The sequence below is a fragment of the Chionomys nivalis genome, chromosome 4, assembly GCF_950005125.1.
Source record: "Chionomys nivalis chromosome 4, mChiNiv1.1, whole genome shotgun sequence".
Lineage (NCBI taxonomy): Eukaryota > Metazoa > Chordata > Mammalia > Rodentia > Cricetidae > Chionomys > Chionomys nivalis.
The window spans coordinates 50,934,739-51,006,827 of NC_080089.1; the positions used below are offsets into that span (position 1 = coordinate 50,934,739).

At 42.4% G+C, this 72,089-nt stretch overlaps 1 protein-coding gene across 1 annotated transcript; it reads right to left on the minus strand.

Moving 5' to 3' along the window:
* Window positions 1-31,280: 31,280 nt before the first annotated feature.
* Fdx1 (ferredoxin 1) lies at window positions 31,281-54,078 on the minus strand. The gene is made up of 4 exons (XM_057768442.1): window positions 53,750-54,078; window positions 47,833-47,957; window positions 34,243-34,372; window positions 31,281-31,485 (listed from the first exon to the last, which is right to left on the minus strand). The coding sequence occupies exons 1-4, from the start codon at window positions 53,938-53,940 to the stop codon at window positions 31,371-31,373; spliced, it is 561 nt and encodes a 186-aa protein (XP_057624425.1). The 5' UTR covers window positions 53,941-54,078; the 3' UTR covers window positions 31,281-31,370.
* Between the last annotated feature and the right edge of the window lie 18,011 nt (window positions 54,079-72,089).

Here is a 72,089-nt window from a genome sequence, read left to right on the forward strand (position 1 = left end):
CTGACAAGCTAGCCTCCCTCTTCTGACTGTCTTTGTGTTTTGTCAGACTCAACTGAGAGCTGAAGATCTAAGTTCAATCCCCAGAGCCCGTGTGAAGTGTCGAGCATGGTGGCACACATTTACAATCCTACTGCCGGGAAGGTAGAGGCACACGGATCCCAGGGGCTCCCTGGTCAGCCAGCCTAGCCTACTTGGCAAATTCCAGGCCAGTGAGAAACCCTGTATCAAAAAGGGGTGCTGGTTCCTGAGGAGCAACACCTTAGTTGACCTTTGGCCTCCACCCCCTCACACACATGTACCTGCACAGATATGACCGCACCCCACACACACACACTCACAGCTAGGTTTGCCCCTATCTATGTAGTGTCTCTCTGGATTCTCCGCCTTCCCCATTGGTCCATGTCACATTGTCTTCATTACTGCAGATTTGTAGTAAATCTTCATCTAGAATAGCATAGGTCCCTAACAGCTTGTTATATCCCCTGTAAGTTGTTTGTGCTTATTCTAAGTGTTTTTCATTTCCATGTGAGTGTTAAAACCAACATAAATTTCTATTTTAAAAAGTTGATTATGAATGTGTTGATTCCATGGATGAGTTCTTTGAGAATCCTCATCTTGACAGCATTGAATATTCCAATTCATGAAACTGTTGCATTTTTCCAATAAGTGGATTTTTAAGGATTTCTATATCTGGTGTGCAATGCCTTCATAAAGTCATACATGTGTGCTTAAAAACATATTGTAGTTGTGCGTATTTGTGTTTGAGAGCTATTGGCAGGGCCAAGCTTTGTGTTTCAATCAACATGGCTGGAGCCAAACAACCCATGTGCAGCCAAGAGCAGGAGACTGAAGAGAAGGAGAGTCTTTGGGAATCAGTAGAAACTTTACAGTAGAGTCCCACAGACAACACAACTGATGGTTCGGGAAAGGTGTTATCTAGGTCTCGGAGCCCAAAAGAACTTCTGGGGACAGCTGGGCCATAGGCTGGAAGCATCTTCCAGGAGGCAGACACCCACTGCCCCACAATGCACCTTAGATCTACCCTCTTACTACCATTACAGTAAAAGAAAAGGCCTGGCTGCATACTGCAGAACAGAACAGACAGGAACTGGCTTCCCATTGTCTAGCAACTAACAAACATGCTCACTTCCTGTCAATAATCTGCATGCTTAGAAGGCTTCCAGTTGGAAGCTAGAAATAAGTTGCTTTTTATTCCTTCCTCTTTCTCTTATACATTTCTCTCCTCCTCCTCCTCCTCCTCCTCCTCCTCCTCCTCCTCCTCTTCTTCTTCTTCTTCTTCTTCTTTCTCCTCTTCCCATTTTTTTTAAAACAGTATCTCACTTTGTAGCCTCAACTTGCCTGGAATTTACTCTCCTCCTGCCTCTGCCTCCCTAGTGCTGACAATGCAGACAGGCCTCCACTACACTCAGGTTTTTTTTCCTTCCTTCATCTCCCTCTTCTCCCTCTCTTTCCCCTCTCCCTTCTCTCTTTATCTTTCTTTCTTTTTTTAAGTCCTCTTTTGATAAATGTAAAACCTGTGTTCATCTCTAGCCACCCTCCCTTACATTTGAAACAGCACCTTCCTTCTGAACTAACTTGTTACAGGAAGCTGATATGCCAGGCTGGAATTCAGCTACCTCAGCTTGTTAACCAGGATGAAGAAAAATCTAGTGACTTCTAAAAGCTGCCAAAATGTTACCCACTTGTGCTTTTCTTTTCATATAGCCAGACTCAATGTCTGGGTCAGCCAGGATAAAAGTTGGAGTTGGCCTAGCACAGAAATTTGTTTTTGTTTTTTGCTTGCCTCCCTGCTACCCAAGGAGCCTTCTGTAGCTGCTACTTTCCTTGATGCCAGCAGAAACTGAAGAACAGGACAATGTTCACATCCTCTGGCCAGGACTTAGCACCTTATACCAACAAAGTGAAGGTATAAGCCAGGCTCCAAGGTGCAGACCTATAATCCCAGCTCTCAGATGCCTGAGGCAGGAAGATCTCAAGTTTGATAAATCATTCTCATTACTTGTAAAAAAAAAAAAAAATGCTCTTCTTGCCTCGTGCCCTGTGCAGAATAAGCCCTATTGGAGCTAGCTAATGGGAATGTAGATACTGGTTCTATGAACCAGAAACACACAGAGGAAGGCACTTTATACATCGTTATATTCATAGGATAGTCAACTTTTTATCAGTAACTTGCTATGAAACATAGAAAAGCAAAACTAAAATGGCAGAAGTCAGTATTCAATAAATATTTTTTATTTTCTAGGCTAAAGTTAGGATGGGGGTCATGTGACTAATTTTGGCCAGTGATTGGCTTATGATCCAGCCTTTTCCTCTATCTTTTTTTCCCCCTACAACAGACACCATAGGACCTGAGTCAAGTGGCTTTGCTATATGATAGAAGGCAGCCAGACCCATACTAGACTTCATGTAAGTGAAAATCAAGCCTTTCCGTATGCAGTCACCACAGCTGGGGTCTTAACTGTTACTGTGAATTATGTCAGCGAAGATAACCAGGCATCATGCTGCGGCTGGGAACCAGTGCCAAGGCACAGTGCACTATCAGGAAGAGCAGTCGTTACAAAGAGCTGAAGGCAGTCTGAAGGTCACCTTTGTACCACAGTTTTGTTTGTTTGTTTGTTTAGTTTTGTTTCTGTACTAGCAATGACATTGAACTCACAGACACCATTCAGAAAACCAAAATACGGCCAAAGGTCACAGGAACAGCCTTTGTGTGGTAGTGACTATAAATGAAGTCTTAAGCAGGAATTTCAGGAGCCTCTTTCCAGGAGATCTCTCGCTTATGTGCTTCCGGCTGCAGACAGAGAGCGCAGACACCTCTGCCTGTCCTTTGGCAGAGCCCACAGAAGGAAGCTTCCCTCCTGGAGCTGTGCTGGATTCATGTCCCTGCCATGGGTTGACATCACAACAATTCTGCAACAGGAAGAACCAGGAGAAAGCCGCCTGCTCACACTGACAAGATTCCCTCATTCAGCAGGAAGACTGGAGGTGGCTTTATCTGATGCACGCTTACATAACACTATCTCCCTCAAAAAGGTCCTCTTCCAGAAATAGTTGCTCTAGCCCCAATAAATACCTAAAGCTTTCTCTGAGGCTCCAGACTTCCCTTGGATTTGCCTTCGAGCCCTCACAAAGATTATGGCAGTGACAGCATTGAGATTGGAGGCCTCTCAGAATGGAGCTGATGGCTTCTCCTGAGAGAATTCGGAAGTTGCAGCTTAGCCATGTTCTCTTCACGCAAGGACTGCTCTTCAGGTGGGTGGCGCTGAAACGTCTATTTAGAGCTAATTGCTGAAGGAGCAAAGTGAGCGCTGAGAGAAAAGCAAGCTAGGTGGCACGTTAGTGTCAGCATGGCAGAGCCATCCATGTGGAGAAGGAAGGAAGACTCCTGGGCCGTTTCTGCCTCACAGAGCTCAGGCACTGAGAATTCTTTCAGACGCTGGACACAAAGTCCTTTTGACACGTATGCTCAAATGACAGTCTTATGTGACAGGACCAAGAAAGGGTATTTCAACTGGGCACTGCCCTTTGCTATTCTGCCTGTGCAGTCCCTAAAGCTGACTGTCGTCATTGAAAGGAGACCAGCTCTCAAGAGACACGGATGCTTTAGAAGACACCAAGAGAGTTCGAGACCAGCCTGGTCTACAAGAGCTAGTTCCAGGATAGGCTCCAAAACCACAGAGAAACCCTGTCTCGAAAAACCAAAAAAAAAAAAAAAAAAAAAAAAAAGAAGACACCAAGATGAGTATTGTCTGTGCATTGTGTCCGGATCGACAGGTCTAGAGGCACGTTCCTACAGGGTTATCCTATGACCCCACCCCTGCATTCAAGTGTCTAGTTCCTAATCTATCTGCACAAGACCAGGAGAAAGGGGCAATTTCCTGTCCTACTATCCCCATCCAAGAGCCAGAGGCTTAGCTGTCATTCTTCCTCTGTGACTCCAGGGCCACATGCAACCCAAATGGGCTCAGATCAACAGTGGACTGAGCTGATTCAAAGGTAAGAAAACAACAGCAGGCAAGACGCTCTGGAGTACTTTGCCCAGCCAGTTATCTATTTGAATTGGAGTCTACATGCGCTAAAGCCACAGAAGCATTGCTAGTATGACGACAATAAAGTGACATTCTCTCTGGGGTTTGCTTGAGAATCACCAGGTTAGGCACCGCAGAGACGACTCAGTGCAAGTGCTTGGTGCACAAGGGCATGGACCTGAAGCCAAATCCTGAGGACCCACACAAAGCCAGGTACAGTGGAAGGCAAGGACTAAGTCAAGATAGTCCACACTTGTGCCATGACGCATGAGTACACACACACACACACACACACACACACACCCTGGAGGAGGGGGAGGGCAGGTTAGAGGTTACAAACGAAGCGCTCATCACTAGACACCGGTACTTGGATACTTGTCAAAAGTGGCCCATGGGGACGTTTTACTCAGGCTGCTAGTGTAACCAGTGCCTGGCAGAGGGCCTGCATGGCACATGCCACATCCCTCACTCTGTAAGAGGCAGATACTGTGGGAACACTTCATACCCATTTCTGTATTAGCCAACACAAATGCCAGGTGATGCAGGGACATGTGTTTTGTCTGGTGAGGCTAGGAATCGAACCCTGGCACTCAGACACTAGAAGCTGTCCTCCTACTCAGAGGACTACAAATTCAGGCTTCCCTGAGTAAAGCTGCACGGAGCCATGGAAAGGGGAGGACAAGCTGTGGTGCTGGCCCTGGACTGACCAGCAGATGCCTTGAAGCGCTACCAACAACAGGTGCCTTATTTCAAATGTTCGGCACTTACTCCCTTTGTTGATTCTAGCCTGACCTCTGAAGAGCATAACCTGACTTCAACACCCACGGTCACCTTCTCTTCCAGGGCTGCCATCCCAACTGAGGAGAAGGAGACAGAAAGCTGCTGGGAAAAATAAGTCAGAAAATGGGATAGCGGCAGGTTAGTACTTCTAACAGTGGTTAGTGATGTCCTTGTTAGAAGAGCGGAATGTTCCAGAAATGCTGCAAAGCAGAACCTGAGCTGAGTCTTTGGGAGTTAGAAGCCTCACGGGGAAGACGCAAGGGTAGACCGCGCATGGAAGACTCAATGGTAGGTGCAGAGCAGCCCTCAGAGGCCGGCGGTCTGCTGCAGGCTTTGACAGGCCTGCCGTCTATCTGGACCCTAGGGATAAGAGCAGCGGCAGGTGCCCATGCAGTCACTGGAGGCCCTGTCTGCCCTGAAAGGCATCAAGACACCACCCTATTGGTCTGTTTTCTTAATGGATCTGGCTCTAGTGGGCATCACCAGCTTACTTTAAAAGGGTGTTTCCTAAATTCTATGCCAGGATTACTAATTACTAAACAGAGCTCTTCAACAAAGAGGCTTCAGAGGCTTCAAATCAATCTCTCTCTCTCTCTCTCTCTCTCTCTCTCTCTCTCTCTCTCTCTCCCCCCATAATGTGTGTATGCATATATGTGTGTATGCATATATGTGTGTATGTGTATATGTATGTGTACATATGTATATGTGTGTATGTATGTGTGTATATGCATGTGTATATGTATGTGTGTATGTGTATATGTATATGTATGTATGTGTAAATGTACATGTATGTATATGCATGTATATGTATGTATGTATGTACGCACAAACTTGTGCATGTATACGGAGGCCGAAAGTTGATGTCAGCCATTTTCCTCAATTACTCTCCACCTTATTGTGAAACAGGATCTCCTACTGAACCTAGACTTGTCAGTTTGGCTAGTCTGGCTGGCTAGTAAGCCCCAGCAATGCTCCTGTCTCTACCTCCCCAGCACTGGGTTTACATCACCCTGCCTGTTTGTTGTTGTGGATGATATTTTCAATCTGGGCTCTGGGGATGCAATTTCACAGCAAACTTACCTGGCTGAGCCATCTTCTCTGCTCTTATATCGGAATTGGTATTCTTTCTGTTTTCATTTGTTTTAAGGTGCATGGGTGTTTCGCCTCCCTATGTATCTTTGCCCCACTTGCACGCCTGGTGCCCATGGAAGCCCAAAGAAGGTGTAAAATACCCTGGAAATGGAGTTACACATGGCTGTGAGCCATCACATGAGAGCTAAGAAATAAACCTAGGTCCTCTGCAGGCGTATCCAGAGCTCTTACACACTGCGCCATCTCACCAGCCTCTAAACTAGTTTTCTCAAAAAGTCCTCATGAGGCTCTTAGGACCAAGCAAGTTTGGAAGCATTTGGGCCTGGAAATGGGGTAATTGGAACTAATGCCGGACTCATTTTAACTGAGTGTACTGTTTTCTCAAGCCTCCTCACTCAACACACACTCCTTGTAGCACTGCGTGTCCCGAGACCTGGCCTGCAGACTTCCAGACCCTGCCCCTGACCCAGCCTGGTAAGGCTGCTTGTAACCTTTCCCACCAGAAGCATCTCCGCAAATCAGCCCTTTTCTACCAGCTCAACGCAAACAGCAGATGCGGAAGACACAGAACAGGCTCCGTTTCTCCTTGTTCCCTTTTTATTAGGTGATAAGGGCTTACATCTGCACCGTCCCCTAGGGAGGGATGATGGCACACTGTGGTGATAAAGGGGGTGGAAGGAGACAAGAGGATACATCTGGGAAGAAGCCCTGGGGTGATGAATAGAAACTGTCATGGGTCAGAAAATCATGCCTATAGCCATTTGGCAAACTGTGTTAGAACACGCCTTAATGAAGAGACAAATGGAATGTCCTCCTAAGCATTCTGAGGAGTGCTAGCCAAAGCTGCCTGAGTGATGAGTGGCTGGGCAGTATCGATCCTGTACATGCTAAGTGTGCAGACTAGGCTGGGGATCGGGTTTCACAATAGCAAGTCAGGCTTGCTATAGCTTCCCCTGCTGGGGACCTGCTCTCCACCTCAGGTACCTTGGCTTCAGGTGGTTCAGAAAGGATTAGGGACAACTTCTGGTGCCTTTGCTGGTTGAAACAAAGAGGGAAAATGGGGGGAGGAGAGAAGAGAGGAAAGAGAGACAATGCCAAAAACTGAAAACTCATTTTAGCTCTTCTATTAAAGCCAGATGTATTTTAGGCCCTGTTTCTAGGCAACTGCATAATGGTAATATTCTCAAATCTTTTTTTTTTTTTAAAGACGCACAACTGTCGGAGTCAGTAAAGGTCAGCAGGTAATTATAAAGTAATAAGAATGACAGACGAGAGGCAGGATCACTCCAGGGTGCTCGGGAAGGACTGACATTTTATACTTCCCATTCATTTTCAGAAACTCTGAGATCACTCGGGGCACTTGCACTGCCCCCTTCGGCGAGTCTCCTGTGCAATCAAACCCAACAGGTCATTGGCATGGCACCTTGCCCTCTGTCTTCACGCCTTTCAAGTCGCTCCTTAAAGGTCTGGTGCAGTTCCCACCACGTGCTCCACTTCAGGAGAGTAGCAAAGAAACACCTAAGAAACAGTAAAGAACTCCACACCTGGCAATTGCCTTGGAGCACAGATCCAAGGCTCAGCACACAGAAATTGAGCTCAGAGAAGAGGGGTAGCAAGGAGAAAGAGAGGAGAGAGAGGACATTAAAGTTGTGAGCTGCCGGACATGGCGCTGGGACACAGACTCGGATCCCGAGAAGAGCAGCAAGCACAAGCTCTCTTCCCCGCTGATCCGTCTCTCTGGCCCCACGCTGTGTTTATGCATCCTATGTTCCTGATGCCACTGAAAAGTTAGCCGCAATCACATCCGTTTATTACCTTGACCTTGTCTTAGCTGCAGCCCAGCACCTGGATTTTCAAAAACTATCTGTTAAATAAATATTTGTGTGTATTTCTTCTCTCCTCTTCCCCCTTCGTCTCTCAAGGTCATAGCCCTTATCAGATCAGAAGCTTTTGACCTTCCAAAGTATGAAAAGAGGAAAATTCCAGCTGTCGGTGCTAAGGGAACGACGAAGGGCTCAAAGACATTGGCGCTCCCCGGCCAAAGTTTCCAGGCTCTCTCGCGGCGCAGCAACTCCACGCTGAACGGAAGATCCCGAGGACCTTGTCTCTTCTCCTTCCCCCACCTCCCTCTTTAAAATGTTGTTGACGCTTTGGGTGACAAGAGGGCATTTGCTCTATTTCCCAATGTTTTGGTTCAAGCATTTATTGACTGATTCCTAGATGGTGCATAGAATATGTTCACGGCTGCAGCAGACAGACATCAGCAAGCAATCCAGGGTGCTGTAACATGGTAAAACTAAGAGGGAACTATATCTTAGTGGTTCCCCCAAAGGAAACATTTGGGGAGTTCAGAGAAGGCATTTCATCTGAGGGATGCCTAACTACGCTGACAGACAAGCATGAACAACTGCAGTCGAGAAGGGATAGGAAGCTGCTCCGAGTGGCCATGCTCTAGCACTCAGACACTAACTGCAGTGGTTTGGATGTAGATAGAGGCTGAGCAGCACAGTGTCCCTTGTGTGATAGGAAGGACTTGGGTTTTACCTATGACAAGTTGGTTAATCCACTTTATATGCACAAGACTCATCCTAATGTAGGACGGTTGTTGCTCCAAGCTAAGGATAGCAAAGAAGGGCTGAGGATGGTGACATATACCTGCCATTTCAGGACTTGGGAAGTTGAGACAAGGTTTGCTGTATATTTGAGACTATAATGTAAGATTCTGTCTCAAAACGAGCGAGGGGGGCTAGTTTAGAAGAGGTGGTTTAGTGTATGAAACCCGTACTGTAAATGCATGAAGGCTGGAATTTGGTTTCTTCGCTCCTCTGTGAAGCTGGGTGGACATGGTGACCCATCTGTTATCCCAGAGCTTGGGAAGCAGAGACAAGGGATCACCCTCCCATCCCCGCCCGGCAAGGCTGGCTAGCAAGGCTAGCCGAAGCATCAAGTTATGGGTTCAGTAAGAGACTTGCCTCAGTTAGTAAAGTAGAAAGCAATCAGGAAAGACACATAGCATCAACTCTGACCTCTACAAGCGTGGGCAGGCACATGAGTGCACATTTACACACATAGTGTGCATGCGCATGAGTGCACATTTACACACCCAGTGTGCAGGCACATGAGTGCACATTTACACACCCAGTGTGCAGGCACATGAGTGCACATTTATACACACAGTGTATCACATATACAGATGTAAAATAAATCTCAAAGCTTCAAAAGCAAAATAAAACAAAACAAAAAAACACCCATTCAAAGAAGACGAGATTATTTAAAGTGTTTTGGGAAAGAAGGAATTTCCAACTACTTGTTTATGATATCCCTAGCCCTTTGCCCAAGGTGATGAGAAAACAGACCCCTAGAAACGAGCATGGCCAAGAGGCTACCGAGAATGAATCAGGTTGCTCTGCACCTGACCATGGCCAGCCTCCAGAGACCAGAGTGTCCCCGGGCAGGAGCATCTATTTTGAGCTTGGTTGAAAAGCAAATTCACAGAGTCGCTTACTGACATCAGTTCTAATCCTGAGGACCCGACTGACCCATTTCTCAGGGACTTTGTAGACTTGGGGTTACTTGTTGGCCGCTTGCTATACCGTTCATGGTGGTTCATGAATTATGATCTGAATCAGCCAAAACAAATTAAAACAACTTTTCAAATCCGGGTAAGCATACAGCAATCTGGAGACTTCACACAAAAATTGGGCTCCAGCTCCTCGTGGGAAAAGACAGGAGAGCAGTGGTTGGCCTTCTTCTCTGACACAGTGGGTTGGCAGGAGACAATGGCTGCTGCCTGTCCCCATTGCTTGCTACTCTTCCACCTAGGTAGGGCAAGATCTCGCTGGCCAGCCCCTATGTGACCCTCCAGGTGATCAGGCCACCTCTGAGTCTTCAGAAACTGACCGTGACTGCCCTTGGATGCACTCTCACCCCATTTCCAGTCTGCATTTATCAGATTACCTAATTTTTTAAATACATTTTTTTCCTAAGCTAATAAGTCCTGTCAAACATTTCGCCTGGTAGATTCCTTGATGCCAATAAAAGCTGGGCATTTGAGAACAGAGAATGTAATAATATACAAGGAAGACAGGAGGTGGAAAGTGGGCTAGGAGAGGAGACTGCCTCCGGAATCAGATCCCAAGCCTGAGCAATTGAGCTGCTTAAAAAAGGAAAGACATGGGGGCTGGAGAGATGGCTCAGAGGATAAGAGTACTGGCTGCTCTTCCAGAGGTCCTGAGTTCAATTCCCAGCAACCACATGGTGGCTCACAACCATCTGTAATGAGATCTGTCACCCTCTTCTGGCCTGCAGGCATACATGGAGGCAAAATGCTGTATACATAATAAATAAATCTTTAAAAAAAAAAAAAAGGAAAGACATGGAAGGTGACAGGTTGGGGCCTGGAGAAGGAACTAGAAGGGAATTATCTCTCAGCAGGAAGTTGGGAAAGATGGGGGAGTATGGGTTGGCGGGGAAGGACCCTTCCCCCTATCAAGCCACTTTGGCTAATGCTTAACAGCAAAACGTTAATATCTATGTACTTATCCATCTTACCAGTAATTAAACTTAAGATTCTTGGGGATTTTGAATGAGGTGTTAAGTGCACAGTATGCTAACTTAGACAAGGGTAAGCTTTTTCCAGTTCAAAGTTAGTACCCCAGCAAGAGAAATGAGAGTGACAGAATGCTTCATCCAGATGGTTTGGCTCTTTAATATCTACAAACACTTACAAACACTTAAAATATTTTTCAGCGTTTTCTGTGCAGTTGCATTAGGTGATGACTGCTAGCTTGCTTGTTTCCTGTTTGGTTTTTCCTTTGCTCTCTCTCCAAACATTTTTTGGCCTTGAAAGGCTATAGTCGATCCACAACATTGGAACTTGAGGGCATGAAACATTGAGTAATAGTTGGAGACTTGAGAGGGCCAGCAGGTGGTTTCGTCATCTAAAGTCTTGAGATTCCGCCTTTCATCTTGGTGCTCCCCACGATCTCTGGGCTTGATGATGCATATCTGAGACATACACACTCCCCACATCAAGATGAAGCTATTTCCTCTCAAATACAGGATCTTACTGGAGCTGTGGAAGAGCTCCAATACTGCTTGATGCTATGCAAGAGGAAGAAGTCTCCAGTTGGCTGAGAAGACAGGAGTTGGACAAAAGTTCGAATCCCTGGTGAAAGGGAAAAAAGAAAACACCAGGAAAGTCCACTTCCTGAGACCACTCTCTCTGCCCTCTACAATAGGAGAAACCTCTTATCCAAAGGTGTAGCCACTTTGGCAGTACACAAAGGACATGCAGTAGCAGCCGGATAAAGTGCATGGAAGGCTGCAGTATGGCAATGCCATGAACACTTCCCTTTCCCTTTGTAAATTCTAGAGTGTTCCCCTGCAGGATTCAACTGTCTGGAAAAAGCACTGAAGACCGGGTTGGAGAGATGGCTCAGCAATTAAGAGCACTGGCTACTCTTCCAGAGAATCCAGGTTCAATTCCCTATACTTACATGAAGGCTCACAACCACCTGGAACTCTAGTTCCAAAGGATTCCATGCCCTGTTCTGGCCTCCAAAGTCACCAGGCATGCATCTAGTATACAGACATACATTCAGACAAAACATCCACTTAAATAATATAATAATAATAATTGATACAAATAAACTATAGCAAAGTGTTATTATTATATTATAATATAATATATAAGTGTTATATTATATTATTATGTCATGTCAACTCAAAATAGCAGAAAATTAAATGTATCATAGAAAAAAGCAATGAAGACTAAAAACCCTTGAGTGGGGGCTACATAGGTAGGAGAGGCTTCAAAGATGACTGGGAAGTTAAGACATTGGTTGCTTTGAAAGGGAACTTGTGCCTGGTTCCTAGTGCCCACATGTAGGCTCATGATTGGAAAAGAGAGATAAAAAAGAAAGGAAAATGTAGTAAGCAGGCTGCGTCCCACCACCCAGCTAGCTTAACCCCCGAAATAACCACACAGAAATTGTATTAATTAAATTACTGCCTGGGCCATTAGCTCTAGCCTCTTATTGGCTAACTCTCACATCTTGATTAACCCATTTCTATTAAATCTGTGTATCACCACATGACTGTGGCTTGCTGGCAAGATTCTAACCTATGTCAGTCTCAAGCCAGAGATTCATGGCGTCTGTCTGTCTCCGCTTTCTTCCTCCCAGAATTCTGTCTGTCTTCCCCACCTACCTGAGTTCTACCCTATCAACTAGGCCAAGGCAGTTTCTTTAATAACCAATGAAAGCAACACAAATACAGAAGGGCCTCCTACACCAGGAAAAAGACATGACCACTCTCAGGTACAGTGGGGGGAGGAGTTTATTGCAGATGAAAGAGAGAGTAAAGCATAGGTAGAGGCAAGGACATCCGGGAGAGTCCAGAGTGGATATGACCAGACTCAGCTGGGACATGTGAGGTGACAGGGAGGGATGGGAGAGGGGAGAGGAGAGAGAAAGAAATAATATTACCTAAGTAAACAGGAAGTGCATTGTAAGCAACTTCCCAAACTCTAGAATTGACAGAGACATCTTGCTGACTGGACAGTCACCCAAAGTTCTTCTGTTACACTGGGACATCCATCTTCAGCCTACATTCCCATAGTATCTGGCAGACTTTTCCATGAAGCAGGAAATTTCAAAGACAGTTCCACCTATATTGGCAGTTTGTCAGTCACTTTCTTCTGTGTCTTGCTGAATGTCTTGCAGACTCTTTTATGAAACAGGATCCCTGAAGGACCATCTCACCTTTAGACAAGTTCAGCAGTCATTTCTCTGTGGGTCCTGCATGTCCAGTTCATACAGCATAACATCAGGCAGTCCAGGCAAGAGCAGTTTCTTGCCCAAATGGCTAACCAACTCCATAAGGAGCCTCTTTGATGCCCATCATCCTCTTGAAGTAGATTGGTGCTGGCAGGAGCAGATGTGTCTCATGTCATAAAAAGTCCTAAGTTATTAAAACATTTTAAATGCCATATTCTGAAGGTCTCTGAAAGATTTGAAGAATATGTATCTAACTGAAATATAACTCTATACATATAGGAAACCTAACTAACATGACTACAAGCTTGACTAGTATAGATGACTGTCTATTAAACTGTATTTCTTAATTATATATTACATTTTTAAATGAGCTGTGCAAATACAATACTTTATTAAGAACAGAAATATACATAACAAAATTGACCTTAAATTTGTATCAATAGACCAAGATCCATACCAATGCAAATATCTATAGCTTATCCCCTTTAAATGTAAACAAACATTTATAAACAATATTTGGGAATTTGGGCATAGCTCTCTCCAAACTACTTCCTGCTGTTTATTGGGTGAAGTAATTTTTGGGGTGTTCACAGAGACCTTTCAGGGGATCTTGGTCCATCAAACCACATAAGTCTAGAAGAAGTCCATAGGTTCTCATCTTCTGTGGGAACAAAAGAAGAACCTCTTTTCCAAAATAACATATCCTTAAACCCAAATTATGAAGTCAAGAAACCTTTAAAACATATATATATATATATATATATACATGTTTTAAAGCAGCCACATACAATGAAATGTCTCTCTGTATTTAGCTCCTTCACAGTCAAAAATTCAAAGAAAACATAATAATATACATAATCCGGACTCTTTGTGTATAGTCCATCTTCACATGACTTTTCTTACTCTATTACTTTTCTGTAAGTTTACTCTGTCTCTTTAAAGACTTTGTTTTAACCTCGGTCAACATCTTATGACCTCAGTTTCTTCAAAACATGGAATTGTTCCTAGAATGTGTTTTCATGCCCCTCCCAGGTGTAGGGGAACAGGAGTGAGTTTACTTCAGAATATTCATTACAATTTGTTATTTGTGTTGTAATATGAAGCGGCGGGGCTGCGTCTCCAGCACCCAGCCGCCCGCATGGCTTATGCCCCAAAATAATTACATGGAAACTGTATTCTTTTAATCACTCCCTGGCCCATTAGTTCTAGCCTCTTATTGGCTAGCTCTTACATATAGATCTAACCCATTTCTAATATTCTGTGTAGCACTGTGAGCTGGCTTACCAGGGAAGATCTTAACCTGCGTCTGTCTGGAGTGGGAGAATCATGGCGACTCCTTGACTCAGCTTCTTTCTCCCAGCATTCTGTTCTGTTTACTCCACCCACCTAAGGGTTGGCCTATCAAATGGGCCTAGGCAGTTTCTTTATTAATTAACCAATGAAAGCAACAGATTAATACAAGACCCACCTCCATCACATTTGTTAGTATGCGTCTATGGAAAAACATGTTTTTGCCACGTGAGTCTTGCCTGCCACGTGTGGCCTGCCCTTGTGATTGCACACTTTACTCATGTGACTCCTCTTAATTCTGAGTGCATAAATTGTCGGAGGCTCTGGATAAAGTTGTCTATTGCATGAGGGAAAAAAAGGAACTGTATTAGTGAACAAGAGACAGTGAGACAGGCTAGTACAGGGAGTAGCTGAGCAACCTGGAACTCCTCTGGGTTAGGCCAGCCACACCCCTCTTCTAGTAATGTGCTCAGGAATCTTGAGCAATCTAGGTTCCCAGTGACATCAGATGCACAGACACCTCTCCAAACAATGGATTAAGTTTCTCTTCTCTTAATGACCATCAAGTATGAGCAGTTTCTATTCAATTGTACCCCATCCTGGTGGAAGAACTGGTCTATCCTGAAATAGTCTTGGGGGCATGTGTAATAAAGCTACCCTCTCAGTGACCTCTTAGGGAGAATTCCCTGTTTATGAATGTGTAACTGGAAATGTGTATGATTGAAATCAAGTGCAATGTGGGAAAGGACACAGCAGTGAGCAAAAGATTTTAATTCAAATCTGTCCATCAAAACAGAACCACCAGCACCTGCCCTGTGGCCACCAGTTCCATCTTCTCTTGAACTTATAAAAAGGAAGTCCCAATAATCTAGATCCTTGTGTATTCACTCGTGTGGCTGCTGTCACTCTTGATGGCATACTTCCTTCTGACCTATACTATCACTTCACTTTCGAATCTTCTGAATTTCTTTGCTGCTTTGCAGTCTGTGTCAGCCTTTACTTCAAGTCCTTGAAAAGAAGCTAAGAACTTGGAAGCACGTGACTCAGACTCTGAAACCCAGTACAACTGAACTTTTTAAAAAGGCCCAGGAGCTCTGTCTTTTGATTTTGTAATTTAAATTTTAGAACAACACATTGCTTGAAGTCACTGTATGTTTGAGCGTCTGTGGGCGATGTCAGGGGGTTGTACGGCGCACAGCTCCCTTCAATAAGCTCCTTCAGTGAGCAGCCAGAGCATGCTGTCTTCCCCACAGCAGAACTGTGCTGAGAGAAACCCGTCCAGGGTTACTGAAACCTCCACCAATGTGGATTAGCTGGTGCTCAGAGAATGACTTGTCTACTGTACAAGGTAAATCTCATGAACATCCTCCAAAAAGTAGACTAGGTTCTTTAAAAAGCTGTACAAAATATCTTTGAGTGTCATTAAAAATACATAGAGTCCTGTTGTTCCTTTCATATCAGATTTCCATACAGTGGTTTGTTCTGGATTATTACAAAGAAGAATGTGCCTGAAATAACCAACCCTGCATTTAAAAAGTCAACAGTTTCTATTTCCATTTTTGGTCACAGTTTCCTCTTCTTTCATTTTTCCCCAGGGTACCACGACTTATTTTTCTTTTGATCAAAAGTCAATGAATTCATTCCAGCCCACTCCCAAGCAACATGAAACTAGATTCCATCATTTGTTCCCTTGTCTAGAAAATTACAAATTCAAACGACTTCTCAAGGATTTAATACATGTGGCTATTAGGATATTTATTTAATGTAAAATATAATTAAATACTTTCACTGTTGATAATATTAATCAGATGAGTATTACCACAATCTCTTTATTCATTTGCCTTTTAAAAATGATGATGTTCAAGCTGGGCTTGATGGCATATTCCTTTAATCCCAGCACTTGGAAGGCAGAGGCAAGTGGATCTTTGTGAGTTTGAGGCCAGTCTGGTTTACAGAGCAAGTTTCAGGACAGCCTGGGCTGTTACAGAAAGAAACCCTGTCTTAAAAAACAAACAAAAAATATTATGCTCAACTTCTTAGAAGTCAAATCATCAATCCAGTTCATGCATCATATGACCAAGCATATGTTTCAATATCTAAGATTTAAATTTTGTCAAGAAACATAGTTTGTCATGGTACCACACACCTATGATCCCAGTACTTGGGACATGGAAGGAAGAGGCTGGCCCATGTACATGAAAAACTCCCTCAAAAATACAAAAAGATTAAAATAAAAATCATGTCCAATAATTGCAGATGACACAGTGCTTGGCAGTCAACAGTGTTTACACATACCATCTTTAAACTTAATTACTAAATGCTGTCCAGTGTCTACTACTACCTGACTGAGGAAGTAATTTGACTGAGATGCTGGGGAAAAAATCCCCTGCACTTAAGAAATAAAGAACCTGAGGTTCTTCTGGATTAAACAACTACCTCTAAACAGAACCCCGGTGAAGCGGCCCTGGCAGGCTTGGGGCGGTCATTGTGCAACTTTCTAAAGATAATGACTAGATAGTACAGAGTGAGCATGAGTCAAAGATTTTCTTAACTCACTAATGAAGGGAGGTACAGAGCTTATTTAACACAAAACAACAAGAGAAACAGATACACAGAGTCACTAAGAAAGAGACATTGTCAGAACACTATAGTAGATGCACAACCAGGTAACCCGACCTCTGTGAGTTACTTCTTCTGTGGACAGAAAACATCTACAACTTATTGATCTTTCTCATGTGAGTATACAGCTTCAAGGTTTGGATACAAATCACTCTGTAGCAAGGGTGAATGCTGTCTTCTCAGAGGTTAGCAGCTTTTTCTCTGTGGGGCAGAGCAGCAAATGCCTTCTGGTTCCTAGGCTGCATGGTCTCTGCTGCTTCCATATAAGTTGTGGTGTTGTACTGTGAAAGCAGTTATGGAAAAAAAAATGAATGAACATAGCTGGATTCCCATGAAAAAGAATAAGCAGAGGCCAACAGGACCTCAACTTGCCAGCCCCTATCAAAGACTTCCTGGGGATCATCCATCAGGTAACAGAGTTAATCCTGTATGCAAACTCTGAAGAGACGTGCAATAATGTCCAAGGTTTACTTAGGTTTATAATCAGTAGCCAGGGCTACAAACGATGAGTCTCAAAAATAAGTTTTGTATCTCTATGCTCACTGAGGGTCCTTCAAGTACATATAGGAAATAAATAGGCTTTTGTTTTCTTAAGATTAAAGCATCATTATTTTTTTCATTTTTGGCTTGCTTTGTTGAGAAAAATACTCTTGTGAGCAGCCCTCTATTTTTTACATTGATTTGAGGAATTCTCTTCAGAACTAGAGCTGACAGGGAAGCTCTGGGAGCCATCAAAAATGCATGATATGACCATCTCCTCTCTGCTCCCCCAGACCCAATCCCTCAATCTTGTCCCTAGTGCTGCAACAGAACACCAGCTGCAGCCTCCTTTCCCCTCTGCCCAAATTTGCTGTAGATCTCACAGATCACCCCCTCCCAACTTCCCTTCCTCCACTCCCAGTCCCCAACTCCAGCAGGTACCCGTGCTAAAACCAAAAGCCACACTTGCCAGAAAGCTAGGGAGACTGTCCTCAGACCTTCTCCTCTCTGCTTCCCCAAACCCAGTTCCCCAGTCTCAGGCTCAGCTCTGAAGCAGAGCTCCCTGGGCAGCCTTCCCTGCTTCTCTGCTCCCATCTCCTGCAGATCCCACGATCGTCCCCTGCAACTCTTCCTCTCTCTGACCCCATGACCAAGGGATCATAAAAACCTCCTCTAACCTGTCTTCCCCAAACTCATCCCAGTATCCCAGCCTCTAATACCAGCAGGGATTCCCTGTGAACACATCAACTGAGCAGGTCAGGAAAACTGGCAACACATAGCCATCATACACTCCAACAATCCAAAGAGGAAACAGAAACATAGGGGGAATAAAACACCTACCCAACAAAGACAAATCCAGAAAACAGCACGTAGACATGTAATTAACCCAAGCCCAGATGCCTACATGCCAGTGTAAGAACACAGTTAACAACAGCCAGGGCAACAAGTCACCACCAGAGCCCAGCTATCCTACTATAGCAAACCTGGAATATTCCACCACAGCTGAAGCACAAACAAAAGACCTTAAAACCTTAAAGACCTTATATGAAGATGGTAGAGTTCCTTATACAGGAAAGGAATAAATCTCTTAAAGAAACCCGGGACAACACAAACAAAAAAATGGAGGAAATTAATGAATCTCTTAAATAAGTCCAAGGAAACATAAACAATTGAAGGAAATGAATAAAGCACAAACTGATGGGGCCTGGAAATGAAAAATTTAGGAATTCAAACAGGAACTACAACAGCAAGCTTCACCAACAGAATCCAAGAGATGGAAGAAAGAATCCAGGTGTTGAAGATATGATAGGTGAAATGGATACATCAGTCAAAGAAAATGTTAAATCCAAAAAATTCCTGACATAAAACAGCCAAGAAATTTGGGACACTGTGAAAAGATCAAGCCTAAGAATAATAGGTATGGAATAAGAAGAAAACCAGCTCAAAGGCACCGAAAAAATCTTCAGTAATGTGGAGACCCAAAAATGTGAGCCTATTTTCATCTTGACCAAAAGCCAAAGTTGAAACTTACCTTTATTCCTTCAAAGTTTTTGTCTGTTTCTACCTCAAACAAAGGTCCCACCTAGATTTAGTTTAGAGAATTCTGCTCTCTCAAGGTTATTGTCAACAGGTGTAGCTAGTATCCAAACCTTGTATTTCAGGAATAGAGAAGTCGATATGTTTCTACTCCTAACAAAAGTCTAAGGATCCAACTAAGTTCCTACTCCCTTAAAGGTACAACAATGGATTTCACCCAGGGAATGGTTTGCCTACAAAATGTTTTGGTCCAGGGTGTGAGTGTTATTTATCTTGTTCTAGCAACAAAATATTTACCTAAGGTAGCCCACAACCTTCAGTTGGTATGTTCATTTCCTTATATCATGTTATACTCCCACCTTACTCCCACAGGGGTCAGGGTATTTTAAGCAATTGGAAATTAAACGTGGGTGATTTCAGTAATCACTGGGATTTCCTCCCGATACGATCCTATATTTCTGTTTTCTTATTTTATTTGTGTCTTCATACTCTTATTTTTCTGATCCCCACGCCCCTACCCCAGCAAGAGGTATTTTTGTTGAGGCTGGTCCCTAACAAATGGCAGCCCACATGGCACGGTCCCTGACACAACAAAATTATAGAAGAAAAATATCCTAACCTAAAGGAGCTGCCTATATAAATACAAGAAGCTTACATAACACCAAATATATGTAACCAATAAAGAAAGTCCCCTCACCACATAATAATCAAAACATTAAACATACAGAACAAAGAAAGAATATTAAAAGCTTCAAGAGAAAAGGACAAATAACATATAAAGGCAGACCTATCATAATCACACCTGACTCCTCAATGAAGACCCTAAAAGCTGGAAAAGTCTGGATGGATATGCTCCAGACTCTAAGACACCAGCCCATACTATTATACCCTGCAAAACTTTTAATCACCATAAATGGAGAAAATAAGATATTCCATAATAATGTCCAATTTAAACAATATCCATCTATAAATCTAGCCCTATAGAAAGTGCTAGAAGAAAATCTCCAACCTAAGGAGGTTAACTACACCCATGAAAAACACAGAAAATGACACCAGCAAAACCAAAAGAAGGGAACACAGAGAGAGAGAGAGGGAGAGAGAGACAGACAGACAGACAGACAGCACCAACAATAACAATAACAAAATAACAGGAGTCAACAATCATTGGTCATTGATATCTCTCAAAATCAATGTTCTCAATTCCCCAATAAAAAGATACAGACTAACAAATGGCCATGAAAACAGGATCCATAATTCTGCTGCACCCAAGAAACACACCTCAGCATCAAGGATAAATATTACCTCAGAGTAAAAAGTTGGAAAAAGATTCCAAGCAAATGGACCTAAGAAGCAGGCTAGTGTAGCCATTTTAATATATAACAAAATAGACTTCGAACCAAAACTAATCAAAAGAGATGAGGAAGGACAGTATACATTCATCAAAGGAAAACTGCACCAAGATGACATTTCACTTCTTAACATCTATGCCCCAAACACAAGAGGAAATACTACTATAACTTAAGACACATATTGACTTTTGCACACTAATAGTGGGAAATTTCAGTACCCCAGTCTCACCAATGGACAGGTCATCCAAACAAAAATTGAACCAAGAAATACTGGAACTAGCAGATGTTATAAACCAAATGGACCTAACTGATATTTGCAGAACATTTTTCCCAAACACACACACAAAAAAAAAAACCTTCTCAGAATCTCATGAAACTTTCACCAAAATTGACCATATACTTGGTCGTAAAGCAAGCCTCAACAGATAAAAGAAAACTGAATAACTTCCTGCATTCTATCAGACCATCAAATATTAAAGCTGGATATCAATAACAGAAACAAAAGAAAGTTTATAAACTCATGGGAACTGAATAACTCTACTAAATGAAAAACTGAGTTAAGACAGAAATAAATTAAAAAATTAAAGACTTCCTAGAATTCAATGAAAATGTATACACAGCATATCTAAATTTAAGGGACATGATGAAAGGGGTGCTGAGGGGAAAGTTCATATCACTAACTGCTTACAATTAAAAAAAATGAAGAGATCTAACACTAGCAACTTAAGAGCCAACCTGAAAGCTCTAAAACAAAAAGAAGTAATCACACCCACAAAGAGTAGATGACAAGAAATAATCAGCCGGTTCTGGTGGCGCAGGCCGGTAAGATTTGCTGAAGGAGGCAGAGGCAGGTGGATCTGGAGTTCGAGGCCAGTCTGGACTACAAATTTTTGCTGGGCGGTGGTGGCGCACGCCTTTAATCCCAGCACTTGGGAGGCAGAGGCAGGCGGATCTCTGTGAGTTCGAGACCAGCCTGGTCTACAAGAGCTAGTTCCAGGACAGGAACCAAAACCACAGAGAAACCCTATCTCGAAAAACCAAGAAAAAAAAAATCAAACTGGGAGTTGAAATCAATAAAATAAAAAACAAAGAGAACAATACAAAGAATCAATGAAATTATGTGGGATTCCCCTCTGTATGCTATGATTACCATTAATGAATAAAGAAACTACTTTGGACCTATAGCAGGGCAGAACTTAGCTAGGCAGAGAAAACTAAACTGAATGCTGGAAGGAATAAGGCAGAGTCAAGGAGAAGCCATGGAGCCACCACTGGAGACAGACACACTGAAACTTTGCTGGTGGGCCACAACCTCGTAGTGATACACAGATTAAATGGAGATGGGTTAAATTAAGACGTAAGAGTTAGCCAAGAAGAAGCTAGAACTAATGGGCCAAGCAGTGATTTAAATAATATAGTTTCTGTGTGATTATTTCAGGAGTCTGGATGGTTGGGAAATGAACAAGCGGCCTCTTACAACAATGAAACCAAGAGTTGGTTCTTTGAGAAAATTAAAAGACAGGCATACCCTAATCCAAACTCACTAAAAGGTAGAGAGAGAGGACATCCAAATTAACAAAATCAGAAGTGAAAAGGGGGTATAACAATAGACACTGAGGAAATCCAGAGAATCACAAAGACATACTTAAAAACCTGTACTTCACTAAACTAGAAGACCTAAAAGAATGGATAATTTTCTCCATAGACACTGCTTACCAAATTAAATCAAGATCAGATAGACAATTTAAATATACATATAACCCCTAATGACATAGAAGAGTCATTAAAAGTCTCCCAACCAAAAAAAAAAACCAGGGCCAGGTGGTTTTAGTGCAGAATTCTACCAAACTTTCAAAGAATTCAAAGAAGAGTTAATGGCAATATTCCTCAAATTATTCCACAAAATATATACAGAGGAAACATTGCCCAATTCATTTTATGAAACCACTATTACCCTGATATAAAAACCACATAAAGACTCAATAAAGAAAGAGAATTACAAGCCAATTTCCCTTATGAACATAGATGCACTAATACTCAATAAAATACTTACAAACTAAATCTAAGAGCACACCAAAAAGATCATCCACTATGATCAAGTATTCACACTGAGATACAGGGATGGTTTGATGACATCTGAAAATTAATAAATATAATCCACTATATAAACCAACTGAAAGAAAAACAAAACAAAAAACTTACATGATCAACTCATTCGATGCCAAAAAACCTCTCAAGATATCCAATATTCCTTCACGATAAAAGTCTTGAAGAGATTAGTGATACAGTTACATACTTAAACCTAATAAGGGCAATTTAGAGCAAGCCTATAGCCAACATTAAATTAACTGTAGGAAAACTCAAAGCAGTTCCAACTAAAATCAAAATTGTCTACTCTCTGCATATCTACTCAATACAGTACTTGAAATTCTAATGTTCCTCAACAGAAGACTGGATAAAGAAAATTTATGCTCTGGAGTATTACTGAGCTGTTAGGAAAAAATGACATCATTAAATTTTCAGGCAAATGAGTGGAACTAGAAAAAAAATCATCCTGAGTAAGGTAACACAGACTCAGAAAGACAAATATGCTGTGTATTCACTTGTAAGTGGATATTAGCCATTAAGTAATTGATAACCAAGCTACATACAGTCCATAGATCCAGAGAGGTTAGGTAAATAGGAAGGGTCTGGGGATGGGAGGATGTATGGATCTTCCTGGAGAGGGAAACACATTTTAGGGGTGAAATAATGGCAGGTGGGACTGAAGTGAGATCAGGTGGTGGGAGTGGGATGGAGGGAGAGAGTGTAGGGAGAGACAGCTGGAATTGGGAGGAGGGGCACTTGAGGGGTAGTGTGGAAACCTAGTGCAGTGGAAGCTTCTGGAATCTATGAGTGTGATCCTAATGAGGACTCCTAGTAAAGAGGGATAGGGAGTCTGAATTGGCCATCTCTTCAAGCCAGACAAGGCTTCCAGTGGTAGGACTGGGTTGCATTTAATTGAGTTGTTTGCCAAGGAGGTCCTATAGAAATCTTTACCCAGAGGAAAAACAGACTTTTTTTTTTTTTTTTTTTTTTTTTTGGTTTTTCAAGACAGGGTTTCTCTGTGGCTTTGGAGCCTGTCCTGGGAACTAGCTCTTGTAGACCAGGCTGATCTCGAACTCACAGAGATCCGCCTGCCACTGCCTTCTGAGTGCTGGGATTAAAGGCGTGCGCCACCACCGCCCGGCAGAAGAATCTATTTTCAACAAAAGAAAAAATATAACAACAAAAAGCATGATGTCAGACACTTTCAAAAGATGGAGGGGCCTGTGCCTGGAGTCAAGGTCATGACTTTATCACCTACTCAGACAGACTAGCGTCCATGAAACAAATATCAGCTTAGAAATGCTGACCTGTAAGATCAAGACCAGCAGAGGGACACATGTCAGGATTATTCATACAAAAAAGAGTTAGGGATTACCCGCAAGACAAGCAAACTGGAGTGTGGCCCTCCAGAGCCCATATAAACACCAAGTATAAACAAGGCAGCCTACCTGTAAGTGTAACCTTGGAAGTGAAAGGCCAGGAGGCCAGGAACTCCAGAGCAAGCGAGCTAGAAAGACTAGTCATTTTGGCAAGCTCTGGGTTTGATTGAGCCCTTGCATCTAAGAATAAGGTGGAAGTACAATCGAAGAGGATTCCTGACAACATCCTCAGGCCTATACACAGACACACACACACACACACACACGCATATGTGTGACACACTTCAGGTGTATGCATGTGTGCATACATACTCTCACATGAATGCATTCATATGTAAATTTACACAAACACACATAGCATGTGATGAAAAGAAAAATACAAGTTGAAGAAGAGTTGCACACTGATGGAGGAAGGTCATTGGCTAATAAAGAAACTGCCTTGGCCCATCTGATAGGGCAGAATTTAGATAGGTGGAGTAAACAGAATAGAATGCTGGGAGGAAGAGGAAGTGAGCTCAGACTCGACAGCTCTGCTCTCTGGAGCAGACGCCATGCTCCCCTCTCCCCGGCAGACGCGATAAAGCTCCGACCCAGGATGGACGTAGGCTAGAATCTTCCCGGTAAGCGCTCCTTGGGGTGCTACACACATGAATAGAAATGGGCCAAGCAGTGTTTAAAAGAATACAGTTTGTGTGTCATTATTTTGGGGCATAAGCTAGCTAGGCAGCCATGAGCCGGGCTGTGGGAAGAGGCCCGCAGCCCTCACTACAGCACACATTTTCTGATCTCTCAAGAAAACATTGCTATGCATCCTGACTCCTACTAAATAGGCTGCAGGCTCCGTATATTACCCTACATTTAGCTTCTGTCCTACTATAATAGGTGACTGCCACAAAGCCAAAGGATTAGAAGCAGGTTCCTTCCGGGTCCTAGTTAACTCACTGCATGGGCATTGTGGCTAGAAACCATGACAGACACTGCTGTTACCACAGTGAACACAACACAGTGCTCATTCTCAAAAAGAACAAGTGTTAATCTATCAGGGAAAATGCTGATGGATTCAGCATGTGCCACAAGGTAGGCATAGTGAAAGGCTGGAAAAGATTCCATTTCTGTGCTGGGCCCTTTTGGGACCTTGAACTATACCCCAGCCTCCAGGAAAAGCTGAAGGCCGTGGGACCCCTCTCTAGGTAATGGAGAAACCTAAGTTATACAAAGTTGCTGACTGCAGCCCATTCCCTCTCCTGTAGTCATATAGAGAATGTTGACGACCCAACTTCCCCTATCAGCTTGGTAATATTTCAAACAGCCCCTACAGTTAGCAAGGGTCAGATGTCTGGAAAATATAACGAGGGGAACTGTTGCTATCCCCCTTAGATAATAATAACCTACCAGAAACTAACAGCTAAGCTTTACCTAATCTTTAGCCAATTATGATACAGGATACATAATTTTGTATTTTGAGTCTGTAACCTTGTGACTATCATGCTATTTTTTTTCTTTAAACCCCTTACAATAGTAGACAGGGTCCTTCTCCCTCCATCTGCTGTGTCAGACTGTGAGGCAGGGGACATGTGCTAGCCCGTACTTAATAAACGAAACCTTGCTTTTGCATTTGGAAGTGTGGCTCCGTGGTGGTCTTCTTGGGGTCCTAGGACTCAGGCACAACAATAGTAAATGCTGCACATGACAGTCAAGTGGGAATGTCTAGTGGTGCACAGGCGAGTGCTACACACTGCTGCCTGCACACTCCAAACTGCTGCAACACTTCCTCAGATGGGTAATTTATCATCATCAGATATTAGGCTCACGGTTCTAGGGTAAGTCCAAGTTCAAGGGTCCCAAAGAGTAAAGGAGGGCAAGAGAGGGAAAGGAGCTGGAGTTTAGCCTTATATGAGGGAGCCATTGCCACCATAAAGTCATTAAGAACCTAACACCTCTGTGGCTCTCTCCACGCTAGTGCACCAGGCAGAGTGGCAGGTGTTGTGTTCCTAACACTGCAGAACTGGACATTCCAGGCAGTCTCATCTCCATGGTGAGTTCCCCCGCCAGGGAGACCCTAACTCCAAATACCAAACAACCAGCAAACAAAACCCCACATTGTTGCAAGAAGGATTAACTCTGAACACTGGAAGACTACTTTCAGAGACAGTCAACAGGGGCATTAGAATGCTACTTTGTAAGACAAGCAAATGAGCAGAGAAGGGAAAGGCAACCCAGAAGCCTACAGTCAACACATGTAGAAATGTATCTTCTGACTAGGCAGAGGTGGTACACACCTCTAATCCCAGCACTCAGGAGGCAGAGACAGGCGGACTTCTAAGAATTTGAGGCCAGCCTGGTCTGCAGAGCGAGATCCAGGATAGCTAGAGCTGTTACACAGAGAAAATCTGTCTCAAAAAAACAAAACAAAACAAACAACTAAAAAAACCCTCTGCTTTTCAGTCCTGTTATACATGTTTCCATGTGTTTGTCTGCTAATGACCGTGCCTTCCTCTTGCCAGGTGGTTATCTAATTTGTTAGCATCCAGAATGTTATAAACAGAAGGCAATCTGACTCTGATAAGGAAAACGTGATATGTGACATGCTGACACATGAAGGAATCCCTGCTGCTGTGTCACCAAGATCACATTTCTAGTCGTCGATATTTCTCTAACAGGAAACTCAGTCCTTCTGTCTCACTGTAGTCTAAACTTAATTCACACACTATTTTCAGGAGTGAACACACAGCACATTATTTCTGGGTTTTACAGCACAGTAAGTTAGCCCATACACAAGAAAGCTATGTGTACAAACTCTGCTCCAAAACATGGTTTCCCACAGAATTCCAGGCCACAGAATTCCAGGCAGCTTAAGGACGGCGATTAAGAGGAGTAGGGGAAAGGAAGGAAAAGCTAGGACCACACAGTCTGTGTCCTCCTTAGAAAATGTTTCAAGTGAAATGGGGGATGACCACTACATTGGCCGTGTGGGCCACCATGTGACATTTAACATAGCCACCAGGAAAACATGGACACCGTCCTTTAAGAAAAAATAAGAATATGCTCACAGTTAACATTAGTAAAAGGTTTCAGAAATTCCTAGGATAGTTTCTTAAAAAAAAAAAAAACCCACAGAGTTGTTCTAAAGCACTTATATAATTGCAGGTTGTGGGTTTATCATGAAATCCAAATATAATATTAAGCATTAGCACACCACCAACAATTACAGAGTACACCACCAAAGGAAGACACTTGTCTGAAGAAGCAAAATTACTAAAAGGAAACCAGCCTTACACAGCACTCAAAGGGAACCCATTGTTGTTTCCTTTCAATCAATAGTCATGGGGGTTGGAGGGTGGGTGGCATGAGTTAAAGAAACAAACCATCATAATACAGTCAACACAGGTATTTTAAAATATAATGCAAAATAAACAAGTAGTTTCTCTTAAAAAGCTTAGGATGCTGTTTTCTTCAAAGTCCAGTATCTCTTCCTGCAGTGTGTGCCACTTGCGGTGTGCCTGGCCTTAAAACTCAGCCTCTGCTTTGTAAGGAAGCCAGGTCACACTGTGGATGTTCCAGCCAAAGTGCCCTGCCAAAAGCCCTGGCTAACCCTGCCCGTCACCCAGTCACGAGGACTATGTTTGCAGATGGTACTCCACCGAGACTGCTTAGCTGTCTTTAACTTGAGTCACCTGGAGCTTTCATCAGACTGGCCTGTGGACGTGTGCAGATGGGGGGCATTTCCTGACTGCTAATTGATGCAGGAAGGCCGACCCCACTGGAAACAGTGTCATTCCTGGGCAGGTGCACCTGGCTGCATAAGCAAGGCAGCTGAACCAATCAGTAAACAGCCCGACCCTCTGCGGTCTCTGCTTCCTTCCCACCTTGACCTTCTGTCTATGCTTCCCTCGAGATGGAAAGTAAACTGTAGGATAAAACAAACCCTTTCCTCTCCAGGTTGCTTTTGGGCAATGTTTTATTGCTGCAACAGAAAGGCAAACTGGGAGAGAACACCTCAGCTCTAACCCACAGCGTGGAGCCGACACAGGGTAGCAGACACCACAGCTCACTTCTTGCCATCTTCATTCCTGAGCTGCAGGAGCTGTCTGAAGAAACAAAAGATAACTGTTTGGCACTGAGCTTTTGGGAAAACTTGTTTATCCCAATAGAGGAGCCAATGCAGTAACACCTAGAATGCACACGCTTCAAATACAGTCGGGGCCTCATCTAAAGCAACTCTTCAGTGTGCTCCAGCTGATAAGGTTAGGCTGTATACAGGTACACACCGTTGGTCTGAACTTGTACAACCTGGCATGGGAGGTGATTTACACCGTGATGTGGATCAGTGTGAAAATGCTCCAGAAAGGTGAGTTTGGGTGATCTGTGTAGGACACGAATACTCACACTGAAGTATAAATCACTTCCAAGCACTTTCAAAGTACAGCGTGCTCCACACAAAAAGGACCCCAGCCATCAAGCGGTAAACAAACACAAGATGCTTCACATCTTCCTAGTCTCCATTTATACACTAATTAAAGATTAGTAAAAACAACAACAAAAACATTTGGCAAAATGATCAGCTTGGTTCAAGGAAATTGTGTACATATATACATTATATTTTTCATCATTTTGCCCTCCTTGAGGGCACTCTCTTGATCATCCTTTTTTCCTATTCTTTGAGAATTTCACATGCGTGTTTTAATTAAACCCACTCCCCATTTGCTTCCAGCCAGTAAGTTCCTTATCCCTTCTACCATTTTTCTTCCCAATGTCACTTGGTCATCTTTTAAAACCCACTGAGTAGTCAGAGACTGGAGAGCTGGCTCAGTGGTTAGGAGCACTGGCTGCTCTTGCAGAGGACCTGATTTGACTCCCAGTGTTCACGTGGTTCTAACTCTAATCCCAAGGATTGCAACTCTTCTGACTTTCATGAACACTATGTGCATATGGTACACAGACTTACATGTAAGCAAACACCCATACACATTAAAATAATGTTTTTTTGAAGCCAAAATCCACTTGGTTGTTACCTGCATGTGCATGGATATAGGACCATCTACCAAAGTGTGGTAGCATCTCAAGGACTACATCCCTGGGAAAACTGATTTTCCTCCCTGGTAGCCATCAATTGTCGGTAACTCCTTTCCCGGAAGTGCGACTTCATAAGCCCCCTGCACAGGCTGAGATTTCTGGCTAGCTTGATCTTGTGCAACAAGCCGCAGCATGTGTGGGTTTGCATGTGCAACAGCTCTGTTTTGCTACCAAAGCCTACCCCTCAGGCTCTTACACTCTCTCTGCCCCCTTTCCACTGTTAAATCTCTGAACCTTGTGGGAGGCATGAGACGGATGTCCTATCTTCTCACCTGTCCATTTATGCAGTATATAACGCAATGTTGTTTGTCAAGTTTACACTTGATCCATATTTATACAAAGGAACAAACTGTAGTGGGGTGCTCAAAGAGAACGATGCTTATGCTTTTCCTCCCCACCCCTTTATTCTGTTTTTATCCAAAATTATTTGGTCTTTAACTACAAAGAGAACTATGTGGCCTCACAATGCAATAGCAGCATGATTCCAGAACACACTGCGTGCACTTTGTGAACACTGAAGAATTTATTTTTGGTTTATATAAGGAGGCAAACATCTTTCATACACAACTGCCTATCAGCGTGCTGAAGATACATACTAGTTTCTGAGACTGTTGCACACTGTTGACAGATTGTGCACAAGGAGAGTCAGAATGGTGTCCCCTGGGCCATGCAACATGGTACCCTGATCATATGGTAAGACTGAGGAGACACAGAAGTAATTCATTAAATCCCATTCTGTGGAATGGAAACAATTTGCACATTATTTTCAAAAGATTACAAAGATAGAGTACTCCTCTTGGAACAGAGAATAAGATATCCAATTCCATTTATCCCCTAGCTTAGTCAGCAGACACCACACTTCTCTGTCAGGGTTATTATATCTATGTTCAGATACTTCTTACTGAATCAAAATTTTGAATACTTATTTATAGGTTTTACTGTCTGAAATTAAGTGTTTCCTCTGAATGTGGGTGATAGTTGTATAGCTGGGGCAGAATGTGAAGCCACAGGCAGTGAGACAAGGATTTATCCCTATTGCTTGTACTGGCTTTTTGGAACCTATTCTCTTTGGAGGGATACCTTGCTCTGCTTAGATACAGTGGGGAGGGCCTTGGTCCTGCCTCAAAGCAATGTGATAGACTTTGTTGACCCCCCATGGGAAGCCTTACCCTCTCCCAGGAGTGGATGGGGGTGGGAAGAGGGGGGAATTGGAGGGAGCAGGAGGAGGGGAGGGAGTGGAAACTGGTACTGGCATGTAAAATGAAAAAAGTTTTTTTTAAGGGGCAACAGCTCAGAGGTTAAGAACACTAGCTGTTCTTCCGGAAAACCTGAGTTCAATTCCCAGTAACCACCACATGGTGAGATCTGATGCCTACTTCTGGCATAAAGGCACTTATATACATAAAATAAATAAATCTTAAAAAAAAAAACTTAAAACAATGAAAAACCCAACAAATGAAACCAAAACAAAATAATTAAAGTAAAAGAAAAACTCAACACTTTGCTTTAAAAAGAAAAGGTTTTTTTAAAAAAATTTAAAAACAAAGACATTAAATGTTTCACTCAGCAAATAAGTATCTTTTCCACCCACATATACAATTAAATACATACATAATGCTGCCTGCGGATGAAGGCTGAGGAGTGGGTTCTCTAAGACAGAGCAGACTGAGGCCTCTTCCCAGTGTTTCCAGGTTCTTTCCACCACCAAAAAAAAAAAAAAAAAAAAAAAAAAAAAAAAAAAAAAAAAAAAACAAACCTTTAAAACAAAGAACAAACTGAGGAAAAGTTTTACTACAGTACAAAAGGACACATCCAAAGGTGAGTGGAGGCTTCCGAGGGGGACGGGTGGCACAGGATTTGAGAGGAGGACAATTAGTCCTAAGTTAAGGCACACAATTAGTCCTAAGTTAAGGCACACTAAAGAACCCCGGGAATGGACCAAGATCTCCACTGAACAGAGTTAGCTCTCCTTACCCTTTTTATCCCTAAGTTTCTGAGTGGTCCTTGTACCAAGTGGACAATAGGAACAGAATAGTTTAAGGCTAATGATACACACACGCCATTATCATGAAGTACAGGACCAGTTGCGTGGTTCCAGCAGGCCTACCAATCAGCCAGTTTTGGGTCTTGTGTCCGTACTGCTTGGGAGGTCGCATGATGTGCTCTGTAACACAGATCTGCCAACCTCAGCTAAGATCTTCATATTTCTTCCAGTTTCCGTCTAAACATGAAACTGACAGGCAGAAGCACAGATTCTCTGGTTACACCCTGGTCAAACCACCTTATATGGAGGTCTCCTGCCTACATGAAACAAGAACAGTGACAAGTTTTTTTTAAAAATTGTTTCTTGAAATTTTTATTTCATGAGTGTGAATGTTTTACCTGATCATATACCTATACATCAAATGTATGCAGTGTCTGTGGAGGCTAAAAGTGGAGTTCCAAACCCTTATGAGCAGCCATTGGGTGCTAGGATTTGAAGTGGGTCCTCTGGAAGAAGAACCAGTGCTCTGAACTGCTGATCTAACTATCTATCCCCAACGACACTCTTTTTAAACTTACCTCTTAAAAAGGCAGACATAAGATTACACAGTAATGTTTTACTAAAATCACTTGAACACACTCATGGTAAAATGTGTAAGGAGTTTATTATATCAGCTAGCTTCTAAAATTAAACTGACATTTTAATAATCTAACCAAACGAAAACAACAGACTTTCAGTACTACAAACTGAATTAAGACAACACAGCTACTCACACCGAAAAATATATTCTGTTGTGTAATCATTTAATTAGACTGGGAAATAATTATAAAAATAGGTAAAAATTTCATGAAAATATTTCTTTTTAATGTATCTTAGGAATTCTTGCTCATGTCAATAGACTGTCTGACATCCGCCACCGCCTCAGGCACGCGAACAGTCATATTGTCCATAGCCTTGGTCAGACAGACTTGGCAGCCCAACCGTGACCTGCAAGGAAAGGAAGGAGGCTCAGTTTAGTATTGGATACATGTCATTCAGAAGCCTGTAGTTGTTTAGGATATTTTTATACTTTCTTGCCCAAAGCAGTTGGATAATTTGCTAATATTTCACGTTTTCATTAGGACTAAGCAGACACCCTATCCAGGCCAACTAGAGGTAGCAGAAGGTCAGCACCAAACAACCATGGTGGTAAGCACCTATAAACCCAGCACTTAAAAGACAGAGCCAGGTTAGGAGTTCATGACCATCCTCATATGAGATCCTGCCAGGCAATAACAACAAAATTCTTTAAGACAAAAATGAAATCCATAGATTCAAACCATCGATTGTAAGAATGTATTTCCCCCATATTTTTAACATCTCTGAAATCAAAGTCCATCTTCAGGCCAGTGGCATCTGACAGTCACTGCTACAATGTGAAGTGGTTGCTGTGTCACAGCTGTGGACTTGGTCACATTATACACACCAGTGTCTCCAACCAAGTAAGAGAAGGATGCTGTTGACTCCAAAAGTGTTAAAGTTTTAGCCCTTTCAAAATAAATCCAAAAGGATTATAAAACCCAAATCCTCGGCACCAGCAGATGTAAATGTGTAATCCATGATGGGAAGACTGACCACCATTTCATGTTCCCTCTTTCTTTCACAAACCTGCTACCGACCACGCTTTCCTTAGGCTCTGTTTTCAGCAAATGTGGCCCATGTGTACGGCTATGTTTGAACAAGCTTTCTAAGTGCATGTAGTATGTTAAATGAAGAGATACTACAGTGCAGATTTTAATAAGCAGCACTTTCCTTTTCTCTTAGAAGTACACAAAAGTTACATGTTAGGCTAGGACTGGTGGCATGTGCCTGTCACCTCCGCCACGTAGGAGGTTAAGACAAGAGGAATGTAAGTTGAGGGCCAGCATGGGCAAAAGAGTAAGAATTCCAGCTTAAATTTAACTTAAATTCAGTCTCAAAATAAAAAAAAAAAGTAAATAAAGGGCTGGGAAACAGCTCAGTGTAAAGTACTTTCCTATCATGTGAAAAGCCCTGGGTTCAGTTCCTAATACTGAAAAAAAAAAGGCTAATCTCATAATCAAACTCTCTTTGACATCGCATGTTCTGACGGCATTAGCTGCATTAATGGATTCAAACATTTACTGGATGTATAATGATAAAATTTCTACCACTAAATGTCAATGGTACAGTACTAAATGTCAACTGGTATATTACTAAATGTCAATGATTATTTTACTAAATGCCAATGGTTACAGTACTACACGTTAATGGGTATACACAGAGTACTCAACTCAGTGCTTTCACCTATTACACCTTGGGCACAGGAGAGGCATTCAGAGGAAAGCACAGGATTTAGAGAAAACCAGCCAGTGGAAAGCCAGCACTAACATAGTGTGTTCACAGGAAACTTTCTGATCTTCCCTAACCTGATCATCGAGATGGAGGAGAAAAGGCTCTCTTGCAGGACTGCTGAAGAGACTAACTGCTGTTGTCAGTCAGACAGATGAGACGAGAAAACTGAGAGCGAGCATGTGAGACTGTGGCACGTGCCACTCAAACAGAACAACGAACCCCTGGACAGGACACACGGTGTCTAGAGAAGACTTTGAAGGGTGTGTGAGATTTAACACTCACGAAGAGCCAAAGGAACGTGAGGAGAACATCTGAGGCTGAGGCAAAGAAGGCACTTCCGTTTTGTTGCTGTATGAAGCGCTCACTCTTTCTTCCCAGGGTATTAGTCTCACTTCCATAAGAGGGAAGTGGAGGCCAGGGCATAGCTCACTGACAGACAGGGTTCTCTGTCTAGCCTGGGCAAGGCCCTTAGCATCCAAAACCAAACAGAACAGAAAATAGGGAGAGATGAACTATAAAAAAAACAAACTGAAATTAATAAAACTATTATCACTATAACTGCTTAAAATTTATTCTTACTATATGAAACCTAGATCTTGTAAGCTAATACAGTTTTTAAGAAGTTATTCTTCATTAAGGTAGCAAAATACAGTTAAACAAAACCCACTCTCAATAAGAAATAAGCCTCCTTAATTATGCCTTGAAACAGTCAATCAAGGACAAGCCTTCCTTGACTCTAAGACTGGATAATTACAAAATAGTATCACTGATACCACCTGCTTCTGCGAAGCTCACTGTGTTTAAGAGAAACTACCTACTAATTAATAAGCTCTGATTAATTTACTTTAATATACACCTAGAAAACGAACTACTCACCTTAACATAATTACTATTATATATTAAGTTTCTTTGAAAACTCAGTTTTCTCAGACAGGTAAAATTTCCACTATAATTTTGTTCAATTATCAAATCTGTTCTTCAAGAATACTATAAAAAGCATTCCATTTATTTCAATCCTATAAAATTATGATAAATATTAATTCCTGGCAAAAATAGACTAAAGATGTATTAGGATTAGAAACTATTACTACCAATTAACTCTTTGATTTTGTAAAGGGGAAGTTTCAAGGGGGGCAAGTGTGGACAGTGAAGGAGAAACGCTCCCAGAGGACGCTCAAAGTTCATGACTATTCTCTATCTGCTCCTACTCGTGGAGTGATCTTAGACCTGAAGGAAGATAATGCAGACTTCCCCAGGGTGTCACTTACCTTACAGGTCAGACACACAGTGTGCCTTATGCCTGTGATCTCAGCACACACGAGTGTGAGGCCACCCTGACCAAAAGTTAAGACACGGATCCTAAAACAAAACTAACCAACAAAATCTACTCACCTGTCTGTGAGTCCGTAAGCCAGGTCAAGCATGTCGTTCTCCTCATCGGTGATAGCATCTAACTTCTCATATATATGATCCTCGAAGATAAGGTGGCAGGTGGAGCAAGCCAAAGTCCCCTCGCAAGCACCTGTAAGAGCAGCAGAGGTTGACCATGCTGTGCACCGCAGCAGTGTATACCTGGCTGCTCTGAAACGCTTCTGTGTTTTAGAATCAGCTAAAACACTAACTGAAAGGGTTTCAGTACTGAATAATCACGAGTCAGGAAGAGGTCCCCCAGCCCCTCATTGTCTGAAATCACTCACACAGCACTTCACAAAGGTACGTCATAAACAGGCAATGTGAAGGGACCATGAAGGACATACAAGTCTAATATTAAAATGTATCCAAGTTCATAACTGAGGCACATGTACACATAAAGATGTATTCTTAAATATATATATCAACAATGTATATAATCATATGCACATAATTCACCTTACCTGGAGAACCTCAAAATAACAGATAATGACTTGTGTTATCCAAGAGGAAGTAACTACACTATACCTAAATAAAGTTAAATATCCTTCCCTCTCAATCCTAAGTAACTGGGCCTAAAAAACAAGACATTTTAAGATATACCGCAGATTTAAATAGTGTGATCATTCCTTTCGTTTCATTTTAAAATTATATTTATTCTATATTTGTGTGCTGTGTATGTATGTGAGCATGTGCACCATGTGGGTGGGTCTCATGACCATCCTCTGGTCACCAGATGTGATGTCAAGTGCCTTTACTTGCTGAGCCATCTCACTGGCTCCTTATTCCACTTTTAAACCATTAACTTAGTAGTTATTCACTCAGCTCCTGTCATGTGCCAGGCACCACACAAAGAAAACTAACAAAATCATGCCATCCAAACAAATCAAGACAGACTTCATTTGGAAATTGCCTTACAAAAAAACTCAACTATATAAGCCAGGGCTTCCTCAACTTTTTCCCACTCATGACCCATTTTCAAGTGAGAAATCTTTAAGTGACCACAGGTATATAGGCAAATAAAACAGGTACATAAATCAAACACACAAAGATAACAAATCATAAACAACTTATTTTAAAGCAACTATTTGGTATTTATATATATTGGTACACAAGATCTCCCAGAAGTTCATGAGCCAGATAGCCTAGATATATAACATAACAGCAGAAACAAAAGAAAAAAAAAGGAGACTTGCCTCAATCAAGAAGAAAGGTGAGGGAAAAAAACCTTCATAGCATGCACCAGAACACACATAACACATGAGAGAGAGAGAGAGAGAGAGAGAGAGAGAGAGAGAGAGAGAGAGAGAGAGAGAGAGAGAGACCTTAGTTTTTACTGAAGTCATTTAGAAGCACTGATAGCCTCGGTAATGAGGCACAAGAGTAGAGTATGTGAGCTCTGGAACCAGATTCCCCACCTTTAACCACCTCTTCTTTAAAGAGGTAGGCGTCTTTACTCTCTGTGCTTCTGTTATTTTAACAGCAACTATACCAACCTCGCCTGGGAGTTGCAAGAATCATGAGTATAAATAATATATGTATTGGCAACAGACCTAGATAATAACTATTTGGAAATGGTGAGAAATCTTAGGCTGCTGGGGGAGGGGGGAGAACTATATCAATGGTCTCATCCAGCACTAGACCCTGCATGCTGCAATACTAACCAGATTGGCAATATTGGCATGACTGTCATGTCAAGCAGTAACCAACAACTTTCTGACTAGTTTATTTGTTTTTGTTTTTTTGTTGGTTTTTTTATTTTTTTTTTTTTTTTGAGACAAGGTTTCTCTGTAGCTTTGGAGCCTGTCCTGGAACTTGCTCTTGTACACCAGGCTGGCCTTAAACTCACAGAGATTTGCCTGACTCTGCCTCCTGAGTGCTGGGATTAAAGGCGTGCGCCACCACCCACCTGGCTTTCTGACTGGATTTTAATCTGGCTTCACAGAAGGGATCCCAAACCTGTTACTGTAAACCTGGCAGGAATTTACTATTGTTGTTTTGCTTATTGGTTAAGCTGTCCAACTGCCTTTTAAACATTGATGATTAGAACAACTGATTTGTGTTGCTTATGTTCTCAACCCTAGTGGGAGAAACTTTTTTTTATTTTTATGTTTATTTTTGTTTTTGTTTTGGTTTGTTTCTGAGACGTGGTGTGGGAGGTCTTCTGTTTTGAGTTGATTTCATTGGTTAATAAAGAAACTGCCTTGGCCCTTTGATAGGAGAGAAAATTAGGTAGGCGGAGTAAACAGAACAGAATGCTGGGAGGAAGTGAGGCAATTGCCATGCCTCTCCTCTCTGGGCCAGACACCATGGAGCCAACCACCAGGTCAGACATGCTGAATCTTTCCCAGTACGTCACCACCTTGTGGTGCTACACAGATTATTAGAAATGGGTTAAGCAAAATGTGAGAGTTAGCCAGTAAGAGGCTGAAACTAATGGGCCAGGCAGTGTTTAAAAGAATACAATTTGTGTGTTGTTATTTCAGGGCATAAGCTAGACAGGCGGCCGGGAGCCGGGTGGCAGGAACGCAGCCTGTCGCCCCTTACTACAGTGTTTCTCTGTGCACTCCTGGCCATCCTGGAACTCATTTTGTATACCAGGCTGGGCTCAAACTCAGAGAGATCTGCCTGCCTCTGCCTCCCAAGTACTGGGATTAAATGCATACACCCATCACAGCTTGTTTTTCCAGCAGGCAGTGAGTGATTAATGCAGAGGACTCATAACTGGTCAAAGTGCCAACATAAGCAACTCTAAGGCTCAGTGAGCATTATGGAAGAGGGGCAGAAAGAATTTTAAGCATTGGTTGAAGAGGAAGAAAGTTGTAAAATGCTGACATCTGTACCTGACACAGCTTCTGCACACATCAACTCATAGCATCTGTGATTACCTACACAAGATTACTCCAGTCAAAAATCCAGCATGGATGTAGGAGGGGCCTCTAAGGCCAATAGCATAGGAGCTATTGGCAGTTGATGGGTGCTGAGGGAGATCGATTCACATTCTTTTGAGGACATGACCCTGGTAAATTGTTCAATATCCCAATAGGTGGCTCTACACCCATCATATATTAGCAGCACTAATTGGTCTCAGGGGGGTATTAATAGCCAAAAGGAGGAGGACAGGAAGTTTAGAGAAAGACAGGGTAGGGAACACCAAAGGAAGTTGGAGATACATAGGGATGAAGATATAATAAAAGTATACTGTATAGATATATGAAATTTCCTCTTTCCATTTATGAAATCTGAGTGTTGCTGACAGAAGTTACCTACATGCAAGTCTTGTATTAGGCTCATTTCATACACTTATGATGTTGACAAGATAAGGTGGGTCACCCTCACACACCTAACCCCTTTACTAAATGAAACCTAGAATACAGCTGTGTGGGAAGATACATATTGAAAATGTGAAATTATGTATAATCATATTGTCCAAAGGATGATGGAACGAAGTATCAGAAAAGCAACAGTAAGCATAACAGCAAGCAGAAATACAGACTTCTATAAACAGTACAGGAACCTCTTATCTTGAATATTCATAAAACAGGAATGTGAAAATTACAGAAGAAAAATGTTTGAAATGATAATCTAGATAAATTTAATCACAGATGTATAACTGCCCCCAAGTGGCAGAATACTGCAGCACACAATACTGAAAGGATTATCTATTAACACAAAAGTTGGTATGCATTGTATTGCTTCCTAAGCTCACAACTGTCCATTCTGAACCATTTATTTACTCATTCCTTCATACACAACAACAAATGAGTTAAGAATGACTGTATCCCTTACCAGAGTCCAGTGGAAGGACACAGGAGTGACTAAATGTATTACCACAATGTGGTAACTGCTATGAAAGGATGGTCTGGGGCCAGGCAGTGGGACAGACTAGACAACGACAAACTATTGCAGACTGGGTACTGCAAGCAATGCAAGCTTATAATGGGTGGGGAGTAACAGAGAAACCCCACTTAGGGCCTGGGTGGTTGGGCAAAGGAGGATTTCTTTTACTACCTGAACCCAATACCCTGCATCCCAGAATCCAGGCATTTCTTCTACAACATTTGCCATCATCTGCTATGTGTTTCCCCTATATGGCTTAAGAAATTAATACACATAGACTTAATAGATACAGAATAGTAAATAAGAATTTGTGGGATGGTGAGAGAGAAGACAGTGTTTCAGCAGAGGAAAAATGCACATGAAGTCTCAAAGGTGTGAAGTTTAGTTTGAGTTCAAGCTTCTAAGAGGTCAGCATCACCAAAACAGGAAGAAGACAAATGAGAAGTGGAGGAGAGTGGAAGAGCAGAGGGAGGGCACATCATGTGCAGCCTTGGGCCGATGGGAACACGGATTTAGTCCTAAGCGCATGAGAAGTCTTCCCACACGGCTGATGTGTGTGCTGACAATCACCCACCTTGCAGAGCTCAAGGGCAGAAGCAGGTTCACAGGTCCAGATATGCAACGGCTTACCAGAGCCAAGAGATCTACTGGAGGGGTGAGAGTAGGTGTCGAAGTGCTGGATTTACCAGGAAAACAAAGCTGCTCAGGTCCCAGCCTGCAGTAGTTGGGCAGTACTCATTACTGATCTAGGGAATGCTGGAGGCAAGACTGCTTAAGGAAAAGGGGAAGGTCAAAAGTTGTTTAAAAAACATCATTTTTTCTTTCTTTTGAGAAAGATTTATTTGGGAAGGAGAAATTCAGGAGAGTGGCTGCCTTGCCAGGTTGGGATTAATGGCAGCTTTCAACTGAAGGGATGGAGAGAGAGACTTTTGTAGGGCTTCTTAGGGGTGTTTTGTTTTGTTTTTACCAGAAACAGGGCTCAGTGTGTAAGGGCAATTGTTGCCAAATCTGATGACTGAGTTTATGTTCAGAATGCACATGGTGGAAAAGGAGGACTAACCCCTGCAACCTGTCCTCAGCCTCCACCCTTGTATTATATAGCATGTGTGTTCCTACACTCACACAAATATTATACACATATGGTGGAGGGGGTAAATAATTGTTTAAAAAGCAAATATTTGAGTTTTAAATTTCTTTGGGATTTCCAAAAAGAAATGTAAACAAGGGAACTGAATCTGCAAGTTCAAGATCAGAGGAGAAAACTGAGCCAAATATGTAAATTTAATCTCTAGCAGCATTTAGGAAGGACTTATGGTCACAGAAAAGATGACATCACATGGACAGATATGGCAGAAACCATGGACTAAGTCATGTGTGGAGCTCGGGTGTTTGACACGTGGACCCTAGTAGGTAGCACTGTTGGGGGCAGCGGGTGGAGGTGTTAAGGAACCTGGAGGAGGTACAGCCTTGCTGGAAGAAGCATGTCATGCTTTGAGAGGTTGTAGCTTCCCCCTTCCAGTTCAGTCTCTCACATCTATGCTTGAGGACACACTCTCTGAGCTTCCCGCTAAGACCACTTGCTACCATGTCACCTCCACCATTGCGGACCTCCCACCTACAACTGTAGTAAACGAAGATAAACTCCTCCTTTGCCGCTTTTGGTCAAGGGTGTTTTTATCACAACAAAAAAAGATCTAGCCAGGCGGTGGTGGCGCAGGCCTTTAATCCCAGCACTTGGGAGGCAGAGGCAGGCGGATCTCTGTGAGTTTGAGACCAGCCTGGTCTACAAGAGCTAGTTCCAGGCAGGACAGGCTCCAAAGCCACAGAGAAACCCTGTCTCCAAAAACCAAAAAAAAAAAAAAAAAAAAAAAGATCTGATACACTTGGATTAACTCATTTGATCTTCACAGCAACCTTATGGGGCATATACTAATATTAGCCCCATTCTACAAGTAAGAAGACAAGATGAAAAGTTAGGGCCCTGGTCCAAAGTCACAACACTGTGAGAGTGGTGGAATGGACAGACAAGCCTAGCAGGAAAGCTCTACTCAACCACACCAAATAGGGTTTAGGGGAAACACTGTTTCAACCTTGACCCACAGTGTGAATTTAATTTTACACAAACACTCTATAAAATAAATATTTCACAGCAAAACCCCTGCAAAAGAGGTTGTGTTTTTCTATGTTCTATTATTTTTTTATTTCTCTAAGATGCTGTTAGAAGCTATAAACTGGAGTTGGGAATGTGTTTCAGTGGTAGGGTGCTAGCCTAGCATACATGACACCTTAGGCTTACGCTCAGGCATGACAGAAACCAGGCATGGTGGTTCATGTACTCTTAGCACACAGAGATGGAAAAAGAAAATCAGGAGTTCAAGGCTGCCCTCAGATACACCATTTCAAGGCCTGCCTCAGAGATACAATCCTTCTGAGATACAGTTGGCCAGGTCTTTTATCAAGGTAACAAAAAGTAATTGATACAGCTGAGGGACTTTTGTTTTTGTTGTTGTTGTTGTTTTATTGTAGGTATGATAAGCCCCCTGAATATTTGGGCCAGGCTGTATAAACACTTTTTTTTAAATTTATTTATTAAAGATTTCTGCCTCCTCCCCGCCACCACCTCCCATTTCCCTCCCCCTCCCCCGATCAAGTCCCCCTCCCTCGTCAGCCCTAAGAGCAATCAGGGTTCCCTGTCCTGTGGGAAGTCCAAGGACCACCCACCTCCATCCAGGTCTAGTAAGGTGAGCATCCAAACTGCCTAGGCTCCCACAAAGCCAGTACGTGCAGTAGGATCAAAACCCCATTGCCATTGTTCTTGAGTTCTCAGCAGTCCTCATTGTCCGCTATGTTCAGCGAGTCCGGTTTTGTCCCATGCTTTTTCAAACCCAAGCCAGCTGGCCTTGGTGAGTTCCCAATAGAACATCCCCATTGTCTCAGTGTGTGGGTGCACCCCTCGCGGTCCTGATTCCTTGATCGAGCTCTCTCTCCTTCTGCTCCTGATTTGAACCTTGAGATTTCAGTCCGGTGCGCCAATGTGGGTCTCTGTCTCTGTCTCCTTTCATCGCCTGATGAAGGTTAATATTCAGGAGGATGCCTATATGTTTTTCTTTGGGTTCACCTTCTTATTTAGCTTCTCTAGGATCACGAATTATAGGCTCAATGTCCTTTATTTAGGCTAGAAACCAAGTATGAGTGAGTACATCCCATGTTCCTCTTTTTGGGTCTGGCTTACCTCACTCAGGGTAGTGTTTTCTATTTCCATCCATTTGTATGCAAAATTCAAGAAGTCATTGTTTTTTACTGCTGAGTAGTACTCTAATATGTATATATTCCATACTTTCTTCATCCATTCTTCCATTGAAGGGCATATAGGTTGTTTCCAGGTTCTGGCTATTACAAACAATGCTGCTATGAACATAGTTGAGCATATACTTTTGTTGTATGATAGGGCATTTCTTGGGTATATTCCCAAGAGTGGTATTGCTGGGTCTAGGGGTAGATTGATCCCAAATTTCCTGAGAAACCGCCACACTGTTTTCCAAAGTGGTTGCACAAGTTTGCATTCCTACCAGCAATGGATGAGTATACCCCTTTCTCCACAACCTCTCCAGCAAAGGCTATCATTGGTGTTTTTTATTTTAACCATTCTGACAGGTGTAAGATGGTATCTTAAAGTTGTCTTGATTTGCATTTCCCTGATCGCTAAGGAAGTTGAGCATGACCTTAAATGTCTTTTGGCCATTCGAACTTCTTCTGTTGAGAATTCTCTGTTCAGCTCAGTGCCCCATTTTTTAATTGGGTTGATTAGCCCTTTACGGTCTAGTTTCTTGAGTTCTTTATATATTTTGGAGATCAGACCTTTGTTAGTTGCGGGGTTGGTGAAGATCTTCTCCCAGTCACTGGGTTCCCTTTTTGTCTTAGTGACAGTGTCCTTTGCTTTACAGAAGCTTCTCTGTCTCAGGAGGTCCCATTTATTCAATGTTGTCCTTAATGTCTGTGCTGCTGGGGTTATACGTAGGAAGTGTTCTCCTATGCTCATGTGTTGTAGAGTATTTCCCACTTTCTCTTCTATCAGGTTCAGTGTGTTCGGACTGATATTGAGGTCTTTAATCCATTTGGACTTGAGTTTTGAGCATGGTGATAGATATGGATCTATTTTCATTCTTCTACAGATTGACATCCAGTTTTGCCAGCACCATTTGTTGAAGATGCTCTCTTTTTTTCCATTGTATACCTTTAGCTCCTTTATCGAAAATCAGGTGTTCATAGGTTTGTGGGTTAAAGCCAGAGTCTTCTATTCGATTCCATTGGTCGACTTCTCTGTTTCTATGCCAATACCAAGCAGTTTTCAATACTGTAGCTCTGTAATAGAGTTTGAAGTCAGGGATGGTAATGCCTCCAGACAATCCTTTATTGTATAAGATTGTTTTGGCTATCCTGGGTTTTTTGTTTTTCCATATAAAGTTGATTATTGTCTTTTCCAGATCTGTGAAGAATTTTGATGGCGTTTTGATGGGGATTGCGTTGAATCTATAGATTGTTTTTGGTAGAATTGCCATTTTTACTATGTTGATCCTCCCAATCCAAGAGCAAGGGAGATTCTTCCATTTTCTGGTGTCCTCATCTATTTCTTTCTTCAAAGACTTAAAGTTCTTGTTAAATAGATCTTTCAATTCCTTGGTCAGAGTTACCCCAAGATATTTTATGCTATTTGTGGCTATCATGAAAGGTGATGTTTCTCTGATTTCCAGTTGAGGGACTTTTGTAACCAAAATAAAAACTTCATTCTGATGCTTAGTTCTTAAAACTCTCCTTGAGCTCTCTTACACAACTAGATAGTCTTGCAGTCTAAGACTACATATCGGTTCTCTGTAGGTGGGCAGCTGTTTTTGTGAATTTTTTCTGTTATAAGCATCTCTGTAGTAAACTGTCAGGAACAAGTGTCTCTTCCTAAAAGTGAAAATGAATCTGCAGAGAAAATGACACAAATAGCCTCCCTTGGTGACAGCTTTCACCTGAGTGTTCTCAAGGGCTAGAAAAACACAATTTCTTTTGCAATGTTCCCACAGAGAGCTAACAGTCTCCACACACATAGACGCGTTGGTCTAGAACATGACCAAGAACATTGTCATACGGTTTTAAAACCTGACTTAACATTTTGGCTAGTTCCAGAACAGTCAGGGGTATACAGAGAAACCCTGTTTCAAAAAGCAAACAACAAAAATCGTCTAGCATCTAGATTTCCTTGTCAACAGCTTTTTGGTTGTTTTTCCAAGTAAGGGCCATGTCTTGCTCTTTGTGTATCTTGAATTTCTTTTTCTGTGCACATGCAGACACCACATTGTGGAAACTCTGGGAATAAGGTGTTCACCCTGCCCCAGTGTGCTGCAGTTGCTGCTCACTGGTGGTCACTGCTACTGTCAGTTATCTAATTGCTGCTGTAGACCAATTCTCTAAAGCTCATATCCTCAGGGTGTGAATCCCAGCTCAGTGGGCAGCTAAAAGACTGGCCAGAGGTTCAAATATCTGGTGCCAAGAGGCTCAGGTGATTAGGTAAATGTTTCAACAACCAAGTAATCTGTGTGTTAGTCTTCATTCTGGCTTGTGAGAGACCTCACAGTCAGCCAGAGATGAGCGAGTAGAGTCTGTATCTACTAGATCGTCTCTACAGGCATCTCACTCAGCAGGTATTCCTTTTAGTGTGTAGCTAGGCTCTTGCTCATCTTCATTCTCATGGGGGGGGGGGGTGCACGCTGCAGGTCTGAGTTGACAGTGTTGGTTTGTGAACCACAATCCATCTGTTTCCCGAGTTTAGTCTCAATTACTTTTCAACAAACTAGCATCCATTGTGAGAGAATACTTCAGCAAAGCTCAATTAAAAGTGCAGTTTAGTTGGACTTAGAGGTACATGCCTGTGATGCCAGCACTCAAGAGGCTGAGGCACAAGGATAGTGAGTTCCAGAACATCCCTGTAAAACTCCATAAAAATATATTGTATCAATCATTTCATTACCTAATTTCTGTTAAAGGTGTTTATACAGAAAGGCACAAAGAAAAATGGCAGAGAGAAAAAGGGAATGCTGAGACATTAGGTATCGTGGGATATAAATTAGCTGAATGACTTGCCACATATAAACAAGAGGAAATGTGTAGTGATATTTTGTGTTTTAACAAATAAAGCTTGCCTGAAGATTAGAGTGCAGAGCTAAGCCACTAGAGGAACCTTTTATCTCTACCAATGCTCAGACCAAAGGAGCGATCCTGTCCTCAGACTGCAGGGGCAATCCTCAGACTTCACTGAGCTCTTGTCCCTTCCCACCTTGTATTCCTCTCTCTGCCCAGCCATATCACTTCTGTCTCTACCTCCCTAGTGCTGGGATTAAAGCTGTGGGATCCCAAGTGCTGGGATCACCTTTGTGTGAGCTACATTTCCCTTTTAGACAGATTCAATCTTGTGTAGCCCAGGGTGACCTTGAACTACCAGAGAGCCCTCTGCCTCTGTCTCCCAATATCTGGGATTAAAAGTGTGTGCCCATCACACCCTGGCCTTTAGTGGCTTAGCTCTGCACTCTGATCTTCAGGCAAATTTTATTTGTTAAAACATAAACAAAATATCACTACAAAAAAATGAGTATTGGTTTTTTTCATCTATAAAATGGAAGGTAAGAGCTGAAGGCACAACAATATGATAGAATATTTTCTTAGTATGCACAAGGCTTTGGTTCAGTACTAACACCAGATAACATGCCAGGATGTGGTATAAACATAAATGGTAATGACCATAATTACCTTGAAACTGGTAGAAACATTAGCTTTTGAAGCTCAGAAAAACATTACAAAAAAATCAATTCTTCACAAACCCTGTGGAAGGCCAAGCAAGAGGCAGCTTTTTGGAATTTATTATCGAATGAGAGCGACATTCCCTCCAACAAGAAAAACTTCAGTAAGCACTAACACGAAGGCAGACTTAATGCATAATGGGAAAATGGCAAAGGAAAGAACTAACAACATCCGTTATAATAGGACTTGAACCATGCCCTGAAGCAACGTAGTCAGACTATCTTACATACCAAAGCAGTCTTTTAAAAATACATATTTTTTTTTTTTTTGGTTTTTCGAGACAGGGTTTCTCTGTGGTTTTGTTTGTTTTTATTTATTTATTTATTTATTTATTTATTTATTTATTTATTTTTGGTTTTTCGAGACAGGGTTTCTCTGTGGTTTTGGAGCCTGTCCTGGAACTAGCTCTCATAGACCAAAAAATACATATTTTTATATATATGAGTCTAATGCCTCTGTGTATGTGCGTGCATGCGTGCATGTGTGTGTGTGCACACACTATCTAGAGATATCAAAAGATGACATCAGATATCCTAGAGCTGGAGTTACAAATGGTATGAGCTGCCATGTGGATGCTAGGAAGTGCTCTGTGAGATCAGCCAATGCTCTTAGCACTGAGATAGCTCTCCAGTCCTAGACCAAAACCTCTTCAAGTGTGGATCACGACTCTATCTCGGGTCCCAAAAACTGAACAAAAGGGTGATAAACAATTTATAGCAGTAAAATGTTCCTGAACATAATGACAGGAAAAAAAATAGACCATGATGGATCTGAAGTGTTTCTGGCAACCTAGATGGTGCTGCATTCTGTGACTTCACTACAGCCTTGGTTCTGAGCACGCAGCCTACAGGTCCTGCACTGTGTACACCATCTCACAGAAAATGCCAAAAACACCGCAGAAACACCCTGGTTTAGAGCTGAGACTGTTGTATGTTATGAACTACAGTGCTTCTTTCTTAATTTTTAAAATTTAATTATTTCATGTGTATGAATGATTGCCTATATGTAAGTCAATGTACTGCATATGTGCCTGATGTCCACAGAGATTAGAGTGTTGTGAGTTACTATGTGGTTGCTGCAAACTAAACCCTGATCCTCTGTAAGAGCTCTTAACTACTGAGCATCTTCCAGCCAAAAGTGTGATCTTTCTATTGTACATACAAACTTCTTTGCCCTTATAGAAACAAAATGGTTTAGCCATTAAAAATAAAGGCTTCTGATGTTTTTCCACCATCATTCTACAGCATATCAATAACAAGCTAGTGTATCCTTGGACTTATTTTTCAATTTAAAAATTGCTGTTTGAGTTACTGACTTGATTTTCATTTTTTTAAAAAAAAAAAAACTGTTTAATAAATTCTGGCTTGGTGGAGAGAATTACAAATGTTTTTGAAATGGCCCTAAGCATACTTCTGCCATTTTGGGCTATATATAAGAAGCACAATTCTCAGTACTGACAATTAAACTCAGAACACTGGCCCACTCTGAAAAATACTGAAGATGTGCTTATGTCCTACAGAATCAAATATGTAGTTCTTCAAAGCCAGCGTGGTGGTGCATGTTTTCAATCTCAGCACTTGACAGGCAGTTCTCTGTGAGATCAAGGTCAACTTGGTCTACGTAGTAAGTTCCAGGACAGTCAGGGCTACACAGTGAAACCCTGTCTCAAAATACAACCCCCCCAATAAAAAATAAAAAGATTTAGTTCTTTATATAAAAATAAACAAGCATCTATTTGGTTTAAAATAAACTTATGATTTATTACCAGTCAACATCCGATTTGTATAATTATAAACTATATACCAAGGTTGTAAAAAATGTATTGAACAAAAAGAAATTACAACTGGAAAGATTAGTGCTTTTCAAACCTAATATGCACCATCCAAATCACAGGAACAGCTTGTGACAACCCACACTGCTAGTTTGGCAAGGCAGATTGGTAAAGGCGCTTGCCATCAAATCTGAGTACCCCATGGAAGGAAACAGCCAACTCCATAGAGCTGTCCTCTGATCTCCACACACGTGACATGGCATAAGCAAGCCTGCACATAAATATATGCACACATGCATGAGCACACACACATACAAACACATACACACACACACACACAAGGAGTAAATAAACATTACTGGCTAGACTTCCTGAGCCCCCAAATCTGATTTCTCAGGTAATAAAAATGGAAATGGCAATGAGCCAAGAACCCACGGAAAAGAACAATTTAGACACAGCCAGAGCCTCCGCGAGGTACAATATGGAGGTGTGGAAACACCAGGTTTGTACATGTGGCTAGAAAATATGGTCAGAAGAAATGAAAACTTTCTACATAATGTTTCTCCTGAGAAGGTAAGATGACATTTAGAATTAAATCAAAGCTATTCCAACTGCTCTGTGCTATGGTATCAGTACCTCTGTCCTGTACCTTCTATCTCTCATCTCTCTGGCTTGCAGCACAGGTGAACAGTGGGCACGAGGCTACAATCGATTTCTGAGTCACATGGCTATTTGAATTATGTTCTAAAAGTAAACAAGTGTCCTCTATTATCCATCTTGGGTTTTTAAATGTTTATGTGAGCATGTTTCTGCCTGAGTGTGTGCCATATGTGTGTAGCTGTCGGAGAAAACAGAAAATAGTGTGGGATCCCCTGCATCCAGAATTACAGGCAATTATGAGCCAACCGATCTGGGTGCTGGGAACAGAATTCAGATCCTCTGGAAGAGCAATATGTGGTTTTAACCACTGAACCATCTCTCCAGCCCCTACTCTAATAATCTTTATAAACAAAATAACATGTCCTAAATTATAATATTTAATTAGAATGTTACAATTTAAAAGTTAAAACAAATGAACAAGAAACCCTGTAATTCATTCAGAAACTTCCAAGGTAACTTACCAAAACCATCAATGTCTAGATTATTTTCAACCACAACATCTAGCAGAGAGTCACCGACTTTCCCCGTGGCTGTTAATGTTTCACCATCACGGTTCTTGAAGTGGACTGTTATCTTATCTTCTGAGCTGAGGAAGAAGCAGTAATTCAAAATTTTTAGTAATTTCAAAATATAATTTAAAGGTCAAGGAGATAATTTATCACATAGAGGCTCTTGCCATGAAAGCCTGACCACCTGTGGTGGATCCCTGGAACTCATTCCAAAATGTGGTTATTTGACCTCTACAAAAGTTCCATGGGTGCCCACAAACACATCATCAACATAACTTGCACAAGAGTAACAAATAGAAAAATTTAAATCATAACTTAACTGCAAGGTCAAATGAATAAGGACACGTGTAAAGAAGACAGTACAGACTGAGGACTCACCCTCTACCCCACCTACAGAGGGCAGGACTGATCACCTTAAAGAACATGAAAACTATGTCCTGCCCCAGCGGCCCCGTGGGCTGTGAACTTTTGTCTCCCCACCCGTCACAGATCTGTAGAAACACTCAGCAGTCATAACCAGGCAGCAAGTCTACTGGGTTTTGTGCTGGAGGCAACAGTGATTCTGGTTTGATTTCCGTGCCAGGGATTAAATCCAGACCCTTACACATGCTAAGCACATACCTGACTACTTAGCTACATGCTCAGTTCATAAAACCTATTTTGCTTTCACAAGCTCTTAGAAGAACAGTATCTCTGTGACCACGGCCCTGAGAGACAAGTTCAAGGTTGTTTGTGGTCAACATAATAAAAAACAAACCATTCTGCTAGCCACCTGTGTCACTACAGTGCAGGCGTCTGGTCCTGAGACCCTGACCCCAGGGGCAGGTGTTTTACACTTTTGTGAGTCTTTGAACATTTCATTTTCGTCCACACGGTGCATTCAACACTAACAGACTCCTGGGGAGCCATACATCACTGCATGTGGGTTTACTGTGTTATATATCATCAAGTAAACCTAAATTGTTCTCCTTTCTACCAAACATCATTAAAATGTGGGGAAAATCATCATACTCACACCTGGAGATGTCTCTTCCATTCCCAGCACTTAATTAGTTGTAATTTTTAACCACAATCAAAATTCACAAGTAAGTCAGATGAACTGCCTCCCAGTGGATAATGTTGATATGGCAGTGGATAAAAGGATCCTGCTGATTAAAAAGGTCCAACCTTAAAATATCAGTGAAAATTTTCATCACCTTGTACAATGTATTTCTTAAACGAAAAAAAGATAAAAATTTGTGCATGTGCCTTCAAAAAAAAAGTCTATGCTCCCAAACTTCTTTTAATTGGGGGTTAGAGAGGCCTTTAAAAACAAGTGTTTTTTCTTGTCTGGCGTTCCTAGCATGTGTCAGGCTCAGCACTGTCAAAAGACAGGAAAAAAAATTGTTTGTTTTGCATGGCTTCAGAGACAGAGTCGGGGCAATGGTCTTCTGCACCTGAGTCCCAACCTGGGCTCTGTAAAACAAGGATCCTTGCACTGAAGAACTGTATGCTAAACTATTTAAAAGCTATGTTCTTCTCAAGGTAAAGCAGCAGAGAATGACAATAGCCCTCACAGCTAGAAGATTCTCTAAAACACAAATTTAAAAAGGATGTAGGAGGCAACGACTTGAGCCAGTGGAACTCTGTAGTAAAATGAAAAGTTTAGGAATTCATTTATATATTATTAGGATGTATGTGTGCACACCACACACCATACACATACGTACACACACATGCACACCACATCATACACATACACACACGTGCACAAACACGCGCGCACACACACACACAGCAAAGGGATGTTGAAATTTTCAGCATAGGCAACTGGGTTTAAATTGGGGTTACTAGGATTAAGAGAAGGAGCTTTGTGAAAGCTGAAAATGAGCTCACATTTAGAACTTGTTTGGCTTCTAATACTTGAAGAACCAGATGGGACAGTCAGCAAGCCATATGGCAATATGAATCGGAGAGAACGACACAGACAAATGCCTGGAAGCTAAGCTATAGTAAATGGGGATATTTATGGAATTATTCCACTCTGGGGGCTTTAGGACTGCTGTTCTAGAACACACAGCTAAACTTACAACAAAGGAATTTCAAATCACTTTAACATCAGTCTTTTGTCAAGGCATTTATCTTACAGTTTTGACAATGTACAAAATGCCTAAGCCATGGTAGAACTCAAACACGGATCAGTAACTTTTATTTAAAGCCCCCTGTTGCGGGAGGTCCTTCCGCTCCTCCAGCCAATAGCCGCTGAGATACCAGCCCATTGGGGCGTGGTCTCTCTCTTTAAAAAAGCGGCCACTTCCCTCCTCGCTCTCTCTTTGCTTCATGCTCCATTTCCGGCGACTAGACTCCTTCCTGATTGCACAGAGGGCTGTTGTCTGGGATGGTGATCTGTAAGTTTTTTCCCCTTTAAATAAATACCACCCTATTAATCATAATTCCAAACTGGTGTGGGATTGTTTGTGACTTACGCCTTCAGCCCCCAAACTTCTTTCTACTGCTAGGAACCTGGACTGCTACTATGTGCTACTACAGTGGTTCTCAACCTCTGGGTCTCAACTCCTGTGGGGGTCAAGTGACTCTTTCACAGGGGTCACCTATCAGATATCCTGCATATCAGATATTTCATTACGATCCATAACAGTAGCAAAATTAGTTTTGAAGTAGCAACAAAGTACTTTTACAGTTGGGAGCCACCACAACGTGAGGAACTGTATTAAAGCCTTGCAGTGTTAGCAAGGTTGAGAACCACTGTACTAAAGGTATTCATCCCTTGTTAACAAATGCTAAAATAAGTAATTGATTTGCTAATGACAAAGAAGGAAGCACAAATGAGAGGGAAAAGGTAATTCAAGTGAAAGAGCAGAGAAGCCAAAGCCAAAGCCATGGCTTCTGGTCTTACTCCTAAAGCAGTGACCGTGGAAATCACTCTTATATACAAGTAAACTGGAGCAGTGACTCCACCCATTAAAGCACTAAAGTACTTTTCTTTTTCTACAGACCCTTACTTATCTTGGGCTAACTTCCTATACTCCATGTAGCAAAGGACAGCCTTGAACTTCTGATCCTCCTGCTCCACCTCCCGAGTGCTGGGATAACATATACATACATACATGTATGTATGTATGTATGTATGTATGTATGTATATCACTCCGTAACTTTATGTGGTGCTAGGGGTCAAACGGCTTCACATACTACACAAGCTCTCTACTAACTGAGCTATATCCTTAGCCCAGTATTAAACTGTTTTTAATATAATGAATTAAATGGTTAAAATAGAGGAAGTTTATGGAAATACTTTATACACATGTACTTGACCACACTTCTGTCTGTTCACACTCAATAACTGATTGGTCAATGGCACACTAGGTAAGATTTCAAGTAGCAGAATAAATGTAATTCTTTTAAACCTTCATCCCCAATTAAACAGCCACTTGCTTTGCTTAACCCCAGCAGGCACACTAACAAGGCTGTGGTCCTGTAGGTCTCCCAGGCTAATGGAGTAGAGCAGTGGTTCTCAATCTTCCTAACCTGCGACCCTTTAATCCAGCTCCTCATGTTGTGGTGACCTCCATCCATAAAATTATTTCATTGCTACTTCATAACTGTTATACTGTACTGTTATTGAATTGTAATGTAAGTATCTGTGTTTTCTGATGGTCTTGGGTGACCCCCGTGAAAGGGTCACTAGAACCCCACAATGAGTCGATACCCCCAGGTTGAGAACCACTGGAGGAACGTATAGCTGTTCTTACCCTTTCACTACATCGCCTGGGGCGCTAGCAGAGGGAAAGGCCAGTCTATGGCTCTGCCCTCCCCTCATCACCTTTGCTCTCTGAAATGACTCACAAAAGTATGAACTAAAGAGCTACCAGCTACAGTACTGCAGCAGATCACACGCCTGACACCAAAGAGGGCCCTGGTTAGAGCCACAGCATCTCAAGGACAAAGACTGTCATCTGCCATGCGGCATAAAACCTATTCAAGGTCTAGGCCATGTTTTGCCAGCTAGTTAATATGATAACTTTATGCCCACTCACCTACCTACCTACTTCACAGGACTGTCTTAAAAGTATAGTGAAATCATGTGTGTGAAAGCCCTTTGTAATCAAGTCGCTTGAAAAACATCAAGTATTATGTCAGGGTGTTTGGGAATAAAAGATTTTCAACTTTCATTTATTGAGAGTTTATATAGATGTGGAACTTGAAACTCAGCTTCTAGAATTACTTTGTCCAATACGACTTTGAACTTAAGCAGGAGGGTCCTATACTGGCAATGCCAAACACAGTAGAGAAGCTCACCACACACTAAATACTTAAAACATGGCTAGCATAACCGCAAGACAGAACCGTGAATATTATTTAGCTTCAATCTTCTTAATGTTCAATAACTACAAATGGCTGGGAGCAGTTGTGTTAACAGCAAGAGTCTGGCATAATACAAGCTGGAAAATCTACTTGAAGCTCCAATGTCTCTGTCAAGAATCACAATATCCAAAACCTAATGACAAAGTCGTAGGAACCAATTTGCAAAAGCATATGTATTCCCTTAAATACTAGTTACACTGATTACGTTCAGTATGTCACAACTTAAATCCAGAAAGCATCTGCCATAGAAATTAAGGCATCCACAGGTGAACAGTCAGAGAGACCAGGGGAAACAGGACTGAATGGTCCCCACAATTTCCCTCTCACTTAACGCAAAACACATGGGGCGGGGGGATTCTCATTTCCTGCTATACTCTATTCTGGAGTCAAACGACTGGCAGGGATTTCTATGATCAGAAATCCTCTGAAGAAGCCATATCTGTGTTGAATATGCCGTAGACTGATACACCAGATACAGACATCCGTGGCTGTGAAGAGACAGATTGCCGCATATCTACAAACAGCCAAAATTATCTTGGGTTATTGTTAACACCCTTATGGTCATGTATCACCAGACACTGTTTCTGAGCTTTATGGTTACCAGGTAAATAAGTCTTGGAATGCGTTACCCTAATGGACCATCGGCTTCCATTCCTAACACTAAAGATGTAAGCTAGGTTCAAAACCCTGTAACCCATTTGCTGTCCCCTCATTACATTTGGCAAATACACTGACTTGTGACTTTCTTTGGGTCTGTGACTACAAAAGTTGAGCTGAGTTCTTCCACAGAGGGCCATACAATTCATGGAAACTCTAATCTGTGTTTCCAGGAATGGGCACTCATGTTTAGCTTTGAAGGAAACTCTCATCTTTCCTTTGAAGCAACAGTTATGTTTTTCATAGACACGGACATTATGTAACTGTCAACATGTCACCACACTCAGAAACTTTAAGTCAATTTTATCTTTAGTCAACCTAAGGGGGCAGTGCCTTTAAAAACAAATATGCCCAATACAAACCTTCCACCTATGAGGAGCTCTCAACTCTCTGAATATTTCCCACAGAATTCTCTACACTATGACCCCCAAGAACTGTTGCTAAGAGGCACCTACCTACTGAGCCCTCATTTTCAACCAGGCGCAAGACCAAATGTCACATGTACGGAGTCATTTATCCCTTAAATCATTCTGTAGGGGCAACACTGTTATCCTAGGTCTACAGGGACTAAAGTCAGCGCGGGTTTAAACTCTACCCTACCCAAGTCCCACTAGGCAAGCCTAACCCTTCCCAAGCTGGAAGGCAGCACAAAGGCCAGCATGTGCTAGTCTTGCCAGAGGAGCAACCACGACGGTAAGGGCGACAAGGACACCCCACCGAGGAAGCCCCGGGGCCAGTGCCCCGCACCGCCGAGCCAGGCCCCGGAACGCTGGCGTCAGGAGGAAGAGTGCCCGGGCGGAAACGTAGGCCGCGGGACGCCGGGACCCAGCCGTCGCCGCCTCTCCTCACCTGCTCCACGCGCGCGCAGACAAGCTCAGCGGCCGTCCCCGCCCGGTCTCTGCGTGCACGCCGGGGCTCGGGGTCCACCGAGGGACGGCAGTTCCCGCGCGGACCCCACAGGCCAGCAGCCAGCCGCGGTCCAGAAAAGCGACGGAGGCGCAGGCGGCGCGCAGGAATCGGGCGCCCGAAGCGGCCGCCATTCCCCGGTCGAAGGTTCCGGGTCCTGTGATGTCCTGCGCAGTCCTGAGGGTCCCGCGGGTCCCTCGAGTCCAGTGACGAGCGGACTACTGCCCCGCGAGCGCCCTGCGTGTCCTATAACCCACGGCCGCGCCCTGCCGATACCACGCCTCCGCGGGGCGGGGCCGAGCACGGCTCCGGTGAGCGGGGCAGGAGTTCACCTTGACCTTCTGCAGTCGGCTCCGGGCTCAGGAGCAATTAATTATTCGTCAAAGACTGTCCAAAAAGCCACCTGGTGAACTGAACCGCCTTCGTCCCACTCTCCCTAAACAAAGCCAAATATCGCAGTTTCCACCGCCTTTAGAGTTCAAGTTTGAGCAAAAGGAATCTAGGGTTTTCCTACCCAGGACAGCGGAGAGGTTTTTTTTTGTTTGTTTTTTGTTTTGTTTTTTTTTTCTGAAGCTGAGGACCGAACCCAGGGCCTTGCGCTTGCTAGGCAAGCGCTCTACCACTGAGCTAAATCCCCAACCCCTCAGCGGAGAGTTTTTACAAACTTGACACACTGTGTGTATAAAACCCTGAAACTTAGCAAGTTAACTTTTAACTTAAAACTTTTAAAAAAGTTTAAAACTTTTTTTTTTTTGATGACTAATAACTGGTAAATTGTGAAAGAATCTTTGAGGTCAGACATTCAAACCCAAGTTCTCTGTTGATAAGAGACCTTGGATAAATTATTCTGGGCGGGGGGGGGGGGAGGGGGCGGATAACAGTTTCCATAACTCACGGCAAAGTTCACTTTCAGGGCCATTGTGGAGGTTAGGTGAGTAAGAGCAACGAACTGCGTCACAAACCAGAAACGATAAAAGCCTCATCTTGAGCATTCTTGATAAGGGGCTGAAGGACGGACACACTTGTTGCAAACAAGCTGGACATAGGCAAAAATTACTTGAATATTCAAGTTGGGGTTGGAGACATAGCCAAGAGGTTAAGAATACTTGTTGCGCTTGCAGAAAACCTAGGTTCAGTTCCACGGAGCAGCTCACAACTGTAACTCTAGTTCCAGAGATCCAAAACCCTCTTCTAGCCACCTCTGGCACCAGGCATGCACATGGTGCAAATACATATTTGGGAGGAGGGGTATTTATTACTCAACAGGTTGAAGATATGTCTCAGCAGTTGAGAGCACTTTCTGCACTTGTAGAGAACCTCAGTTCGCTTCCCAGCACCCACGGTAGCTGGTTCTCAACTGCCTATAACTCAGAATTCCATAGGAATCCACCGCCCTTCTCTGGCCTCCTCAGGCACCCACATACATAAATCTTTTTTAAAAAATTAAGTCTGAACATATCTCTGCAAACATTTATCATTTTATGATGTGAACTGTAAAACTCCATCTAGCTTTTGGGAATGTAAAGTGGGTTATTATCTACAGTTAGCTCACTGTAGACACACCAGACCTGACTTAAACATCACAGTGTGCGTACTTAGGGACAGGTGTGTGCGTATATGTACATACATAAAACCAACATTACATGAAATCCCATTAGGACTTATGGTTTGTGTGTTTGTTAAAATTATGAAGAACAGAAATTTGGGGTTTGAGGAAATGACTCAGCAGTCAAGAATGAATGCTGCTTTTACAGTGGACCTGAGTTTGGTTGCTAGCATCCACACTGGGTAGCTCCCAACACTCTAGGTTCTGAGGGATCAGGTGCCCTCTTCTGGCCTCTGTAGCCATTTGTACACAGATGGGGGGGAGGGGAGGGGAGGGGAGGGGAGGGGATGGGATGTAAAAACTAAAAAAATAAAAACAGAAATCTCTTTTTATTTTCTCACAGTTTTGGGCACTGAGTAGTCAAAAATCAATATGGCAGCAGGTTTGATGCGCAGTAGAGCCCAGTCTCTAGCACACCATCATCACTGGACCCTCACCAAAACTCCTTTCTGAGATCCTGTTGTTGGGTCATGAGGATCCTACTGATACAATTCCACAGGACCATTCCCTGCATTGCATATCATAAATGGTCTAGTTGTTAGGGTGGGTCGGTCACCCAAGGCCCGGACCACCCAAGGCCTGGAATATGGGTCTTGGTGGTAGCTGAGATGGTCAGTCTGGACCACTAGGATTGTCCTCCTCAGGCAAGGGGCAGAGCCAGCTCTCCTAGGCCCATGTCATCCAGGCCAGCTCTCTCATACCCATGGTAAGCAGTGGGGCCTTCTCTACTGAGTGTGGGGGCGGGGTGCTGGGGAGTGAGCAGTTCTCCCACAAGGGGCAGGGACAGCTCTCCTGCTGCAGTGTCCAGGAAGGGGCTGGACCAGTTCTCCCAGGGCAAGTGAAGGTCAAGCCTGGCTTAGGACAGCTCTTAGATTTCAACACGCAGGGTTCCTATGGCCCGTGTGGTAACACAGGCCATGGACATCAACATAGACCCCAGGTGCAGCGGGACTACTGACCCAGACTGGCCCCAACACCCTCCAGGCTCTTTCAAACCCATGCCCTCTTTTTTATTGTCGTTAACATGGCTGCATGTATATTCATGCATAAACATTCCTAAATATAATTTGCTCAGTATGAGTAATGTTACTCATGTGTATGCCATCAGGACTGAACATTTAATATTAGAAATCAATTGGTGTGCTCTTCCCTGGAAAAGTCTTTCTCCCACTCCCAGAATTCCTTAGTTGCTTTACCCCATCCACGTTACCATGTCTATCGTTGCTGCCTTTGTTCAGCTCATGTTTAGGCAATCGTGTTGGTGAGATTGCAGAGCTGTAGTTTCTGATGTCAGTAGGAGACACATTCTCACAGCAAACTCCCTGCTCTTCTGGCTCTTAGAATCTTCCTATCCCCTCTTCCACGATGCTAAGTCTTAGGTGGGGGAGGGTTTCATAGATGCCATCTCTTGGGACTGGGATCCACAGCTCTGCATGTTGATGTGTTGTGGTTTTCTATACTAGTCTCCACATGTTGCAAAGAGAAGTCTTCTTGGTGAGGAGTGAGGACTACCCTTATCTATGGGTGTAAGGACAAATGTTTAGAATGTGGTTAGGAACCACCAACATATGCAGCCATGGCTTTACTCTTAGGGTTACGGGGCCATGCTGATTGTTTTTGTGGCTCGTAGGCATCATAGCTAGGCAGGACTGCTGGGTGCTTTCCTCCTTTGGAAGCCGACACAGCACCTTATGGTACCATGAAAGTTGGTCCTTAGAGAAGAGTTGTTCAGGTCTATTCCAGCTTAGGGACCCATATGCCCTATGTCTGAAGTAGATGGGACTTACTTCCACCTCTTGGGGGCAACCAAGGGCAACAGCAATAGGGTAGGTGTTTGGGACGACTCTGACAGCCCTGACCAACAACTCAAAAGAGGGCTTCTCATGCCTGGTATTAGAGTATTTTTAGGGGATCTTTGGCTCTTGGAGGGAGAAGTGTCAGAAAAGAGGGGGAAAAATCATTTAAACTATATGTGTATATTTATACACAGAATAGTATTCCTTAGTACTTTTTTTTCAGGACAGGGTTTCTCAGTGGCTTTGGAGCCCGTCCTGACACTCGCTCTGTAGCCCAGGCTGGCCTCGAACCAGACACCTTTACTGTTCTTTCCGCCCCCCCCCCCTTTATACTTATCTCACCCTCTGTAATTAGAGCCCTCTTTGTCTCATTTCCCCAATCACTTGTACGCTATTTCTCTTTCTATTCCCACCCCCCACCTCATCAGCAATGGATCCTTTTTCCCTTTCCTGGTTTCTGCAATTACTCTAGGATATATACTCACAAGTTTCTTTAAAAAAAAAAAAAGTAGCACAAAACATGCAACAAGTGGTCTTTTCAGTTTCACATTCCTACTAAGTATTGCTGCCTTGGTGTATCTAGTCCCTATTGTTGCGATAATAAATTACTGTTTTCTAGTTATGTAGGCCAGATTCAAAGAGCTGCTATGCTTCACAGGCCAGAAACCCTAAACAAGGCTCAAGGTTAAAGTCAAGGTACTAACAGGGACCCACTCCTTTCCAGGCGGGGAAAGACAGAATGTTTCTTTTCTAGAATTCCCTAGCTGTGGAGTCCTCAGGTGGCATCTCCCAAACCCTTCTTCTTTCATCCTCTTCCTTTTCTATTTTTAAAGATTCCAGCGATGAGTTTGGGTACAGCTTGATAACCCAAAGTCGTTGTCCATCTCAAGATCTTGCTGGGAATTATATTCACAAAATCCCTTCTGCCATGTTCAATCCCATTTTCACGGCTTCTGAGGGTTAGGAAGGGCTACCACTCTGCCTGCGATCGGCTTGAACTATCAAGCTCAGCATTAACACTAAACATTGGGAACTCCCTTTCCACCATCTTCTCTGAGCTGAGTTTGACCGTTATACACTGATTAAAGTTCCCAAACTGCCCTCAGCATAGAAAAATAATAATGTGCATTATGCCAACCTGGGGTTCCGAGAAGGGCATGTCCAAAGATTCTATGGTCATAAGAAATTTCTTACTGACAAAAGACAAATATATTGGGTAAGCACTCATATATATTTATTTATGAGTGCTTACCCAATAGGTACACACACACACTATAAAGTAGATACCAAAACCACTGCAATTTTATTAGTAAATTAATTGACATACAATGTATATTAAATGAAGTTTTGGGTGTGTCTAAATGAAATGACATTAGATGTTCTTGGTATAGTTGTTTTTAATTCCATGCAATCATAGCAGATGCAGTATATATTTCACATATAAAATGAATTGATTTGATTTTACACTTGAAAGGATAATAAAATAGAATTTACACTTTTCCATTTCTGTTTATTTTAAAGAAATGTTTCTGCTTGCTATGGGGATGTAAGAAAGAAAGAAAGGAAGGAAGGAAGGAAGGAAGGAAGGAAGGAAGAAAGAAAGAAAGAAAGAAAGAAAGAAAGAAAGAAAGAAAGAAAGAAAGAAAGAAAAGGGAGGGAGGAAGAAAGAAAGAAAAGGGAGGGAGGGAGGGATAAAGGAGGAAGGGAGGAAGGGGGAGAGCAGAGGGGGAGGAAGGGGGAGGGAGAAGCAAAGAATTAATATTAAAAGGAATATCCCCTTGTCCTGTTGTTTATCTTGTTGCTTATCATTTTATTCGAGGATAGGTGGATTTTTTGCTTTTAGAGTTTATGAATATGTGGTGATTTATTGAAGGTTATTAAAATGCAGAGAAGATCAAAGAAAAACAAAAGTATAAATTTAATTGAAGATGCCCTGGGCTTGATAGGGCAAATCTCAGAAACAGAGCATTGATCTGTCTGGTTCAAAATTGAGTAACTCAAGGGCAACTGCCACGAGTCCTTGAGTTTGACTGATAGAAAACTTCGTTTGGATTGTAAAAAAACAATTTTTTCTGACCCAGTGTCATCTGTTATTTATGAAAGTATCAGATATTATCTAGCTGACAGACTTTTACTTGGAAAATGCTCCAAAGAACTGATTTCTTTAAGATCAACTGAAATTTGGTGGCATTTGTACTGGCCAAGTCTTTTGTTTGTTTTGAGACAGCTTCTCATTCTGAAGACCAAGCTGGCTTCAAACTTACAGCAATCCTCTTGCCTTTGCCTCTTGAGTGCTGAGATTACAGGCATTCTACTCATGCTGGTCCTCGACTTCCTACCTCGTATTTACGAGTTTTCCTATGAGTTAAAAATCACTCAGTACATATATTTTAATCACATTAATTTTTAAGATTCTAACATTTTGCAGTGCATTGTGCTGGTAAAGTTCTGAGGAAACAGGAAATCTAATGACTGACAGTCTAACAGTATACACACACACACACACACACACTTAAAAATGTTGCTACAGACTGTAGAATTATGCAATAAGAGTTAGTTCAGCACATACTGCTGGGGTCTGCTCATCAGAGAGCAAGTCTCATGGAGGACACACCTCATTTAGCAAGGCGATGAGTATTGTCACCAGAGAAGCACATCTCACAAACTTCTGTGCAAGACAATGAGGAATACTACCTTCTGAAGGTGTCAAGCTGTCCCCATGGCAGGCTTCTTGTGTGAAGAGCTGTTTTCCTCACATTACAGCTATTGGATGACTCCCCCAGGAGTGCCTGATTCTGGCAAGAAAGTAATCACAGTCAACCCTCTTACTCTCTTAACCAGGTCTTTGTATAAGCTTCCTTGACAGACAGTTGATCAGTGTTAGTGTCCAGGCAAAGAGACCTTATTTGAGACATTCACAGATGCCCAAAGACAAGAATTACGGCATGTCTGAAGCTGTCCAGCCATAACTTCTCAGAGAGAGAACAAGAGTCTGGCATTCCCTCTGCCAGCAGATAGGAAAGCGATGTCCCATACTAACCTCACATTAACCTTAAAGCATGCCTGCTTTTCACTTGACAGTCTACTAACAAAGGATCTGTGTCTCAAAGTTGTCATTGGGCACTGTGCCCCCCTGTCTGGTTGAGGTTTTGCTCCTGTGGCCTTGGATCTTTGTGTTACCATGGTAAGTGGCTCAGCTCCTTATCACTTCAAGGCTCCTGTAGGAGAAGAGTTTTGAGTATAAGAGAAGAAGCATGGACAAGCTAGAAGTAGAACGGGATTATTAGAGTAGAAAGAAAACAGCAAAGAGCACTTGAAATGAAGAGCATTGGCCTGTCTGTGTGAAGTTACTATCGAAATCCTTTACACCCTGTAGTGCCATTTCAAATGTATTTTAATAAATAAAGACTGCCTGAAGATCTGAGAGTAAAACAGTCACACTGGTCAGTCTTACAGCCTTATGGTAACACACACCTTTAATCCCAGCAGCCACAATGACACACAACTGGAACCAAGCATTCAAATATATTAACCTACGGGGAACATTCCCATTCGAACCACCTTAAGAATGTTTATTGCTCCAGAGGCTTTCTCCTTCCTCTTTTCTATTTAGGCAGCTTATGAAACGATATCACTCACAGTTAGGGTGAGTCTTCTTTCCTCAGTTAAAAAGACCCTACAACAGCAAGACATGAACAATCAAATATGGATGAACTAGAAGAAAATGACCTAAAAAAAAACTTCAAGAGAATGTTTGAAACTCTTAAAGAGAAAATGAGCTATTCCCTTAAAGAAATGAAGGAAAAGACAAACAAAAAATTGGAAGATGTCAGTAAATTACGTAAAGAAAAACAAGAAAAGGAAATCAAACATAAAAGAAACTATTCAGGACTTGAAAACTGAAATAGAAACAATAAAGAAAACACAAGCAGAGGGAATTATAGAAACAGAAATCATGACAAAATGATCAGGAACCACAAACGCAAGCATGAACAGCAGAATACAAGAGATGGAAGAGAGAATCTCAAGCGCTGAAGATACAATAGAGGAAATAGAGTCATCAGTTAAAGAAAACATTAAACTTAACAAGAGCTTAACCCAAAATATCTAGAAAATATGGGACACCATGAAAAGGCCAAAACTAAGAATAATGGGTATAGAAGAAGGAGAAGAAGTTCAACTCAAAAGCACAGAAAATATATTTAACAAAATAGTAGAAGAAAACTTTCCCAACCTAAGGAAAGATATGCCTATGAAGATACAAGAAGCTTACAGAACATCAAATAGACTGGATCTAAATAAAAATTCCTCTCGCCACATAATAATCAAAACACTGAACATACAGAATAGAGAAAGAATACTAAGAGCTGCAAAATAAACAGGCCAAGTAGCATATAAAGGTAGACCTATCAGAATTACACCTGACTTTTCATTAGAGACAATGAAAGCCAGAAGGTTGTAGTCAAGCGTTATGCAGACATTAAGAGACCACAGATGCCAACCCAGACAACTATACCCATCAAAACTTTCAATCACCATAGAAGGACAAAATAAGATATTCCATAATAAATCTAGATTTCATCAATACATAGCCACAAACCCAGCCTTACACAAAATACTAGAAGGAAAACTCCAACCCAAGGAAGTTGGCTACAGCAACAAAAACACAATTGGTGGTCTCATAGAAGCAAATCCCAAAAAAGGGGGAAACTGACAAATTAACATCACCAACAATGAAAACTAAATTAACAGGAGATAGCGATCACTGGTCATTAATATCCCTTAATGTAAATGGACTCAACTCACCTATAAAAAGGCACAGGCTAACAGACTGGATATGAAAACAGAATCCATCCTTCTTCTTCATACAAGAAACACATCTCAACCTCAAAGGCAGACATCATCTCAGAGTAAAGGGCTGGAAAAAAATATGCCAATTAAATGGACCTAAGAAACAAGTGGGTGTAGCTATCCTAATATCTAACAAAATAGACTTCAAGCTAAAATCAGTCAAAAGAGACAAAGAAGGTCACTTCATATTAGTCACAGGAAAAATCCATCAAGAGGCCGGGCGGTGGTGGCGCACGCCTTTAATCCCAGCACTTGGGAGGCAGAGGCAGGCGGATCTCTGTGAGTTCGAGACCAGCCTGGTCTACAAGAGCTAGTTCCAGGACAGGCTCCAAAACCACAGAGAAACCCTGTCTCGAAAAACCAAAAAAAAAAAAAAAAAAATCCATCAAGAGGAAATTTCAATACTGAACATCTATGCCCCAAATACAAGGGCACCCTCATATGTAAAAGAAACACTTCTAAAGCGTAAATAATACATCCCCCACACACTAATAGTGGGAGACTTCAACACTTCACTCTCACCACTGGACAGGTCAGTCAGACAAAAAATGAACAGAGAAATAAGAGAACTAATAGATGTTATGACTCAAATGGACTTAACAGACATCTATAGAATATTCCATCCAAACAGAAAAGAATATACCTTCTACTCAGCACCTCATGGAACCTTCTCAAAAATTGATCACATAGGGCTGGAGAGATGGCTCAGTGGTTAAGAGCACTGTCTGCTCTTCCAGAGGTCCTGAGTTCAATTCCCAGCAACCACATGGTGGCTCCAAACCATCTGTAAAGAGATCTGGCACCCTCCTCTGGTGTGTGGGTATAAATGGAGGCAGAAAGTTGTATACATAATAAATAAATCTTTTTTTAAAAAAATTGATCACATACTCGGTAACAAAACAAACCTCAACAAATACCAAAAAAAAAAAAATAGAATAATCCAATGTACTTTATCAGATCACCATGGTTTAAAACTAGAAGTCAGCAGCAATACTAATTCCAGAAAACCCACAAACACATGGAAATTAAACAATGATCACCTGCATCATCAATGGGTCAAGGAAGAAATAAAGGGGGAAAATAAAGACTTCCTAAAATTCAATGAAAATGACCACACAACCTACCCAAATTTATGGTACACAATGAAAGCAGTGTTAAGAGGAAAGTTCATAGCACTAAATGCCTACATAAAGAAACTGGAAAAATCCCACACTAGTGAATTAACGAAACACTTGAAAACTTTAGAACAAAAAGAAGCAAACTCACCTAAGAGAACTAGATGGCAGGAAACAATCAAATTGAGAGCTGAAATCAACAAAATAGAAACAAAACAATACAAAGAATCAATGAGACAAAGAGTTGGTTCTTCGAGAAAATCAACAAATAGACAAACCTTTATCCAAACTAACCAAAAGGCACAGAGAAAATATCCAAATTAGTAAAATCAGAAATGAAAAAGGGGGACATAACAACAGATATGGAGGAAATACAGAGAATCCTCAGGTCATATTTCGAAAACCTGTACTCCACAAAATTGAAAAACATAAAGGAAATGGACAACTTTCTGTATAAATATCACTTACCAAAATTAAAAAAATCAAGACCAGATAAGCAGATTAAACCGACCTATCACTGCTGAAGGAATAGAAACAGCTATCAAAAATCTCCCAATCAAAAAATACCCAGGACAAGATGGTTTCAGCTCAGAATTCTACAAGACTTTCAAAGAAGAACTAATACCAATACAAATTATTCCACACAATAGAAACAGAGGGAACATTGCCAAACACTTTTTATGAGACTACAATTACCCTGATACCCAAATCACAGAAATACATTACTATGAGAGAGAATTACAGACCAATCTCCCTCATGAACATTGATGCAAAAATACTAAATAAAACACTGGCAAATCAAATCCAAGAACACATCAGAACCATCATCCACCATGATCAAGTTGGCTTCATCCCAGAGATGCAGGGATGATTCAACATATGAAAATCTGTCAACATAATCCACCATATAAACAAGCTGAAAAATACAAACCACATGATCATCTCATTAGATGCCAAAAAGCTTTTTGACAAAATACAACATCCCTTCATGATAAAGGTCTTGGAGAGAGCAGGGATACAAGGAATATAACTAAACATAATATGGGCAATATACAGCAAGCCAACAGCCAATGTCAAACTAAATAGAAAGAAACTCCCAGGGATTTCACTGAAATCAAGACCATGACAAGGTTGTCCACTCTCTCCATATCTATTCAATATAGTTCTTTAGGGCCTAACGAGAGCAATAAGACACCAAAGGGATATCAAGGGGATACAAATTGGAAAAGAAGAAGTCAAACTCTCACTGTTTGCTGATGATATGATAGTTTACATAAGCAATCCCAAAAATTCTACCAAGGAACTTCTACAACTCATAAACACTTTCAGTAATGTAGCAGGATAGAAGTTTAACTGAAAAAAATCAGTAGCCCTCCTGTACACAGATGATAAATGGTCTGAGAAAGAAATCAGAAAAACATTACCCTTCACAATAGCTACAAATAGCATAAAATATCTCAGAGTAACTCTAACCAAACAAGTAGAAGACTTGTATGACAAGAACTTTAAATCTTTGAAGAAAGAAATTGAAGAAGACACCAGAAAGTGGAAAGATATCCCATGCTCTTGGGTAAGCAGAATTAACATAGTAAAAATGTCAATCTTACCAAAAGCATATACCCAAAATAAAAGTCTTATAATAAAATACATGGAAAACTTTACCTTTTTTACTCTAAGATGGGGGAAAATTTTCTAGACAGAACACAAAATCACAAAATGTAAAAGAATAATTGTTAAACTCTTATCAAGACTAAAAATAGAGGGGTTGGAGGACAGTCTCAGCAATTAACAGTACTCACTGCCCAGTCAGCTGGGCAGTTCGGAGAGCAGCACCCACATAACAAGCCAGGTGTTGGGCACACACACAAACACATGCACTGACACACACAAACACAAATGAATACATGAAAAATCAACAAATAAAGGAGAAAAGAGGAAGAAGACAGGGCCAGCCAGAGAGATGGCTTGGTGGGTAAAAGTTCTTGTTACACAAATGTGGCTATCTGAGTTCTATTCCTAGAGCCCGTGTAAAAAGACAGAAGCGGTGGCACACATCTGTAATCCCAGTATCCCTATGGAACGATGGGGAGCAGACAAAAGCTTGTGCAGTAGCACAACCAAGAGGAACCCTCAAAAGTTGTCCTCTGGCCTCCACATACTCTCTGTGGCATAGACAGACACACAAACACAGACACACATACGCAGACACACATACACACACACAGAGACACACACACACTAGTTGCTTTTAACTCTTTTGTTTGACTTCCAGTCGTGTGGCTTAGCAGAATCTGTAAGGTGTGTGCTGACAGTCAGAGGCAGATTCCTCCAAATGTGAGGTAATTGTGAACATAAGTTCTCTCTCTCTCTCTCTCTCTCTCTCTCTCTCTCTCTCTCTCTCTCTCTCTCTCTCTCTCTCTCTCCTTTTCCCTCCCTCTCTGTATGTGAAAATTAGACTACAGAGTAAATGACTATGCTCACAAAAAGTTGGAAAAAACTAAAAGTTTATTTTCAACTTTTTAAAAAGTAAATAGTTCATTAGTAAATATGCAATTTCAACTATAGCAATAGTCACTTAGAAAGTGGAAAACAATCAAATCAAAAGAATACACGTGCTCCAGTCACTAGAAAAATCTGTGGCTGTTTGAGATGCCATACAGAAACAAATGACTCAAGTCCAGCCCTAAGGATTTGTCTTCTACTAGCCTGTGTAGAGCAAGCGCTGGTACCCAGCATGACTTGTTCACACACAACTGTGGCTTTTTAAAATCTACGATGGCTCATGGTGAGGAGGTTGCCACAGCATCACCTTTGTGGGTGCTATAAAAGTACCAGTTAAGACTTGTTTTGCAAAGCCAGTCTCTTAACTTTTGAACTTTAGGCTCCCCTCACATTCCAGAACACTTTGCACTCCCAACCATGCACTCCAGAGCACAGCAGACTGTATACTTCCCTCTCAAATAGTATAGCCAACAACAGAAAGGCTTTTCTGGAATACTGCGTGGCACGGTTTCACATGGATTGCTACCACTGGCCATGGGTCTCTTCTGCAATGCACTCCATCTTTTGATAGTTACAGGCAGTGTGTGTAGGGTAGAAATCAAAAGCATGCCTCTGCACATTTGTGGGTGACTCATGCTCACCCTTCAAGAGCCCTGAACCCTGCCAAGTCCTTGGTTCTTCACATCAAACACTCACATCTCTTTGATGCTACATAACCCTGCAGATAAAGTGTTGCCATCCGTCTTTCTGTAAACACACAAAAAGAAGAGTTCTATAAGCTCTGCTCTCCTCTTCTCTCCCCACGGTGCCCCTCCAGTCGTTGCATTTAGCCTTTCACGTTAGCACTTCACTGATTTGTACCAGTCAAGGTCAACGATAACTTCCACACAGCTAAACACCATGGTCAATTTCCAGTTCTCGTCTCACTCCCTTCCACGGTCCCGTTCGTCATGTCACCAGCAAAGGCCACACTTCCGCCCACAATGTGAGCTGACGTCATTCAGAGGTCTGCTCTTATCTGGATTACTTCCCTCAGGGTGTTTCTTCACATCCCTGACTCTAAATGTTAGTGTGTTCCATGCGCCGACCTTCAAACTCAGGTAGGCTCCTTCCTGGAAATATATCTACAGATCTCTAAGTTACTAAAGGACACATTTTTCTCTTCAGGCCAGGCCACTAGTCTAAACTCCACATCTGATTACCTAACACAGACCCAACATCTCCACCTAGAGACTAAGAGGAACTTCTACTTAAAATGGAGGAAATGAGTGAACTGTTAGGGTGTGGGTGTGTATTGTATAACTGTTCCAAATGTATAGTGTTTGTGCATACCAATGTGTGTAGTGTGTGTGGAGGCCAGAGATCAATATGGGGTGACTTCATCCTATGCTTTTTCAGCCACGAAGGCCTTTGTACACCAGGACACTTCACTTCCTTGCTGTTCTATGTTTGCCCCCAGATAGCTCATACTTTTTTCTTCACTATCTTTAGGGACCTTTGCAAATGTCACAGTGAATCATTGTCAATCATAAAATGGCATCTACTCCCCCTCACTCCTTATCATCCTTCCTTGCTTTACTGTTACAGCACTTATCAGCCTTCTCATCCATGTTTGTTTATTTGTTCCCATAGTAACCCTTCCCACCCTCATAATATAATGGTTCTAATATTATATTCCCAGTGTTTAAATCAGCATTTGCCTATAATATCTTTCAGTAAGTATTAATTGAAATAATCAGAAGAATCTTGCCCCAGGACTTGAGCGGCTACATAAAGTGAAGCCGACAAAAACTCCCTCCAAGTGTTTGGAATTTACATGTAACCCCTCCGACCAGTCTTCCCTACATAATGGAGGAAAAATAATTGGAAATTGTATAAATGATATGTTTACCTAGAACCCAAGGCACAGGCCAGTTCCCGTGATTCCATTAAAAGCAAAAGTCACCATCCACTGCCAGAAGGTCTTCAGAAAGGCAAATTTTGCATACTAAAAACAGCAGTCAAGGCCACAAGAGTCTGTTCAGCACTTGCCCTCAAAGTCCAACAACTTGTGTAGGGTCCCCAGGGACCACACAAAGGCGGAAGGAAAGAACCGAGCCCACAAAGCTGTCCTCTGGCCTCCACATGTGCCATGGTATGTATGTCTCCCAATAATAATAACACCTATTCTATAAAAGACCAGCAATTTGGGTGTCAGTGCCGTGAACAGAGGCTACATTTTCTGATGGTTCCTCCTAGCCTGAGTAATAAAGCAATGTGTCCATGAGGTACAATGATAAACCCTTTTCAGTTTGTCCAAGAAAAGAGCAGACAGTAAGTCTAACTGCCACAGACCGGGTCGTATCTCCGCCCCCGCCCCCAAGTCAATAATGATAAAAGGAGGAGTCCCCTTTGGAAGATGATTCCTACTGGATTAAGAGGGCAGATGTCTATGGATTAGTGCCCTTAGTGCCCAGTGAAACAGGACCTTCAGGAGACTCTCTAGTCCCGTGGTTCTCAACCTTCTAATGTGACAACCCACTAATACAGTTCCACATGTTGGGGTGACCCCCAATCATAAAATTATTGCCATTGCTACTACATAGCTGTAATATTGCTACTGTTATGAATCGTAATGAAAATCTCTGTGTTTTCTGATGGTCTTAGACAACCCCTGGGAAAGGGTCCTTTGACTCCTGGCTTGAAAACCCCTGCAAGTTCTTCCACCACATGGCAAGCTGTAAGAAAAGTGTCATCTATGAGACTGCCGGATCCAACCACACCGCAAACCTGTTGGCATCCTGACCTTGGATTTTGTCAGCCTCTGGTTCTTCGTGGGGAATCCTGTAGTTTATAATCCAGTAATCCAAACAAATGAAGAGAATCGGTTTAGGAAAAACTGCACCTTATGCTACTGGGAGATAGGAAACAAACCTACTGGGAGATAGGAAACTAACCCGATGACGGCAGTGCTGGCCACTTCAGCCCGCTAGGTGGAGCCCGAGGAGACAGAAAGCAGTCTCTGGCAGCGGGCAAAATCGAAGAGGGATTCCAAGCCCAGCCCAGAGGGTGCCCACCAGCCGAGGGCCTCCCCATGAGGGGAGGGAACCTGAAGTGAACTAATAAACAGCAGGGCAAAGCAACTCCCAGTACAAAGAAGAGCAAGCCCGATTTCAGTCTGAAACGGAAGGATTTGCTTTTGTGAAAGCTCAAAACTTTAAACCTTATAGAAAAAGAGAGGGTTGAAGGTGCATCTGGGACTCACTCTGGATTAAAATCGAAATATTAATAGTTACATTAAAATTAAAGCTAAGGACTGGCAGACGGCTCCGAGGTTTATAAAGGCTTTTGCCACCAAGCCTGGATGTCCGGAGTTTGATTCCCAGGACACATGTGGTGGAAGGAGAGACAGCCTTCCCGGGGTTCTTCTCTGACCTCCACACATGCACCTCCTTACCTACACAAGTAAATAAACAGGGGTAAAACCTAAAGTTGTAAGGCTGTAATTTTATGACAAGTACCTAGAAGAAGGAAGGAGAAAAAAGTTATTAAGGAGGATGTTTGTAGTCCCATCGTCCATTGTCGTCGCCCCACCAACTAACGGCAGATGAGTACTAGTCACACAGGGAAGTACATTTCTGTGTAATTTGATCATTGTGATGCTTTAAAAATCACCGATTAAATGTGTTGGATTTTATTTCATGGATATGCCTTTCCACCATTTAAAAATACATCGCATATCTTGTCATCAGAAAAATCTCAGATGGCTTGCCAATCAAAGAGTAAAAACTGGCTATGACTTGTGTATCCCCACCCATTTACCGTGAGCTCCCGTCAGCTGCCCAGCATTACCGGCCCTGTTTCTTTTCCAGCAGGCTCTGTGGACTTGCCTGAGTAAAAATGTCTTTTTAGAGAGAAATGAGCCATGTTTTACAAAGGAGACAGGTATACCAGGCATGGTAGTACAGACCTATAATCCCGGAGCTTGGAAGATGAGGCAGGAGGATCTCCAGTTCAAGGGCTGACTGGGCTACCCGGTAAGGTCCTGTCTCAGAAAACATCAGAAAGGAAAGAAAGAAGGGAAGGAGGGAGGTCTGGTTGAGCTGCTTTCTATTCATATGCAGCTAGAGGAGAGGATACCAAGGTTACAAGGGAAGGCGTCCCCATCTTCTCTTTCCATCACCCTAAAATAAGCATAAAGACGATAAAGGCCGTGGGAACTTGATAGTACTGCTGAGAAGCCTGAGGACCACTATAAATTTACAATGAGACCAGACGCCTCAGTCCATTCAGGCTACTATAACACAATATCTTTGACTGGACAACTTACAAACAATAGAGATTTACTGATCAGTTCCAGGGCTTAGAGAGGCCATGATGAACACACCAGTAGACAGGATGTTCTCAAAAAGGGTTTTCCTCCCCGCCTTTTTGCCGTTGTTGTTGTGAGAGAAATACAAAGCAGGGCCTTGGATGCTGTACCATTGAACTCTACCCAAGCCCTAGATAGTGCCTCTTGCTGAGTTCTCGCACAGCCGTGGGACAGAAGTGGGAACGCACGCTCTCTTAGGGCTCCTTTATAAAGGAACTAATCCCATTCAGGAAGGCAGAACCCTCATGACTCCATTGTTTCCCCCAAACCCCATTTCTTAGTGGATGATTCAGTTTCAACATATGAAGGGAGACACACCAACGTGCTAGCACTGGTCAAGGAAGTTGCATGCCATTCTTATTTGGATGAAGACATGAGGTAAGGTGGAGAACTAAGGCAGGGACTTGGCCAAATGACTAGAAAGGACCATGGGAATTACACAGCAGCTGAGGATCACTCAAGGTGGTGAGCAGAATGACCGACAGCTAAATTTAGGGAGCCGGAGAGAATGGAAAGTCACAGGTCCCACCTAGAGTCTTCTCAGCGGCTAAGGCTACAGAAGGACACATGTTATAAGGAGACAGGGTGGAACCTTGCACTGCTGGCCTCTGACAGAAAGTAGAACTCAATCGCTTTCTCAGCCAGTGACCCAGTTTCCTCTGCTTTAAACAGCTCTTGGCACCTGCAGCTGGTGCTCCTTCTTCTGGCTGCAGGAAAGCCTCCCCTGACCTCACTTGGCTCCTCCCTGTGGTGACTGGGTTGTTTAACACATCAGTCCTCTCTATACGGTTTTTTTTTTTTTTCTCAATTACAACTCACGGGGGTTAAACTCTGTCCATGGCACTGTTAAAACTTCAAGAGGTTTGATAATTTGTCCAAGGTCACAGAGCCAAGTCTGGATTTGTCGTTGTAATCCTAAATGCTCCCTTTCGCCTTTATGACTTCCAGAAACAAGCGCCTCCTAAAGCAGGCCTCAGTGTGGCGTGGTCAGGCATTTACAAGGACACTAAGGGGCAGGGAGACAGATAGAAGAAAGCTCCTGGAGCCTTAGCCGCATTCCTGCTGTCATTTGTCCACATGGCAGGCATGGAGTAGAATTCAGAACGGAATGTGCTTGCTTGTGTTTGCTTCCGGGTTTAAAGAAGGAAGAGACAGAGTATCTGCAAGAGCCTCTGCTCATCCCTGCACACCACCCCCTTCTTCTGACTTCCACTGCTCGTCTGGTACCCCCCCTTTTCTTCTGACTTCCATTGCTTGTCCCCCCCCCCACATACCCCCTTTGACTTCCACTGCTCGTCTGGTCCCCCCCCCCCCGACTTCCACTGCTTGTCCCCCCCCCACACACACACCCTCTGACTTCCACTGCTCGTCTGGTCCCCCCTCTCCTGACTTCCACTGTTCGTCCCCACACTTACCATATTAGTACTTGGCAAACAGAGTAATTCAAGGTTCTCTCGTCCGTTTGATAATAGGAAAGTCACAACTCAGGCTAAAGCTACATGGTCATAATAGCGCCTGTCTGTATTTCCAGGTACTTGAGAAGCTGAGGCGGGAGGATCCCTTGAACCACTGAATTTGAGGTCAACCTGGACAAACAGCAAACTGGCCTCAAAGTCAACAGAGATCCATCTGCCTCTGCCTCTGCCTCCCAATTGCTAGAATTAAAGGTGTGCGCCACGTCGTCTGGCAGACCTTGTCTCATAAGAAATGAAATAGAAGGAAAAAGTAAGAGAAAAAGAGGGAAGGGAGGAAGAAAATAACTACTAGCAATAGAACCAAAGGTCCAGCACAAGGGCTGACAAGGTGTCTCAGAGGGCTAGGTAAGATACTTGCTGCCAAGCCTGTTGATCTGAGATTACCAGGGACCCACATAATGGACAGAGAGAACCAACTCCTGCTAGTTGTCCTGTGCCCTTGGCACACATGTGGGGATACACACTCCAAATAAATAAATAAATAATAAATGTGATTAAAAACAAAACAAACACACAAACAAAAACCGATCCAGCTTGACACCTCAAGTTTTCAGAAATCTCCTGTTTTTCTCAGCACAACTACGGGG

Bases quoted from the DNA above. Each gene is read 5' to 3' on its own strand.
- Fdx1 (XM_057768442.1), bottom strand. From the start codon at position 53,940: ATGGCGGCCGCTTCGGGCGCCCGATTCCTGCGCGCCGCCTGCGCCTCC. The intron at 47,958-53,749 runs GTGAGGAGAGGC...CTTCTTCCTCAG, and splicing joins TCTGCGCGCGCGTGGAGCAG to CTCAGAAGATAAGATAACAG. The intron at 31,486-34,242 runs GTGAGTAGATTT...CTTTCCTTGCAG, and splicing joins GCTTACGGACTCACAGACAG to GTCACGGTTGGGCTGCCAAG.